The 72089-nt window shown below is 44.8% G+C and overlaps 1 pseudogene; it reads right to left on the bottom strand.

Moving 5' to 3' along the window:
- Positions 1-40434: 40434 nt before the first annotated feature.
- On the bottom strand, positions 40435-52425 carry LOC123409021 (annotated as a pseudogene).
- Between the last annotated feature and the right edge of the window lie 19664 nt (positions 52426-72089).

Genomic DNA, 72089 nt, shown 5'->3' with positions numbered 1-72089 from the left:
TTCTCTGAGTGTGCACTAAACGTCGCACTCGGGGACTTAGTTGCGATCAAGAATCGCCTAAGTACAAACTTTCTCCGAGTGTGCACTAAACGTCGCACTCGGGGACTTAGACGCGATCCAGAATCGCCTAAGTACTAACTTTCTCCGAATGTGCACTAAATGTCGCACTCGGGGACTTGTGTGCGATCAAGCATCGCCTAAATAGAAAGCTTCCTTCGAGTGTATCTTACAGATCCACTCGGAGGCTTAGCAGACCCTCATTGAAGCTCATGTAGATGTCAAGACAACTGACAATTACATGAGTAGCAGAACCTCATTAAGCCTCATGTAGATGTCAAGAAAACTGACAATTACATGAGTAACAACTCGCTCCGAGTACGACCTTACAGTCGCACTCGAAGACTTAGCCGCGATCACGAATCGCCTAAGTACACAATTGCCTTCGAGTGTATCCTACAGATCCACTCGGAGACTCAGCAGACCCTCGGTGAGGCTCATGCAGATGTCAAGACAACTGACAATTACATGCTCCGCATGTTTGCCATTGGCTTCACCAAGAAACGCCAAACAAAAACCACGAGCCAAAAAATCGTGTCAACAACTCTTTGGCAAGGGAAGAGCAAAAGATTCGATTCAAATTCAAAGTTCGTCTAAAGATAGTAGGTTCGGTGTAGATCAAGCTTATCCACACCGAACCACGAATGTGACGGCAACAGCAGTGGCCAAAGTTTCATACAACTAACACTCGGCATACCGAGGTAAAAGTTTTCTCAAGAGTCGTCAGGACTGGCACTGGGACTGTCAGGCTCCACGAAAGTGTCGAGGTCGATCCCGTCTGCGATGCGAGTGGCACTCTCAAGGAAGGTCTCCATGAAATCTTTGAATCGAAGCTTCTTGGTGTTTGCAACCAGCAGCGCCTTCAGCTTCTCTTCGCGAGCCTCCTTGCAGTGCACTCGGACCAGCGACAGCGCCACGTCCGCACCACAGCAAGCCGCAGACTTCTTCCACGCCTGCACTCGGTTCGGGACCTCCTCCAGCCGAGTCATCAACCCTTCCATCTCTTGCCGAGACTCGTCTTCGGGCCACAGCTCCTTGTCGATTCGGCCGACGACCTCTCTAAGTCGACCGATGAAGGGTCCCACTTTGCCCAGGCGAATGTGCGCTCGGAGCATGTCTCGATTGCGTCCTCGCCGAGTGGAATGTTCGGAAGAACCGACCGCTCAACGTCAGCTGCTTCAGCCCCAGCGTCCATGCAAAAATCTGCAAAGACAAGACGAGCAAACAGTAAGCGCAGAATGAAATACACAGTCAAGAAGCACTCGGAAAAATAGAACTTACCACCGAGGAGCGCAATCATCTTCCTTGCCCAGTCACTGACGTACTTCCCCTGTGCTATGCACCGCCTATTCATCACCTGCATCTGTCCCATCAGCTCGGTTCTTTGTTTCCCCATTTTCTCCATTTCGGCCACCAATGCCTTGTTTGCCTCACGGGACTCCTCCAAGGACTTCTCTCGTTCAGTCAGAACACCCTTCAGACCAGCCAAGGCAAGCATTGTTGCATCTAGTTCCGCAGCAAACTGGATCTTTTCAGCTTTCAGAGTGTCGTACGCTGATCCCATCTCGCAAGTCTTCTGCAAGTCAGCGCGAAGAGCCGATCAGACAAATTCAACAAGGACAACAATACAAACTCGAAGTTCTTCAGACCCCTGCCGACGCAAGCAGTCGACAGCGGTCTCGGGGACTACACCTAGTGGATTCACTAAGATTGACCCCACTGTCATGAAGCTCAAACAGGTCCGCCCTATTGAGATATATAACAAAAAACAAGCCTATGAGGCTACTACTACCCGACCTGAGTAAAATTACTCTCGGGGACTAATCCAGTAGGTGCACTCGGAATGCCCCCACCGGTAACATTCGAACAGATTAGTTTTGATCTGATCAAGTTAAAAGAAAATTTATATAAAGACAACTGCCGGTGCAAGCACTCGACAGAAGTCTCGGGGACTACACCCACTGGATTCACTAAGAGTGAACCCACCGCAAACTAATCATTTTGTATCCGACTATCTGGCTTAAACACCCAGTGGGTTACAAGGGGAAAGCAAATACTTAATAGCCCACTTACTCGGGTATCGTCCCGGAGTTCCAAGCTTCGCTTGTACACAGACGCGATGGAGTCATACGCTCTCTTGGCATCACCCGCCATCAACTCCGCCTGCACCATGGCCCCCTTGGCAGCTCCCACCTGATCTTCCGGGAGGCGTTGGGCGTCGTACTGGACAGTCGCCGGACCTGGCACCACAAGAGACTCCTTGGACATCCCAAGTCCTGCTCCAGTCGGTTCAGCAGCGATAAGCGTCGTTTCAGTCGACGGCATCGTCTCGGTTGGCGGCGCGTCCATGGCGGGAGTAGTAACAAACGGAACAGCCTCAAGGACAGGCGCCGCAGCTTGCTCGGACCTCTTCTGGTCATCATCCTCCACATGAATCACCTCTGAAGCAAGCCCGACCAAACGACGTGAGACCACAGAAAAAAGGGCAAGACCAAAGACAGAATTCGTGAAACAATAATGTAAGCTCTCGGAGTCGCCACGACGTACCTTGCTGGGACGTGACAACATTGTCCGTATCCATGGGATCGTCTTCCTGGGGCGGCAGAGAAGTGGCGGAGGTGGCAGCTCTGCCGAGTAAAATTCACTCGACCAATAAGCATGAGTTCAATCAAATACTGGAAGAAGATAGAAGAACAATGCACTTACGCTGAGGTGACGGGAACGGTGACCCTCATCCGCGGCAAAGCCTTCCGAGGCTTAGATCCACTCGGTTTGGCCACCTTAGAGGGCTGGCCCGCGGGCTCAGCAGCAGAGTCCCTGGTCCTCTTTGTGCTCCGAGCACTCGGAACCACAGGAGCAGCTGGCGGAGCACTCGAGGCCGCTGGAGGAGCCGACGGAGCCACGGGTTCGTGACGGCGTTTAGTTCGAGGCTCTGGTGGTGGGGGTGGCGAGTTCTGTTCCTCATCTTCCTCCTCTTCTTCTTCAGACTCCTCCTCCGTCTCCCCATTGTCGGAGACGTACTCGACGCTCTCCACGCTGCCCTCCTGGCTACCTTCCTCTTCCCTGGCCGAATTCCCGTTCGAGACAGGAGAAAACCAGTTGGTCCACGCCTGCACGAGATACAGTCGACAACATCAGACGTCAGACATTGATACAAGAAAAAGCAATAAATCTAAGACAATTGTGTGCACTCGACAAGTTATACTCACCTCATTTGGAGGAGGGTTGTCCGCATGGAAGGGCTTCACTCTCCGGGCTCCTCTGGGGTTATCGCAGGCGCCTGTGATGTTGAGGATCCACGACGTCACTAGCAGGTGGCCCCGAAATCTTATCCCCCGACCGGTTGCTGCGACATTAGTGGAGGAGATGAAGGCGTGGAAATCGAGGCGGCAGATACTACTCGATTACGATGTCGTCATCCCCGCTGAGTGCGCGGCAACCGAAATTTGAGGATGCCAGAAAATCCGTCGCTGTCAGTTGACTGGTCACGTCAAAAGATTCCGCAGAAGCACTCGGTCCCTGACGGTTCGTTTCACAAATACATCCACTCGGATCTCTCGTCAAGAGGATAAAATGGATCGAGGCAAACAACGCCAAAGTCGCATCCATACCAGTCGGATCCGTACTCCAAGCATTGCTTCGTCATTCCAACCCCAATCCATTCGGGGACTAATGATGGGGTTATAGTCCTAGGGTAGGGTCATAGGCCTGCCCTATGGGTCCTACCCAAAGACTACCCTTCTTAAGGGATAAGGCCCTTAGTCAGTTCCGACTGAATTAAGGACTTCCCATCATCCAGTCGGTGATGATTCCTCCATCATCCAGTCGGAGATGAGCATTCGGAGCGTATCAAACTTACCGACTGGATTCCACTCTGTACATCGTAACCCCCCTGGAGGGCAACGGTCATACGTTTCCATGTACCTTTATTAGAATTTAAGACATACGTTACCTATAACGTATGCAGTTATTCACCACTACTCCACCCTTGTGCACCGAACCGTTGTGAAGGGTAGCACACTTTATATAAGCCGCCCTTCCCCACTGGTGCAGGGGTTAGCAATTCACTGTAATCCACATTCCACTCGACAACAAGCTCCCAAGAGCACTGAGACGTAGGGCTTTTACCTCCACTGTAGAGGGGCCTGAACTCATACAACCTCGCCGTAGCTAAGGCTCTGCCCATCCTTTCGTACCCTACACATCTACTCTCACACTTATACCCACGACAAAAGCAAAATGCATATAAATCCAAGATATTTAGCACGAACAAAAGTTGCTCGCGCGCGCGGAAGTACTCAGGCTTAAGGCTTGAACGAAGTTTTAAACGTTTAGACCATCACTCGGCATACCGAGACAAATAATGGTTCAACTGCAAGTAAAGTTTTTCTCAAGCACCGCTGGGGCTCGTAGGCTCGACGAAGGTGTCCAGATCAATCCCGTTGGCGATTCGAGTGGTTGCTTCGGTGAAGGTCTCCATGAAATTTTCAAATTAAAGTTTCTTCGTGTTGGCCACCTGGAGAACCTTCAGCTTGTCCTCCTTGGACTCCTTGCAATGGACCCGGACGAGCGAAAGTGCCACGTCAGCTCCGCAGCGAGTAGCATATTTCTTCCATGCTTGTAATCGATTGGGAATCTTGTTCAGGTCGACCATCATCGACTCGAGGTCGGTCTCGTGGGTTTCTTCTGGCCACAGTTCTTTGTCGATCTTCACCAGCGCAGCTTTCAGTCGGGTGACATACCCTTAAACACTTTTGTGACGAGCATCAAGGCAGAACATGTTCATGGCCACAACGTCTCCGACATATGACTTGGTAGGATCCTGATTTGGCTTGATCTCCTCTGTTTATTTACCAAAGTCCTCGCCGAATTCTACACGAATGGGAAATGAATGGTTGGTAATGCCACTGTTCGGAGGAAATTAAGGCAATTCACTCGAGGGAAGAAGAGTTACCTTCAAGCATGCTGAACATCTTCTTCGCAAAGTACCCCAAGTAGTTCTCCACATTGATCTTTCTATTGGTGAGCTATTCAGCCCTTTTCATCCACTTGGCTCGTTCTTGCTTGAGTTTGGTGTTTTCTTCTTCCAACTTATTGGCTGTAGCAAGCTTCTTCTCAGCAACCTCGGTTTTCTCCCTCGCTTCCTTCTATGCTCCATCAAGTTCCTCGTCTTTATCTTCAAGCGTTTTCTTCACAGTATATAAAGAAATAACATTGTTGAGTCGCTCTTGGAGTCTCATTATGCACACTTGTTCGAGTGTGGACACTCGTTTCAAAGGATGGAAGATGAAAACGAAAGTGTGATTGGTCGATGGGGATTACCTTGCAGGGTCTTCAGCTCGCTCTGTGCGCATTTCAAATCGTTCTTGGCCACCTCCAGATCCAGCCGAAGCTGGTTTTTCTCCTTCTCCAGGTCGACAAACTTAGTGCCAAGCATACAAGCTTTCTGAAATCAACAAACAATTAGTTCAGTGGATAAGTTCAATCGACTAGATGGCGGCATGCCGTCCTGCCCAACACCCGTGCACAGCGTCACATCATGGTTGATGGAAATGATGTCCAAGAAACCTACAAGATAAATCTTGCTAGTTCGGACTTTTCCATCCCTAAGATAAGCTTCCATGGGTGGAGACACTAAGAAAAAGAATCCGCTCGACAGACAGAGTGACAAGGTGCTTCAAGTACGAAAAAGGACCCTGAATCCAAGTTCTTAAGACCACTGCCAATTGTAAACAATCGACAATAGTCTCGGGGACTACACCCAACGGGTTCACTCAGAGTGCCACCACTGGATACAACACCACTTGACTAGGTCTGACCTGTCCGAGTAAAAAAAGAGAGAGAAAACATGCAAAATTTCTTCTATCAGACCCCCGCCGATGCAAGCACTCGATGGCAGTCTCGGGGACTACACCCAGTGGGTGCACTCAGCATGCCACCACTGGATCTACTATCACTCGACCAGGTCCGACCGTCGAGTGCCAAGTGATTATCAAAAACAAATCTAAGACCCCTGTCGACGTCTTTGCCATTCGACAACGATCTCGGGCACTACACCTAGTGGGTGCACTCAGCGTGCCCCCACCAGACCAAGATATGATTTTACTCGACAAGAAAACAAGCAAGTATACACCAAAATAAAACACACCTAGTTGGTGTAGAGTCACGTTGGATAGGAATTCAATCCAAAATGAACTTACAATCGCACTTACTCGGATATTCGCACGAAGCGCTGAGCTGGCATCATAAGCCAACTTGATGGCCTCGTAGGCCTCCTTCACTCGCAACATCATTTGCTCAGCCTGGATCATGGGTTCTTTACCAGCTCCAGTCTGGTCCTCTAGGGCGCGGTGTAGAGAGAACGCGAACGTCAGGTGAGTTGGTGCTGCAGCCGAGGTCACAAGAGTGGCCTGAAGTTGTCCAATCGGTGCCGAAACCACGAGAGTTGAAGGTGCCGGCGGGGCACTCGATAGAGGAACCTCAAGTCCAGCTTTAGCTCGGGAAGTCATCAAGCTCTTGAGACAATGCAGCAATCGACGTGTGAGGTTCCTCGTCGTCGTCCACGTGGATGAAGTCTGCAGCTGCCAATCACAATGTTAACTTATTCAATCGACGAATCATTTCCAAAAAATAGAGCAGGATGAAGATTTGGTATACCTCATTGAGAAGTGGCCATGTCAGCAGTTTCCATTTCCATGTGCTCATCTTCGTCTCTCGGAGGCGATGTCATCGAGGTAGCAGCTCTGGCAAGAAAATTTCACTCGTTCAGACTTCAGAAAAAACATGAAGTTCCACAACAAGCAGAAGAAGGAAAATAAACAATCATGTTGAGGCGACGGGCACGACGATCTTCATAAGGGGTAGAGCCTTCCGAGGTTTTGGCGGAGCAGATTTAAGCTGCTTCACGGCCTTTTCAGTCGACTCACAGGTAGCAGCCCGGTCACGCTTCGGAATCATGGTGCGTAATTCTCGGGTTCTACTTGGGACAGTCGCTGGGTCTTGACGCTGCTTGGATCGTTGTTCCATGCATGGAGGGGACGGAACGTTCTCCTCGCTCTCCTCAGAGTCGTCATCACCACCTTCACTATCATCAGCATAATCAGTGTCTACACTGACGCCTGCGCTCTCTCTCCGTCATCGAGCTATCCTCCGTTCGGTACGGGCGAGTACATGTTTGTTAACTCCTGCAAGATACAAACAATAAAGTCAGTTAGCTGAAGATCCGATCACTCGACGAAATATGAAAGCACTCGACAAAGATATGACTCACCAGGTTCGGCGGTGGGTTCTGGGCAGAGAAGGGTAGGATTCGCTTGGCTCCGAGAGGATTGTCACACGCTCTAGTGATGCTTCTGAGCCACTGCGCAACAATCTCCTCAGAGACTTCCTCCGGATGGGTCCGAGTGGTTTCTTCAACACCTGAATAATGCCACATAGTGTGATACTTCGCTTGAAGGGGTTGGATCCGCCGACTGAGAAATGCCTCTAAAAGGTCCATACCAGTCACTCCGCCATGGACCAGGTTCACTATTGCATTCACTAAAATCCCTACGTGGACTTTCTCTTCGTCCGTCACGTTCAACATTCTGGGAGTAGTGGGATGCTCTAATGTGAAGGGAGGAAGGCCAGTCGACATATTGGAAGATGCAACATCCTTAAAATAAAACCAAGTCGACTGCCAACCCCTAACAGATTCAGGAAGGGTCATTGCCGGGAACGCGCTCTTCCTCCTCTTCTGGAGTCCCATGCCACACATAGCTGGGTGACATGGGTCTTAGTATCGCTAGATTTGGCCTTTTTGACCGATTGAGACCGAATGGTGAAGATATGTTTGAATAGACCCCCGTGAGGTGAACAACCCAAGAAGCATTCGCACAATGTTACGAACATAGAGAGCTATGCAATCGTATTCGAAGGAAAATGATGAAGTTATGCACTGAAGAAATTCGACAACCCACGGAAGAACGGATGGGGAGGCAAAGAAAAACCTCGTTCGACGTGGGAGAGGAGGAGAACCCGCTCACCTTACCGCAGTTCCGGCTCGGTCTCCCCCTGTGGAAATCTCCATGATCCGTCACCTATCAGCCCATCGACGACGAGATTCTTGGCGTCCTCCGCAATGACGGTCGACCGGAGGAAATCTCCTTGAATCCACCCCGGCAGAGCCAAAGACCGGACGCTCGATGGCCTCTTCTCTTTGCCTCCCTTCTTCGTGCGCTTGAGATTATCCGTCTTCCCCTTCGTCATCACGGTGGCGGTCGTCGGAGCGGAGCTGAGCGGCATGCGTGGAGCAGAGAGAGGCAGAGGAAAAGAGGGGAATTGCGGAGGAGTACTGTTCCAACCCTAGCACCGTCCAGTTTTATAACCGCCCGAGTGAGTTGCTGGCCTGTGGGGCCGCCAAATCCTTGTGTATCCCAATTTTAGAGGAAGCATGATACGTGGCACTAAAGACGGAATGAAGATCGAGGTGCCGTGCCCCTACTTGTCACAATTGTTGCGTCATCACCGCGCGACGCGCGCTTACCAAATTTTTGAGTCCCATGAAGTCTAGGCCTGACAAGGCGACCTGTTGCATCAAGGGACCCTGCTAACCACTCGAACCAGATTTCGTACCCAAGTTCACTCGGATGTATTTCAACACACAATCGATAAGGGTGAATGACAAAGATTCCAATAGACACATATTCCTGTGAAGCCCTAAAATGCATTTGGGATCTATATGTCCTATCAGAATCTGCATCGGCCCTTTTTCATTGGAACCCCGATCCAATCGGGGGCTAATGATGGGGATATGTACCTAGGGTAGGGTCTTAGGACTGCCCTGCATGCCCTACCCAAGGACACCACATTGGAAGACTTAAAGTCTACAAAGAAGACTCCGACTGAAACCACCAAGGTGCATGAGTCACTCGACAAATCATCAACTCGGAGGTTTCTCCCTACATTCGACAATTATCTTTCACTCGGAAGAACAGGAAGCCAGTCGACCACAGAAGATCAGAAGCCACTCTAGGGAGGCCAATGGGCACGCATTCGACTGCTCGCCCTAAGTACCATTTATTACATACGTTATCAGTAATGTTCACCTTTATTACCATGATCGAACCCTTGGTTGTCGGGGATTGATGAGGGGCAGCGCACTCTATATAAGCAACCCCTCCCCTCCGGCACAATGGTTCACACGCCATGTAACTCACACTTTCCACACAATAGAAGCTCATGAGCACTAAGACGTACGGTTGTTATCTCCACGCGAAGGGCCCGAACTCATACATTTGTGTGTACAAACTCGTCGTAGCTAGGACTCTACCCTCTCCCTATGTACCCCTAACCTCTACTGTCACGCTTGTTCCCACGACACGGGCAGGTGGTGGAGCTGAGCCCCGAAGAAAGCAAGAACACTCGAAAAAGGGGTGCGGAGGCAGAGAAAAACTTCTCTCGATGCGGGGGGGCCAAGAGCACTCGCTCGTCGTTCTGGGGTGCTCGCTCTATCTCGCCATCCCCGGGCAATCGCTAGCTCCCCAGGGCGACCAGGCCTTCGCCCTCCAGCTCCAACAGCCGCCCCTCCGAGACACGGGACAACATCCAGTCGCCCTGGATCCATCCTCGCGGGAGCACTCCGACGCTCGAGGAGAATCCACGCGGCCATTTCTTAGCCCGCTCGGCCTTCGACGTCGTTCCCTTCACCATGTCGGGCGGCAGAGAGATCGAGTCCGAGAATCGATGGAGGCAGCCGGCAGTTCTTCTTTTTCGTGCGAAGAGGAGGAAGCGGAGATGGAAAGAACTCGATTCTAGGTCACGATATCCTCTCTCTACCGCCTCACGCCTTAAATACCCAATGGCAAGATTCCTCATCGAGTACATCGTTGGCCTGAGGAAGATCTGCAGTATCCCGAGGATGGCACGCACTGTAGCATTACAGCGACATCACAGGCATGGGAATCAGTCCGTCACCCCACTACTTCCACTACATGCGTCTTCGCCGAAACCGCCTCCCGCGTGCGCACTCCCTCAATTCAAAAGTTGCGGAAGAAACCATCCTGCCTCATATCCCGAATGGATTCCGTATCCACGGTGTGGAGAGCCAAAATGTTCTCTTCGCTTGTCCCCCCCCCCCCCCCGTTGGGCCCTGATCATTCAGGGAATCAGTGAGGATGACCTGGTCGTCCTTGACTCAATACAAGTAGGGGATCCGTCCCAACTCGCCGATTGGGCACGCAGAGTTCACAACTCTTAATTACCCAACTCATGGAATCTATCTTCCCGAAGGATAGTCGATCACTACCGATTGCAGGCATGCATGTATGACCAAGAAGTCATAATTCGTCACTCTTGAATCTGTGGAGGTATGCCGAGAGTCCAAATGAGGCAGCCCTGAGCTGCATCCCAAGAATCTCCAAAGCGTTGGACACATTGAAGGAAGGCATTCACTCAGTGTGGAAATCCTCAATCGATTCAGGGGCTACTGATGGTTTTGTACATTAGGGGTAGGCCTCCGGACCTGCTTCCCTAGGCCCACCTAGGACTCCTTAAGGACATCAGTGTCCTTAAAGTCATCGATGTAGCCTCGGCCTCACTCGGTACTGCATACCGTCACCTGGCCTGCTTGAAGTCACTCGGATCACCTTGTATCAGTTGGATGCTTCCTCGCACTCGGACCACAGCAAGGCAAAGGCCCGAAGAGGCTGAAACGGCTAAGGAATTAATCCATCACATGAAGTGCAGTGAAGGACCATGTTACCAGTAACGCCCAGAGTTATAGTTGTCGTTTCTAGTAACTTCCCTATTCACTAGCATTAACTCACCTTGTAATGAAGCTCGGTCGGTCGTGGCCGCAACTATATAAGCCACTCCCAGGCTCTAGCTCAAGGGTTCAACACCTTGTAATCTTTCATACCCCATAATAAAACACCAGCCTCAGGGCTCAAGACGTAGGGATGTTACCACTTCCGAGTGGGGCCTATACTCGTACATCCCAGTGTATCCGCTGCACGTAGTTAGACTTCCCCCCTCTGTTCGTACCCCTAGGTACTATTGTCAGGGTCATTCCCACGACAAAGGGCATGTACATCAACCTTGTTACTCGTATGGTGATGTGTGAGTAGTTTACCACAGATCTACGGGTGCTTAGTTAGTACCTAGATGGCTATCTCTCTCTATGTTCTTCGTTGAAATGGTCATCGCGAGTCCTGCGGTGATCTATCTTATGTAACCACTCTTGGGCGATGCATTTGTTGGGATCTGATCAACTTTGGGTTTATGTTCAGATTATTCATGAATAATATTTGTGTCTTATCTGAATCCTTAATGCATGATTGTGATAGCTTCGTGATTCTCTCTAATCTATTGATTTGGTTTGACCAATTAGATATACTAGTTAAACGCTTGTGTGTTGCCACGGGACAACATAACAATGTTCCATTGGTTGTATTTTACCCGACAACTCCACTTCTTCTTCCGTTGGTTCAAAATTTTATCTCAGTATACTTCTTGTTTTAGCTTCGGTGTCATCACACAAATTTATTCCATATAGTTCCACTATGACATGACAAGCTAGCTCTTATTTGATAGTATTTATTATTTTTATGGATTGGTAAGGTTCATATGTAGATGCATGTTTTTCAAGTTTTGGACTTTTGGACTACCATGCCATTCAAATAAATGCTTCCTGTGATTTTCTTGAGCTGGATACATTGTCATTGTCTGGTTAAAAATAGCGTTGCATAAATCCATAAACATACTGGTTGGGGAAGATGAAAACAAAAGATGCACGAATTCATACCGAAATCCGATAATGATATATAGAAACTCAAGAGAGTTCCATTAGTACATGCTTGCCCTCTAAATGGAATTTTAAACAGACACATGTGAAAAATAATCTAAGTGCATTTTTAATGCCATATCATTTATTTACAAAGTCATACAGTGAAGTTTTCAGACCAAGTATTGAACCAATTGGTCGTTCTTTCAAAATTCGTTCACAAACTCTGATATTTTTCTCCCACTTCCCTCCATTCTTGACGATCATCATGTCTGTTTCTCCACATGTAAGTCCCATCCAAAACACAAAGAGGTAAAGTTTGATGATGGTATTTATCTTCCTTCAGGGCTTCTCTGTCTGGTCTTCATATGTGACGCCGGATTGCAGTACCTTCTTTCATATGCATGAACTTCCTCGCTCAATGGTGTATTTCCTCGAGCAGCCTGCACGAGTGCCTCCTCCCTTTTTCTTGGGCTACTTGAACGCGCCAATAGGTTCTCCCCAGGAGAACAAGAGCTCTCACCCACAACCTCCTTGACATTGTTGGAATCACTTGGTCGCCTGTGTCAATGACCTCGGGGCGTAGCTGGTGGGAGGTCAAGGACAAGTGTGTGATGTTGGTGGAGGCGGATGTAGAAGATAAGAATTCAACATACAATAAAAAATTGAACATACAAACTATCATGCCCTCCATATGTCTAAATTCATATTAGGCATGTCTTACTACATCTCAGTACTTAACAAATAGTCCTCCTCAGCTTCTACCAATTTATTTGCTTGTGTTCGCTGCACTGTCCCTGCTCAAACAAAAATTAAAGATCGGTGCAAATAGGGGTGCCATAGAAAGTTCAGAAAAATATCTAATAGATAACTCAAGCAAAAGCTTCAAGCTCTATATTAAACCTCGCGTTACAGAAGAGTGGCAAATAGGACTTTGATTTCATCAGACATGGGCTGAGTTGAATCAACAAGCGAACCATCTACAAGCAGCAGTAGAAGTGAAACCAATTTGTGCCATCCTTGCACATAAAAAAGAATGGAATTTGATCAAGAAATACCAGCAGTCTGCTGCATGTTGCGTAAGTACCAAATCTCTCTAGCCGATCTTGAGCATTGTTGTTTAGGACTTCGTCGCCGTCGTGTCCATGGAGCGGCGCCCCGTCTCAATGTCATGGTGATCCTTCAACCCACATGGCCTTCTCCTCGTATCCTCCTCTGTTGTCAAATGTGAGCTTCGGGTCATCACAGATGTAGAACGGGTCTTTCTTCTTCTTCTCCTTCTCATCGGTTTTCAAACTTGATCAGCAACCAAGCTAGGGGCATGAGTTCTCGTTGATTAGCAGAATATTTATATTGCAAAAACAACTAAGTTTTTACCGCACATTGATTCAGATAACACTTTTTGTGAGGGATTTAGAAGATTCTTAGTATCAGAAGTCAAACAAAAAATCAATTCAGTTGCTTTTACATTAAAATGGACTAATTCATTAAGAATAATCACCAATCAAGTTTATTAGCAGTTTGTTCAGAAAGTTGGGACTATGATTTAGAACCCAAAAAATCCATATATTGCCTAACAGAAACATCATAGAAAATTTGGATCTACGCCAGCAACACGATATGAGACCTATTCGTTCCCCACGAAGAAGGAGATTACACGCAAACAAAAGGAAAATCAGGTCTGCATTAAAAAGTTCAAAAGAAAATCCTGTACGAGAAAATGGGTAAAGGGAAATATTGTTGCGTAGTGTGTACCTGAAGGCCTAGTTCTATATGAACTCGTAGTCAATCTCCACGCTCCAAAGCTTCATGATTAGAATATATTTTCAGCACATATGATTATAATGGTCTCCAAAACTTCGTTGGACACATGCATGAAACTTGTTGATTGTACAAAGTTGTATGGGCCAGAAATCTGAAACTGTATTTTTGTGAAATTTTTCAGTTCCTAGATGATTTTGGTTCAACTTTAAAAGAGACAAACTTTCTATTTTGTGAACTTCTCTAGGTCTGGAAGATAACAGATGAATGTGAAACAATCAAACCTGCTATTTTGAGAACAGAGTAAACTATTTTCTTTCTTCTTTTATGCAAAATATAGCAGTAGTGGAAGTAGTACACTCCTTAGTAGCAGCAAGTAGTTATATAGGGTATATATGTCTCCCTCGACCGTCACAATTACATATAGGATCAAATCAGCACCAACTAACGATGTAGCAGCAGTAGTAAATACACAAAGAATGGAAATCCCGATCATAGCCAAAAATAATAGAAGTGAAACCAATTTGTCTCATCCTTGTTTCATCTTGAGTAAGCTCCCTATCTCTCTAGCACATAAAAAAGAATGGAATTTGATCAAGAAATACCAGCAGCCTGCTGCATGTTGCGTAAGTCCCAAATCTCTCTAGCCGATCTTGAGCAGTGTTGTTTAGGACTTCGTCGCCGCCGTGTCCATGGAGCGGCGCCCCGTCTCAATGTCATGGTGATCCTTCAACCCGCATGGCCTTCTCCTCGTATCCTCCTCTGCTATCAAATGTGAGCTTCAGGTCATCACGGATGCAGAACGGGTCTTTCTTCTTCTTCTCCTTCTCATCGGTTTTCAAACTTGATCACCAACCAAGCTAGGGGCATGAGTTCGTTGATTAGCAGCATATTTCTATTGCAAAAACAACTCAGTTTTTACCGCACATTGATTCAGATAACACTTTTTGTGAGGGATTTAGAAGATACTTAGTATCATTAGTCAAACAAAAAAATCAATTCAGTTGCTTTTACATTAAAATGGACTAATTCATTAAGAATAATCACCAATCAAGTTTATTAGCAGTTTGTTCAGAAAGTTGGGACTATGATTTAGAACCCAAAAAAATCCATATATTGCCTAACAGAAACATCATAGAAAATTTGGATCTACGCCAGCAACATGATATGAGACCTATCTGTTTCCCACGAGGAAGGGGATTACAAGCAAACAAAAGGAAAATCAGGTCTGCATTGAAAAGTTTAAAAGAAAATCATGTACAATCATAACTATATGTCATGAACTCATGATTCCACGATCATAGAAAAAGGAAATAAATTCATTCTTTGTCACCATTGTGAAACTATTCCGAGCCAGGAACCTAGTATCTAGGTGCAAAAAAAGTACAGTGTTGGGAATGGTAGAAATAAAACCAGCAGCCAAAGCAACTGTTGGACTTCATAACACTTTCTCTTCTTACTATACCAAATAATTCAACACAATGCAATCATTGCAGGCAAGGCCTATTCTGAGAACTGCAAATAATTTGTGCTGATACAAAGAAAATAATTCCTAATAGTTCACATGCATTTATATTTATAGTAAGCAGGGAAGTGAGGAACATTTTCTTCAAAAGAGAAGACAAAATCAAAACAAAGAAGTACATTGTGACGTATACAATATACATGAAAAATAGATCATGTGCAATATTTCAAATAGAACCAGGAAACGGACCCCATGTGTGTACTTCTTGAGAGCAATCATGAAGGCACGGCTGAGCCAGTGATGAGCGACCTTGAGATCCATGGTCTTGTGGACTAAGATCTAAGTAAAGAGAAGAAAATTAAATCACCATTAGCTGCATGCCTTCGATAGTTCAAGACCGTCTTCATTTTCTCGCATGAGTAAATGGGTATACATTAAAAAAATCATGTATTAACATTTGGAGTCACATATTCAACGTAGGATAACACAAAACATCCTATGCTAATTGTTACAGGTTGTGAAAACTGAAAACTAAAATGTACTCAGAAAATTGTACTCATAAAGGGCTCCATGTTGTGATCTATAACAGATTCTACTATATTTCATGAAAAAATAGATTCTTATTTTGCACCCATCCTCCCACTAGGGTTCACTATAGCATATAGTATCAGAGAAACATGTGGGTCTTACCTAAATGTTAGGTGAGAAGCCACCTTCATCCACAACATTTGTGTCATCTTGAACATACTCTTGTTTATGCTCTGCATATAAAATATATCAGCATTCCATCTTCCATTTTCTGAAGTACAAATGCATTATCAAATGGTTAGCTTAGCTATTCACCTTGAGGTGATGGTACACCTCGACTTTATCTTCATGGCCTCCCTGCACAACGCGGCGTCGGTTGGGAGCATCACGAACTCCTGTACGGAAATTATTTGAGAGTCATCACATATTATGTATAACATGTTGTGAGAAATTTCATTCATGTTCTGCAAACAATATTACTTGCATGGCTATCTTGTTTCTACGTGAAAGCCTCCATTGACCACATCGAAAGGAGGCACAAGTCACACGATTGTCTTGTTTCCACGAAGATTTGCAATGTGTTGCAAAGAGATGGCATACCTGAAATCCTGAATACGTCCTCTAATAATTCAACTGAACAAGGGTCCAGGGCTAGGTCCTTGCCATCCACAATACTGAAAAGAGACCCCCAAAGTCAGGAAAAACAAGAGAGGAGAAACATCAAAGTCAGGAAAAACAAGAGAGGAGAAACATCAAAATCAGCCCCACAAAAAAAGACTATCCTATGACACAGCCAGAGTTAATCCATTTATAGTCATATATTCAAACAGAAGGGTACATATACATTTTGTCCCTTGTATGATTTTTAACCGATGTCTATGTTGAACAGTAGCTTTGAATACATAATTCAATTCCAAAAAATATGGTCAGCATACAGATGTTAAGGTAGAAATAATACTGCCATTAAGAAACATTCATGGTGCCAAGATAGAAATATTATTATAAAGTACGCTAATTCAATGATCATCGATGGCAAGGGGAAGAGTGTGTTGTATCACTGTTGTTATATATTTGAAATCTCAGTGCACATCACAGATATATTTTCTATCAATACCAAGCTTTGATCTCAAACAAAACATATCCATGTTACCCTCAGGATAACTGAACAACAATACCTGACAGTGGGTCACCCAATTGAATCCATCCATCTTGGCACCAAAATCGGAAGTTCTGGGTAGCTCCATCACAGATTTTAACACCTAAAGGGTTGAAGGAAAAAACATTCAGTGCTTGCTATAAGTAAAGGAAAACCATAAAATTTATATCTATGGACTTGCAAAGACAATCAAGAGCAACGGCTGATGTGAAAGCTTACATTGGACGTATATATGACTCATCTTTTTCCACAGAATTGTCACTGATAGCACAAACATTTGTAATTTGGAACTAACTGGACCAAAAAATAGGATGCAAGTTTATGTCCTCTCGCATGAAACATATCATTACAGCCAAAGTTGTCAGAATCGCGATTCTGAATCGGATCAGAGCTTCGTTGCTAGGGTCATGAATCATAGAATCTTAACTATCAGGATCGTAGAAACTTAGATTCTATGAGCAAAATCGTAGAATCGGAGGGCTAGTTTGAATCGTAAGATCGTAAGATTCTAAGACTTGAGTCACGGTTCTGACAACTTTGATTACAGCTGAAAATCATGTCTTGGAATATAAGCTACCATTAATCAAGTTAGTTCAAGAGGCTGCAAACACGCTACCTAGATACTCCATTTGGATCACCCTGGTAGCAGCCAAGCCCTTTGCCGCTTCGCCAGGTGTGCAGCCCCCGTGGTCCACCCTGAGTTTTTGCATGGTTCATCTTATCTGCACTGAAGACTTTGGAGATGAGATTCATCTGCCTTCTCAGCTCTAGGAAAAATATGCACCCATTGTGAACTTCTGCAATTTTGTTTTAAGGAGAACACACCACTCTTCTTACATGTCATTGTTTTTTATAAGATGTAAGCAAATGTATTATACTTTTCTATTTAAAATATGAAAAGAATCATCTCTTATAGGCATAACAACAAACAAGTGGAGGGCACTGTAAAAATTTGTATATTAGCACATCTTACGGGAAATAATTTGCTAATTCATGAATCAATCCACATGCATTAGCCATCACATTAGCAAGTAGCATAGATTAGTGAGGTATCATAGAAATATTGTCTTGTATGAGCATAAATTCCATTGCACGGTGATTAAGTGATGTAGGCTATGTTCTTGTATTTCATCTTAGAAAAGACTAAAAGTACAGTTGTGTGTAACTTCAACAGACATGTTGAAGAGGAAGATTGTAGTTACCAGTGCTGCCTTGTAGTACTTATAGATGTCCTCCATATAGTCGACAACAGCGGGTTTATTGTGGTCATCGAGGTTGTCGATATAATCCATGTAGGTGTCCTACCATTAACACGCAGTTAGACTTCAAATTTTTAATAATGGTGTCCTCCCATATCGCTGGTTTACAAGGGCAAATTACAACAGTCTCTCTTCCATTTTCTAACAAAAAGAGGTGGCCAGAGAAAATTTCACAAAGACTATCCTTCAAAAATATATAACTAATTTGCAATTCCACGGGAAATGATCCTTGTAGAATGCATATAAACCATAATCCAACCTATCATTTGTTAATAATGTGTTCAGCAACTTTAGTTATGCTACTGACACATCTTTCAATTGGTGAATAAGAAACGTAAAGACGACACATGTTGTACAATTGCTTCAGTTCTTTCAAAATAGAACCATATAGCAAAAGGCTTCAGAACACGATGGTCAACATACTCTAAATCAGTCCGTACAATTTAAAATCTAAATTCAGGCCATATACATTCAGTGTCTACCACCATGAAATTGCAGCTAGAAGCCAGGAAGTACGCTTCAATAGTTGAGAACTTGAATGATCGAGGGATAATGGAGAAAGAACTAAAGAATTAACCTCCAGCAGGAAGGGCTCAAGGGCATGAAGATGCCAGCTTTTTGTGTGATATGTCTTGCTTAATATCTTTTCGTCTGACCATGTATGTTCCAAAGCTGAAAATAAAAGAAATTTAAAAATATGCAAATTGGCACACATATCCATTCGACTCAACATAAGCAACCCATGTCTTTAAAAAATAGAAATTTAGTACATGTCCACAAAGAATAAGTAACAACAGATGGTGGTCTAGAGTCTCATGTTGGATAAATTTTTAAATATGTTCAGTTTCACATATGGTCAGAACAAAATTAATTCACAGAAATGTGATGGCTCTAAATAGCTAAATTGGCCCACAAAATCTTACAAAACAAAAACCATGAGATTGTCTTGACGACCACTATGTATAGTTCTCCTGTGATACAATCCTGGACCAACAAATGCCTTGTATTAAAACTAAAAAAAGGTGAATGCTCTAAATAGCATCCTAGGAGAAAGGAAGAATAAGTAGATACAGGATGCAGTGGTGTGAATGCACAATGTATGTGGGACACAGAGCTCTTTGCTTTACAGATAAAAACTCTAGATCCAATAGATTGTTGGCATCCGGCCTGGCGTTCGGATGACATTAGATTGCTGGCACCAGCTGGAGTTAATCACCGATTTTACAGTAAATATTTGGCCAAAAGTATTGTCTCCAATAGATTGAAGATGATACACATCAGAATCCTTACTGGACCGCGCTTTGCAATTGGGGACGAATAGACCGACCTCGGGGATCTTGCAGTCCCTTATTCAAGCCTGTCACAACGCATATGCTAACCTGACTAACCTGAGATCCTAAGCCGATGCGCCCGTGCAACAAGTGGAGCAGTGGAAGAAGGAGTGTCCCTGACGGACGAAGACCCATAGGTGGTGATGAGTGGGGGATGTGGCGGCGTGTCATTCGCTGCCCGGAGCCGAGCGCCGCTCTCCCCTGATGCGGCGGCATGGCGGTGGGATGTTGTCGCTCTCCCCTGAGCTGAGTGCCGCAGCTTTCATTGGAGGCGTTGAAGGCCGCAGATCCCCGAGGAGCAGCTCCAGTAGCATGCACAACTCCTCCTCAAATCCCACCACCCGACGGATTTTCATTGCATGGCACACACAGATTGCAGCCTGGTGAGGTTCCCGATGTCGGGCGACAATTTACCGGAGAGGCGTTGGATGGGCAGACCGCTGCGACCACAGACCATCACACGAGAAGATTAGTCCGGAAATAAGACGCGGCCACTAACGACGGACGCTCCTCGACGGAGAGATGGACCGGCATGAGCAAAGGAGGGGCGGGGAGAAGGACGTATAGCGCGGAGACGTAGTCGTCGGAGGAGCAGGTGACCATCCTCCAGCTGCAAGGGAGAAGGTACTTGCCGAAGCGCTCCACCACGAACGCCTTCTTCTCCGGGACGATGCTCAGGCCTAGGTTCGTCGGGGTCGGCGGCGGGTCGTAGAAGGACGGCGCAGGGTGCACTCCCCCGTGGTACCACCGCCGTTGCAGCAGCGCCGCCGTCACGACTGCGGGGTTGGCGGTGGCGGCAGCGGAGCGGAGGAGGTGGCCGGGGACGGCGCTGCGCGCAAGCATCCGGGTCGGCGGCGATGTTGCAATAGCGCCGCCGTCGCGACTGCGGGGTTGGCGGTGGCGGCGGCGGAGCGGAGGAGGTGGCAGGGCATGGCACTGCGCGCAAGCATCTCGGTCGGCGGCGATGTTGCAGCAGCGCCGCCATCGCGACTGCGGGGTTGGCGGTGGCGGCGGCGGAGCGGAGGAGGTGGCCGGGAACGGCTGTGCGCGCAAGCATCCGGGTCACCGTCGACTGTGGGGTTAGGGGAGACCACGGAGGCCGGCGACGGTGATATGACGCCGCGGTCAACACGCGAGAGAGGAGGGGATCGTGAGAGCGTGGGGGAGGTAGGTGGGTTTGTGGGTCGCGTTTTTTTTGCCTTTTGACGGGTTGGGTGGACGTGGGTAGGTCTGAGCGACGGGGGATGGATCGCCAGGTGGTGCGTGCGTAGGTTTTAGTGGTATTTTTTTGAACCGTTATATTTGGCTCTGGTAGCGACGGTTTTTTGACTGGTTTATGAAGGAATTGAAAAAAATCGATGGAAGGATGAAAAGGGGGGACAAGCGAACGGGAGGTCGAACCATCACGATGGCAGATCCCCCTTTAATAGTAGAAATTAGTGGGTTTTTGAACCGTTATATTTGTTTGTGCTAGCAACGGTTTTTTGACTGGTTTATGAAGGGATTGAAAAAAAATTGGTGGAAGGATGAAAAGGGGGGACGAGCGAACGAGAGGTCGAACCATCGATTTGGTCGAACCATCACGACGACAGATCCCCCTTTAATAGTAGAGATTTGTCTTCAATGGGAGAGGTGCGTTGTAGTGGGTTCAATCTTGTGATGCTTAATCCCAATGACAGACAGGGACATGAAACGAATTGGATTGCTGTCACTAAGGGTAAGACAATGGGGTTCATTCATATTAATTGGATTTACTCTGTCTACATCATGTCATTATCCTATAAGCATTACTCTATTTTTAGCTAATACTCTGGATGCATGATGGACAGCCGGCGATGCGTGGAGTAATATTAGTAGATGCAGGCAGAAGTCAGTCGGTTTTCTTATGGATATGATGCCTATATGTAATGATCATTTCCATGAATACATATTGCATAACTATGCTCTTTTATATCAATTACCCCACAGTAATTTGTTTACCCACTCTATGCTTTCTACGAGAGAGAAGCCTCTCATGAAAACTATGTCCCCCGAGTCTATTCACAAGTATATTTACAAAAACTCAAAATACCTCGCTGCCTTTTATTATTTCTATTTAATTTTTTTATTTAATATATTTAAGTTATCTATCTATCACTACTTATTGCTTGCAAGTAAGGAGTTCAAGGGTATTGAGAACCCTTTTGCCTGCGTTGGGTGCAAGTGTGTGTTCTTTTGTTTGTAGCCACTAAAGATGAGAAACTGCATGGTTCTCCTATTGGTTTGAGGACATTGATTCTCATTGAGGAAAATACTTACCTATAATATGCTTCATCTTTCCCTCTTCGTCGGGGAAAAATCCAACACAGATCAAAGTATCAGTTTGCACTCTCATATAATGGCGCCCTTCCACTCCAATCCATCTACTAGACGAAGCACAACATTGCTCACTCCAATTCCAATAGCAGGTGACCAGAAATCATACCCATGGAGGCGCTCCTCGCGAGAAGTAGGCGGTTGTGCCAGTTGGTCCACGAAGTCGATTTGCGGCCCAACACCGAGCATAGTCTCCGGATAGTGTTTCATATGCCTAGACCATAGCTCATACCGACGCCTCCTTCGCCACTACGTTGCACAATATGATCGTCAACACCATCGACCGTTTGAACGCCGTCAAGAAGCTTGAAGAAGACTTTGCCGTATTCCTCCAGCTCGTGCGCCCAGGCTCCTCGTGGCCTGCTACCCTAATCGCCCTCCATGGTGAGAACCTCTTTCACGCACTGGTGGCCCTACGCCTGCATGCCGACGCGAGAAAGAATGTCCACCTAGAGGTCGCGCTCGCCTAGCAAGAATTAATCGACCTACACATCCACATCTACCAGGTAGTTGTCTACATAGGCCTCTACAAAGCCACTGAGGATGCTATGATGTTGGCCATCTTAGACCAGATGGAAGTCATGGACGTGTGTAATGAGAAGCACGTTGACCTCTCCACAAAAGCCATTTTTCGTCAGCCGAGGGGTAGTGGCCCGATGCATTGAGCCAAGGAGGAGGTCGTTGATGGATATTTCTTCTTGCCTCATGTAACCACTACTGCATCGTGTCGTGGTGACCTTAATTCTTATTGTATCGCATTCTCATTCCAGTCGATAAAGACATGTGTGATCCCTTGCGCAGATTTAGCGTCAATTATATGTATTATTGTTACTTACTAGTACCTTCATGTTGAAATTATGTGTCCTGCAACTATATTCAAACATAGATATCGAAATTACTAATATTAGGAATACCTTATTATGAAATTACACATGTATTTATGCATGGAATTGCTTTACATGATTGTCAAGGAATTATCATTTGTTGGAACGTACTTAAGTTATATACTTAAGGAAGCTGATCGGTCATCAGTGGAATACAATATACTATTTATATTGAAAAGACTACCCGGGTACACTGATGAATGGAAGGAGCTAGATCGTATAGTTAGATTACAGCCCTAATGTTGATCTACGTAATTAGAGGAATTTACACTCTATTACGACGCGTTGCTCACAAGCGTGTGCTCCACGGACATAACGGGGAGAATCCGTTAACAGACAAATATGATCGTGGTTGGTAATTTGATCTGGACTCTATCCCGAAAACTAGTGGAAAATACTAGGAATCTTATATCTCTTTGAAAAGATAGTATAAGAAGGTTCCTACCTCCTAGCCTCAGATATGCGATTGTGAGCGACACCACGGATAAGCGCAGAGGAATAAGGGTAGACCATAAAGCCTAAATTTCTAACATTGGCATCAGAGCCGATTAGAGTTAACAACGTCGTCGTCGTCGTCGTCGACTCGATTCGATCTGTATTACAATTCCGCTGCGTACTCTGCTCGTTGTCAAATTGTACAGCGAGACCACGCCATTGGGACTGAGATTGATCTGGTGTGCGCTTCATGTACACACAGGCTGGCTCGGCCGCTCAAGTCGCTCCAGATCGATTTGCTCCTCTGGTGCCGTCGCGCCACACTCCCACCTCGCCGTGCCGCCCGCCGTCTCAGGCCGCTGCACTGCCGCCTGGAATCCGTCATCAGCCACCGCCCCAAGTCGCCGAATCCGCGGAGGACCGATCTCCAGCCCATCACCTGAAGCTCGTCTCAAATCCCAGGTCCTGCAACAGTCCCCACTGCTGTCGGCCGTCGTCGTTGACCGCTGCAGCACCAGGTTCCTTCTAGGTGCCAGTCGTCAATTCACGGATCTGTCTCCGGTTGTTTTGATGCTGCTTCAATTGGTCGTCCGCCGGACCATCCACGCGGCCACGCTTGCGCCTGGTACTCCTCTTTCGGTTAGTTGATACACTAATCTATCAAAATTGAATGAAGCAAAGCAGGATCAGATCGTTTGCAGAGTCAAGTTAGTACTAGTCTAAACTCTACACGGGAAGCCAACAAAACAAGAACCCGGTGGAATCATACGATCCGGAACAACCAAGCATTATCCAATGTTTACTTTAATGCGCACGGATCCATAGTACTAGTACTGTTTGCTACTACTATTTGTATCGATTGCAAATAGGTGCACAAGTGATCAGGCAAGCATAAACTCTTCTCTGGATTTATTTGTTCTACAACTGGCGGAAGTGCTACGTCATCCTGACAAGAGAAGCTTCGGTTTCGATCCAAGCTGGGGATTATGTTTTTCACATGACCGCTGGACGCTCGCCACATGCTTTGCGCTCAGGAACCAAGGAGTTGCGAATAATTATACGAAGATTGGATCAAAACAACTTCCGCAATACTAATTTTCTGCAACGGAACTCGACGACCTATGCCGGAAATCAATGGAATACAGAGAAACCAGGTCTATGCTTTTGGCTCGTCGGAGGAATTCTACATGGATGCTGCGGAACTGTGCACGCATGCTATCAGGGAAGTAATACCAAATTCATATGATGCCTGGAAAGGACATATACTCCTTGGAAGAATTCAGCAGCTCAAAAATGCGTGGATGGACTACACAAGGCAAATACTTACATACTGAAAATAATTGTCGGTGGAAATATTGTCCGGAAAATTACATGTAACCTGAAAAGGGGTTTCAAAGAAGCATAATTATTAAGCATCACTTGTTTGTGGAGGAAGATGAGAGTCACTCCGAGGACAAGGAAATTTGCTCTTCATTTGTTGGTATGTCCAATGATAACATTTGCATTATATATATTATTTATGGATACTTTTTCAAATAGTTGGATTATGGTGTTGATTTATATACATCATTTATTTATTGCTGGAATAGTATAGCAACTTTATTGGCATGCAACAATTACAAAGGAAAATTGATGTACTTTGGATTGGAAATTATGCAATGAAACTTCCTTGTGAAGGAAAACTATTATTATTATACAACACTCTGTGCAACTACCGTAAGAAGGGGTTTGATTTACTTTCATCTTGGAATCTATTGCTTATGACATACTATTTGAAAAAGGAAGAGCGGAAATATTGCTCAATGGTTAAATTAGTGCATTATGGATTTTCACACAATGGTCTATCTTTCTTGATGTCCATTGGAAGTTGGCAAACAAATTTGTTTATTTGGAAAGATAACTCTATATAGAGGAATACCGACAATGGGAACACATGCTTGGAATTTTATTATCTACATCATCAACGACTTGGACACATATCTTGGAACTAGATGAATTGGCTTATTGATTCTGGAATTCTAAACTTTAGTGGGAGGACTTTGGTATTTTGTGAAGCATATATACTGGACATTTTTACTGGTACACCTTTTATTAAGGTGGAAGGAGCTTACAAAAGGAAATTTCACATCATTTCTTTATACAGTTATGGTATTTTTTTCCACTCCCACTAGAGGCTAGATTACTTATTTTATCACATTCATTGATAGTTGCACTTGATATGGTTATATTTATACTATTTGAAGTACAAGTTGGAATGTTTTATTGTGCTTGCCACATTACGTATTGAAGTGGAAAATCAGTTGATTAAAAGATATCAAAGTTCTAACAACTGATTGGTGGAGGAAAGTACACTTTAGGAATATGTCAATTGAACATGAAAAGAGCATGGAACTATCCACCATTGTAATAGATCGTACACTCCGCAATTAAATGGAGGAATTGAATACTTTTACTACCATTTGTTTTTTTGGAAGAAGCATTGCATATATACTATTGGTTGTCAATATTGCATAGTCACTTGACAGGGAATTCTTAATTACTACAAAGCATACACCAGGATTTTTTCATGGTTATACTAGTGGATCAAAGGGTGTTTTATTTTTATCTGGAAAAGGAAAACCGGTGGAAAGTAGGAACAAAATTATTTTTGTGATCAAGGGTGGAATTTTTGACAATCATACTGGGACTTAATCTTGACCCCAAAGGAAATTACAAGTGTAACTCCTGACACTAACATGCTTAGGATAAGTGGGAGGAATTAACTTGGAATTTCATCTCTGGATAATTGTTATGTGTTCTATTTTTGGTGGAAGTCACTCTAAATTTTTAAAGGAATGATCAAATTCTCTTAAGAAGGTTTTCTCATCAATGACAACTATGGGCGGAAGAATTGCGGGAAGGAACAAACTCAAATTAGGAAGAACATAGTTTGGGAAATTAACATCACACCAAACAACCGCAAGCCTATTGTCTGAAAGTGATTTCTTTTTGTAAGGAAATTTTGGCTCGTTGGAATATTATAATGTCACTATTTTTATTCAGTTCTTCACACAAAGGAAAATATACTTTGTGGAAACTCTCTCTCCTGGAATTTTGAGAAAGAGGAACTAAAACATAGTTTGCTAATTGAATACATTATTGTATGGTCTTATAACAAGCTTCACATCAATGGAATAACAGGTCATATGGTTTTCTAAATGAAGCAAGGAAGTCATCTAAATATGTAAGTATAAAATATTTTTCATTATTATTGTATATGTTAACATCGTTTTGTTGTTTGCAATGATAAAACCACATTGATGGAAGTGAAAGCTTGGTCATGTTTTTTAACTTTCATATGAAAGGAATGTTTGAAGCTTCCTATGTTTTGGGAGTGAAACTACATAGGGCATGTTTATTGAAATGTTTTCTATGGAAAATTGCAAACTTGTTAAAGTACCTGGAACCAAACTCAGTGAGGAATTATGTTTGAACTCGTGAGGAAAAAGGGATAATACATGGTGTTGAAATTTACTGTACCTTCGTTATACAATCGTACCTTAGCTTCCGGAATTTGTGTTGCATTCAAGTAGTGGAAGGAAAGACAAGAAGGTAAGGGAATGTCACACATCATACTGGATTATGGAAAGTGCATCACAACATGTCACTTGTTAAACACATTGAGGAAGCTATTATTGTATCTACCAGATGAGGAATAAGTCCAGGTACGCATATTCAATTATTATTTTTAGTACTGATATGGTGCAGGTTCACTGACCAAAGTCAGGAATTTCTTTCAAAACATGGATACCGATGGAACTTTATTTACTGATTGGATTTGATATTTATGTGGTTCTGAAAATTTATTGAACATGGTTATCATATATTTTGACTCAATGTGGAATTATACATATTATTAACGATGTGACGGAAAATAAATGATGCCGAATTTTCACTTAAGGAAGTAATACTGAAGGTGCCTATAAAGGTGGAATTGCACTCAGGAAATAATACTCGAGACGCCGAGGTCAGTTATGCTGGAATAATTAGGCGGAAACTAAGGTCTCTAGTGACCTTAGTGGTCACAACAAGGAAATATATTGATGGAATATATCACAATATATATTTATGAAGTTTTCAGTATAGTGTTAATATGATTGTTGGTCCTTTGTCTAAGCATTTTAGTCAGGAGGTATTTGGCAAGCATGTTTTTAGGCTATGGATTTACGAATATTTGAATGATCGTTTTCGACAAGTGGGAGATGTTGGAATTATGTGTCCTGCAACTATATTCAAACATAGATATCGGAATTACTAATATTAGGAATACCTTATTATGGAATTACACATGTATTTATGCATGGAATTGCTTTACATGATTGTCATGGAATTATCATTTGTTGGAACGTACTTAAGTTATATGCTGAAGGAAGCTGGTCGGTCATCGGTGGAATACAATATACTATTTATATTGGAAAGACTACCCGGGTACACTGATGAACGGAAGAAGCTAGATCGTATAGTTAGATTACAGCCCTAATGTTGATCTACGTAATTAGAGGAATTTACACTCTATTACGACGCGTTGCTCACAAGCGTGTGCTCCAGGGACCTAACGAGTAGAATCCGTTAACAGACAAATATGATCGTGGTTGGTAATTTGATCTGGACTCTATCCCGGAAACTAGTGGAAAATACTAGGAATCTTATATCTGTATAAGAGGTGGACTCTTTGAAAAGACAGTATAAGAAGGTCCCTACCTCCTAGCCTCAGATATGCGATTGTGAGCGGCACCACGGATAAGCGGAGAGGAATAGGGGGTAGACCATAAACCCTAAATTTCTAACACTCCATACTGGTTTATTGCCCCCTTCGTTTTCTGGACCAAATTTCCACTTTAGATTTAGCTAACGAAATGTTAATGCATATCACAAAAAATAATATCATTGAGAACCATGTTGAAATGGAATCCAATGATATAATTTTTGGTGACCTGCATTAATACTGTATTAGTTAAATGTATAGTTAAAATTTGGTATAAAGGGGACACACAAACAAGGACGGAGGTGGTTCTTACCTTTTTTAGTGGAAGGTATAGGTCTTACCTATATGCACCAACTTTCTAATATATGTACGATGCAAGACCCAACGTACCAAACTATATATATGGGTAGCACGATACAACTTATAAATTCAAAACTAAGTGTTATACTTCACAAGTTTGGAACGAGAAACTAGACCATGTACATCACGCCTATGTCGTTTGCGTCGCATCCCACATGGTCGTCCCAGCCCGCTGCTCAACGTGCATTGGCTAGGCCTATCACTAACTGGGACTGTATGTGCATGAACTGACGATGCGTCAAACTGGCAAACTCCCCCGCTTACTCCACGAGGGAACTCTATTATAGTACTAAAGTCATAGAGTACAAGTACTCCGGTACGTGCTAAGCATGTTAGTTGGTAGTATTACAATTACAAGCCACAACTAAATAGAAACAAAATACAAGCAATATCTTGTTTGGGGTGATTTATTTCTTTATTTAGTCAATGTATTATGAATAATATCATGTGGGGGGCACCCAGGAAGCAACGTGGCACATTTGGAAGTCTTGTTGCGAGTTTCTTGTGTGGATCGAACAGTGTCATGATGCTGGTTTCGGTTTCGGAATATCTAGATGATACCTTGCGTGTTATCATAGGAACTCTTAGTCATATGCACATGATAATACAAAAATTGAATAACTTTAATCACTTTGAACTCATATGTGTACACGATACTTGGAGTATAATTGTAAAGATAACTATGTGTCAAGTATCCTATCAAGTTTTTCACTAAATACAATTATATGGCATAAGTAATATCATAGGTTTACATAAGTCTAATGTATATAAACACATTTAAACATGGATTTGAAATGGAGACGCTATAAAAACTATGTACACATTGCCATTTTGAGATACTTCTTGTGTATTATGCGTGACTCTTGTTATAAATCAGATCCATCAGTATACAAGTTCTAAAAATTATGACCAAATCATTCATATTTGCAAGTGTGAAAACGTGTGTTAGATTAGATCATTGTATCCGCTCATACTGCTCGAGTAACAAATAATATTTTATCTATAGAATTTTTTATCTATAAAGACTATAAACGTTCTAGGACTAAAGATGATAATGGCCATGGATATGAATCTACTATAACTAAATAGGAGACACCCATTAGCTAATTTCTCTTAACATGCAAGATACCCACATCAGCAAACAACATACAGCCAATCAACTCAATAAATCTACCACCTCAGGAAAACAAAATCACGAAAGAAATCAACTATACACGCTGTGTATTTGCATGCTCACTTTGTTTCCCATCCCAATAACGTACGTCAAATGAACTCGGTCTATTGTGCTAGCCCATGTAAACCACAAGCCTCATCTCAGCTTCAATTCCCATCGCCACCGCTACGGGAGCTTTTATGCAGCGCCGCAGACGTCCGTTAACGATCCAGCGCCTGCAATATTGCTAGCATGAGCCGGCCCATTAGAGTGATGTCCAGTTTTTTTTTTCATTTTTTGTTATGAAAATAAAATTATAGAATCAGAAAAAGGTTACAGATTTAAAGAAATAAACGTTCACCCATTCGAAAAAAAAATATCTTATCTTTTAAAAAAGCTAATCAATTTTGAAAAAAAAGTTCATCAATTTTAAAACATTGGAATTAAAAAAGAAGTTCACCCAATTTAGCAAAAGTGCATTAAATTTTTAAAAAGTTCAATAAATTTGTAAAAATTCATAAACAATCTAAAAAAGTTCATTGAATTAAAAAAAATCATAAATCTTTAAAAATTTCATCCATTTTCAAAAAGATGTTCATCAAAATTCAAAAACATTCATCAATATGCAAAAACCTTCATCAATCTTAAAAAATATTTGCGGAAATTTAAGAAAATGTTCTTCAATATTAAAATGAGTTTGTATAATTTAAAAAAAAATATCAAACGGCGCCTACATGGTCCGACCCATTTATGAACGCCACCGTTGCCAGTTAACTGACGCGTGTGGCGCGAAATAGGAAATGCCCACCGCAACCTCTTCCAGTTCTGGGGTCGAACATCGCCCGACCACAAATGCACATGGAAGTAAACTGCAACATTCATCTCTTCTCATTAACACACCCTCTATTATTCAAAGAGAGTGCTAGATGAAACTGAGCGTCAAAGCTTTTGCATCTAAAAACATGTCTGTGCTGCCATCCTCCGTCATGAATACTGCATTGCCTCTCATCCGACGCCACTCTCCACACTGGGACTACGACCAGGGTGCGATTTCGTTACCGGCTACCTGAAATTCCATAACGTCGAGGAAGGCATAGTTTACCGATGTCTCCGTGCGTCATTTCTCGGCCGGCGGCAGCGCCGCGGATTCTGGCCCAATCAGCAAAGATGTATTCCAATGGGACTTCATCATGAGATCTAGCACATCATCTTACCAGGTGAGCACTACCGCGCTTACCTTAAAATTACATCTTTGACATGCCTGTGTGTGGTTGGTCGTTCCAATTCTGCCTTTGTGTTCACCTTTCAGTCCCTACTTCACGGTCTGCAACTTCTTTTAATCCATGCTGCACTCCATGTCCCTCTACAATCCAGCCTATCAATTCCATGTATTTTTTTGAAACGAAGGCAAAACATCATACTAATTAAGAAGAAAAGAATTGTCCGATTAATTAACAAAAAACCGTACAAATACTGTTACAACACGTTCATACGGGACACACACGACGACGTGGCAACCCACAGAGGAACACACACGTCGTCGAGGAGAGAACACCGTCGAGGCTGCGACCTGGTGTCATCACACCTACATAAGGGCGACTCCGACTCCACCATCAACGACCATCAATATAGTCTTCACCGCAAGCAAACGCCGAGGCCCACGCGGCCACTACCAAACAGTCAACCGCACACGCCAACTACCTGGCAGTTCCGACTCTGTCGACGAACATTGTAGGAGAAAAGCACTAAGCCTGCGCCGAGCCAGCACCACAACCGACCACCCGCCTCGCATCATCTTCGCTGCAAGGCCCCGCTTCGGCAGCTCCGACTCCACGAAGACAAAGTGAGGAGTGGCAATCCCTCGAGCACGCCGGATGAGACCGACTACCAAAACTCAACAGCAGACCAAAGGATAGGTGGCTAGTCATCGTCCTATACTTCCGTCGCTGGTTGGGGCGCATTGGGCGCTTTGTATCTCTTTATTTTTGTTGTTCGCGGATAGCTGTACTCTTGGTGGACTAGTTTACTTTGTATAAATAAAAGGCTGCATGCATCGCTCGATGCAGAGGCCGGGACGATGCCTCCCTTTAAAAAAAAGGACCAACTCCGCCCGAAGCCGTTATCGTAACCACACAAGAAGTCGCGCCAACCACTTCGCCAGTCGGGCACCTACTAACCCGGAACCCCCCCAAGGAGTAGCGACGTGGGAGAACGACGTTGTCACCCAACTCACTTTGGAGTCTTGGGCTTTCGCCCGATGGCCATGGTCCGAAGGTGCTGGACGAGGAGAGATTCTACAATGACCCCCCAAGGAGGAAAACGACGTCCACAAACGTCGTGTCGTCTAGGCTTTCGCCCGAAGCCACCTCACCGAGCACCCCCACGCAACCGACGATGCAGCACCACCGGTTCGCAAACCCGTTGTCCCACACACCTCCTACGAGACGACAACGCCACCGGCCAAGCAGGAGCCGCCAACCTCCCGTCGCCAAGTCCCGCGGAATCCAGCCAACCCAGATCTGACGGAGCCCAGCCCAATTCCATGTATCGCTTGGATTTCATGGGGCCGCTCTTTCACTTGGACATAAGGTAGCAGATATCCTTTTTGATTATACCGAATTTGATCGTTCTTTCCTTTTCATTTGTCTTACACAGGTGTTTTGCTAATATGTCTTTAAATTTCTCATGACTTTGCAGAAATAGTATTGATGTGTAACGGCGTGATTCCTACCAAGAAGTTCCGAAATTGTCAAGCATCCTATGCTGCGTTATATATGTAGACCTTTTTCTACTGATTTTTTGAAGATGCTTTGTGTGCAATTACCACTTCGTTTATTTTGATGCTTAGTGTTCCTTAGTACTTTAGACTTCTTATGCATGGGATTTATTTTGCACCTACAACAATATTTCTAGCCCTCAAGTGGAACTAATCTCTACCTAATAATAAAGCAAATAGTGTTTTTGGTCGTCCGTCATATGTTTACCCTCGAAGTTGTTTACCCTCGAAGTTGTGAATAATTACCCACCATGTCACCGCTAAGTGAGGAAAAACGATTCGTTTTCTTCACACAAGTCGCGACAATGGCCTTTAGTTTATTTAGTGGCGATCTCCAAATGTAACACTCGCACAATGGTTGCCGTAGTGGCTACGGACTGAACCTTCTATTGGGAAGACCAGCGTTCCAGCCTAGCTTCTCGCTTTTTTTGCTTTTCCCTTTTTTCATCCTTTTTCTTTCCTATCTGTGATCTTTGGTTTATTTACAAGCGATCACCAAATGTCACGCACGCATTAAGGTGCCGCACTGGCTAGAGACTGAACATTCTGACCCAAACACATTGGTCCGCGCCCAGGATCTTGCTTTTTTTTTCCTTTTTTTAATCTTTTTTCTATCCTATCTATGCCTACTTTTTCTTTAGTCTTTAATTAATAATAAAAGAGGGATTGATCCTTTCTTCCGATTTTACGTACGTAAATTTTTGTCCGTCCCGTACGCACGGTTAAATTTGTACCCTAGCCTAGCCTTCGTATGTCTGCTCTTCATCAAATTAATTAGACTCTGCACTATGGACCTTCTCTTATGGACCGTGAGACATCCATTGAAATTTCTTGGCAAGCAAATCTTAATTTGTGTTGAATGGTGCCACCTTGCTCTCTTATATAGATATCCATCAATTTTTATATGTTGACAAGTTACATGAAATATCAACATGTGGCTTCAGAAATAAACAAATATACATAATGCAAACACAAGAGAGGCCTTCCAGTGAATGAGCAAGCACCGAAGAAACATAATGAGGATATTTCACATCCATGGTTAGAATAGAGAGAGAGAGAGGTGGGGGGGGAGGGAGGGAGCCCTTCATAAGGTTCAAATGGATAGTCGGACAACTACGCTGCAATAATACCAAAGAGATGCATGTGTCACATGCATAGAGGACTGGCACGCTGGCTTGCCCTTGCATGGATAACATCATATACTAGAGAGAGAATGAAAGCTTGACAGGATTCAAATGAATGATCGGAGAGCCATGCCTCTCTATAATACCAATGAGATAGAAGATGAATCAAGCACGCATCATAATTGCATAATTATGGCTTGCCCTTTCATGGATAGCACGTAATATAGCAAGGAGAGAGAGAGCTTCGCCTTCCAACTTGTTTTAAAAAAATCATAATTTACAAATAAAACATACTATAATATTCTTACTGTGTTTACAAAAAACATCTAAAAGGTGATTTTACATTTTTCTATTGTTATATTTTTCATGTTCTTCAAATTGCACAATTATGCTTTGTTATTAATGTCCACTGATAGTTTCATAAAACAAAAGCACTTATCGTATTTTTACTGTATTTCTATATGAGGTGTATTCCATATGTCTCAAACAATGTTACATTTTTGGGATACTAAATTTATTCAAGAGCATTCTATACCTACTAATAAAGCAAGGTGCGTTTTTTTGAAAAATATCCATTCATCCATGTTATTGTTTTTAATATATTACTATTCAAAGTGGTACTAATTGTTTGTGTACGCCCGTTCAAAATAATTATGAGATCACTTGGGAGCGCATGGCAGATGACGTTTTCAACATAGCGAAGCACATGTGTTATAATCAAAACAGAGTGCATGCGCCTCAAAAGTCAAAACATGGTAGCCTTACCAGTGATGAGTCATTGATCACTAAGAAAGAAGAGCTTCAGTCTTGTGGACACTTCTACTGCCGTTGCAACGCACAGGCATTGCGCTATACCTATTAATAAAGGAAATAGATATTCTTAGTCCTTCATGCTATCTCCCCTAATAATAAAGAGCGGAGCGGTTCTTCGTCCGTCATGGCCATTTTGCAAAAAAGTCCCCCTCTTTTATCAAAATCAACCCTTAGTCCTTCATTGAGTGGAAAAAAACATTTCAGTTTTTCAAAAAAGCCCCTGTCCTCCACTGGTAGCTTATCCGTTCGCGTTCTCCACCACTGGGTGTACGCACCGCCGGTGGACGAGCCAAGGCGTCGCGGGCGTAGGCTGCGACGGGCGTGAGCAAGGCGAAGGACGGAGGCGCCAGTACCAGGGGAGGACGGGGGCGAAGGAGCGTCGCGGAAGGATGGCGGCACTGGTACCAGGGGAGGACGGGGCGCCAGCACATCGCGGCGGCCGTTCGTTGCGGCCCACATGGGCGAGGCGAGGGACGGCGATGCCGGTAGTAGGGGAGGACCGGGGCGCCAGCAGCTGGCGAACTCGGAACCAGGCGTTCCCTCGCCGGCTTCTTCTACGGCAGCAGCGCCAGCACCACGGGCCAGCTGTGTCTGGAGCCGCCCTTCTGCTACACCAGCCTCTCGAGGGACCGCCGCCGCGCTCCGTTCGGCGCCTCTTTCACCTTCCTGCCCAACCACCACCTGCCCGTCGATCTGCTCGACTCCTGCAACGGCCTCCTCTTCTTCCGCTGCTACCACGTCTCCCACGCAGTCACCACAGCTCTGCCACCGAGGAAGGCCGAGCTTCCACGGGTTGCCGGCAATGGCAAAGCAACCGGATAACGTGACGGCTGTTATGACTCTGTCTCGCTGTTCTTGGACTGCTGAGGTGAAGTGGTGGCCACTTCAGGTTCAGTTCCCTCTTTCGACGTAGACTCGGACGGCTCTGTCGGGGTTTTCAGTGAGAGTGAGCTGCCACTGCTGGTGATGGTCTTCTGCTGCTCCTCCAGTATCCTGTGCAAGTATTTCGCATGTTCTTCTATGCGTAGCTGCAATTGCCTTTGGACCTAGCCAAGATTAAGCACAAAGACTGTCAGAAAATTGATAATCTCCAGACAATTTTCCAAGATGAACTTCAGACATGTTGTATATCTGAATTCTGACACGCATTTTTTTGGAAAAGGAGGTTACACCCCCGACCTCTGCAAAATTCTGACACGCATGACAGTAGTGAAATGCATTTTAGAGTTTCTGGCATGCACCTCTAGCTGTTCATGGAGCTGTTTCTGAACCTCCAATTGCATCTGTAGAGCTTCTGCCAAGTTCCTAAGAAAGGAGAAGGGAAGATGTGTAAATTTCTAAGGTCACGGTGTTTGCTACGCATGTACTTCGGTGTAATAATTCAGAGAGCTCACTTGTTTTTGAACGGATAACTTCCACTGCTACCCGGTTGTACCTTCTTAACGTCCAAGGAAGCCTTCTTTTCTGCAAACAACAACATCCATCAAAATTCAGAACCGCAGAAGAGGCTGATTCCGGTTACTTGTGAACAATATTCATCTTTTGTAGTTTGTTTACCTTCTTTGATCTCTGGAATAAACTTTGCATGTTGGTACTTATGTTCAACAAAGACAGGTGCAAACTATGAGTCACAGTGTAGAGAAGAAGAGATGTTTGATTTCATTTTCAGTGAAGTGGGGAGATAACCATGGAGTGGTACCCGCAAATGACTCTTTACATGATAGATGGTCACGCCTTCCACTTTCATAAGCTTCCTTGCTGATATCTGTTAGTATAACACTTGGATGAATACATGTCACTTCTTTTCATTACTTTGTTAGAGGTTTTCTTTTTAGAACACAAAAGTCGTCTGTGTTTGTCGGTATTGTTCTGTTAGGGCTACCTAAAAGAGTTTGAAATAAGTGTAAAGTGAAAGTTGATACTAAAGCAAATTGATCTTTTTGATCTGCAAACAAATTTCAGTCATAATATATGCCACTCATGTGAAAACTTAAGTGTTAAGAATATTACAGTCGTTCACTATTTGATTGTTTTTTGAGTGATAAACTCCATGCCAATTGCCCCTTTGCACAATCGGAATATGAGAGCATCACTTTATTTATTGTTCAATCACAGAAAAATGGATCACGACTTTGAATCAATCATTGTTGCTTGTAATATTAGTTGGAAACTAGATATATGGATTAGAGAAATCCAAGTTAAGCATTGATCTAGAGATTGGATGTCCGATCCACTAACTTAACTGTAAAACTGTGATATTTTTGTCCCGTTACAACGCACGGGCACTTGTCTTAGTTTTATAAAAAAACTCATGTTGTTGACATTAAACCCGCAATACATATCAAATGTTTTTTAAAATACTCATATCTTCTAAACTGTAACTTCAAATTTAACATTTTATATACGGAACTTAATTAAAAAACTATGTAGAATATAAATATGATGTTATTTTATCCGTTAACCATTAAAAAAAATTACTATCTTGGATGCAATCCTAATCAATAATGTATTATCTCTCTTTCTTTCATACTGGTACTGATCCGGATTATGCATATGTTATTATTGTATGATACTACCTTCATAGTGCATTATATGATAAACTAATATCGTAGGTGATCTCATTTATTGACATGTAGCATAACATTTAACATGATACGGTATCTATCTATGTTAATCTAATCCTCTTTCTCTTCTTTAATTACTTGCCACATCAGCATTTTTGCTAGTCTCAATACTATGATAGTAGCTATGATACCTCATTATGAACAGCCTTATATCTACAGTCCCAAGGTCGAGTTATCCATGTAGGTGAAATTACTCTACTTACCTCAGGCTAGCAGAGCGCAAGAACGAAAAGAGCAGAGCACCTATTCTTCCTCTTCGACTGCAAGCCACACCGGTTGGCTTGTCGGGCACCACGCCAGAGCAAGGGAAGGAGGGGCTCTCCTCGGTGGAGCTGCGATGATGGCGCGGGGTGGGTATGGAGGGCAGTCGCGGTCGGGAGAATGCGATGCGGAAGGTCCGGCAAAGGCGTTGTAGCAGCTGATGACGCTTGCGACGCTGAGAGCGGCGCTTCACCTGGGTACACTTGGAATGCGCACGAGCCACAGTGCCTCTACACGGCTCCGGCGCATCGCCGAGAGGGAGGCGGGCGCAGACCAGATGCAGCAGCTCCGGCAGGAAGCCCAGGCAATCGCTCGTGCTCTTCCTCGTTGTACGTCGTCTCACAGCAGAGCGATGGGCTGGTGATGAAAAGCAGAATGCAGCAATTGATCAGATCGGGATTTCGTCATGGGTACCGCGCATCCGGGCATGGAGGGTGTCGTCGTGCTCGTAAAAGGGCGCTTGAGGAGAGCGGCCGGTGGTGGAGAAGAGAAGGCGATGCGAGGCAGCAGGAAGGCGTTGTTGTTGCCGGCGGTCTGCTGCGGATGCATGGTATCACAGTCCAGGCGAAACCGACGCGGGGCAACGAAGAAGCGCTGCAGGTGCCGCCGACGTGCTGAATGCGTGCAGCAGCGTCGGGCAGGCGTGGCGTGGCATGATGGTGAGATATCGCGTGATGAGGTAGTGCGCACGGGAGATCGATTCCAGTGTCGACGGGTCGATTAAGAACGAGGGTAAGACGACGTCTCTATGCTTTTCGACTGCCTAGTCAGTTACAGAAGGGATCTCCCTCCTTTGTCATGAATTTGTTCATGACTAGTTAAAGTCCGTGCGTTGCCACGTAATACAAAAAATAATGACTCTACTCATTTATCACGATACCCTTTAATATTTGATGTGCTTATTTTGGACGTGGGGATGATCTGCATCGTTGGATTGAAAAAAATGTACCAGTTGCATTTATTTGAGGATGCCATTTGTGCTTCGAGTATTTACAAATAAAATTCTTAAATGAGGTTATGGTACATGGGCTGATGGACAAATCATTGAAACGGTATAATTCAAAAATGAAAACTTACAAATATAAAATGAACACCTTTCGATAATTTGGTCTCTTGAATTTAACTCGGTGTGAAGAACAATCCAAACCTTCATGAATGGTTCTGAACCTACATAGAAAGTGCTGATGACGGTACTACCCCCCTCATGATTTTGATGACAGTTTCTCAATGAATCAAAAATTCCCACAAAAAGAAAATTCAGTTTTTCATGAAACCATAATCCAGTAGTAATACAAAAGTAGCAGCTAAAAAGATGTCAAATTAAATATCATATGGATACAAAAAAAATCTTGTCTCCATCAGTTTACACAAACATCAATAATGACTTAGGTTATTAATATTGTATCATCTACAGCATAACAAGAACAAAGACAAGTGATGTATATGAAAAATTCAGCGAGAAGATATAATCATTAAAGCAACATGAGTTCTTACTGGTACCACAACAGTCACTCTCTTCACGTCCCACATCTTGCATAGTAAATAAACAATGTGGGAAGCTAGCTTGTATACAACAAGTATAGTATGATTAATCTTCTTTATTCTTCATAACCCAGATCGATTAAACCCCAAGCATATGACATGCAATTAGCACAAAGGTGATAGATTGCCGGAGGAGACATGATGCAACTGAGGACATCCGCTCCATGGAGAATGATGATGTCCGAGTTGTGCCTATGGGCCAACCTTCTGTTCCCGATGATCCCCTTCTTCACCATCACTACGAACTCCCCGTCATCGATTCAATCAGCCTAATCAAATGTATTATATATCCAGGACAAATGGTCAATTTGGATTTCATATTTGTAATCATTAACGAAATAGTACAGACTAATGAATGGAATTAACTGAAACCAATTAATTATTTTGAGGCAGAGACTGCAGTGAATAGACATACGCATGTTGTTATTGTTGACCTCCCTGATGATGTGTTGATACCGATGACAACTTGTATGGTGTTCTTTCGAGAGGTATGTTCACCCCCTCAATGGTTGTGTATCCGTTGTTGTCTTTGTGGAAGTAGGCTAAGGCAGCAAACATGCGCTCATCTGATAATAAGCCCCGCTTGATCTGAAAATTAAAGTAGACCATGTAGCACATAAATGAGTCATAAATAGCAGCCAATATATGTCCTTTCTCTGTGCGATGGAATCTGGAAGTGTCAGCAAGGACAATGACACCCCATTTATCTCCATCGACAGGTCCTCCGAGAGCATGACAACCATTAGTAAAATGGGAAAAGAAAACTGAAACTTCTTACCCACCAATATTGGTCTGATTTCTCATAATATGAGTCCACAGAAGCTGGAAACAATTCTAGACATCCCTACCTAAATATATTGATCAAATAAGGGTATGCCCAAGATGTTTACAGTATGGAGGAGTTGAGAGAGAGAAGAAAGTGAGTGGGACAATCTGAATCAATCACAAATTCTCGACAAGCAATCATCAACTTCCTCACCCATGCTATGATTCAACGTCCAAAATATATAAACAAATAACTCATGTCTGGATCGAGATTCAGTAAAATGTTTAAGTAGACATAAATAGTCAGTCTAACTGAATGTAGAAGTTTATCTAATGGGGTAGTGTTAATCCTCATGAATTATTACCATCCAAGCATATTTCAATGATAACAAGTAAAACAATTCTGAAGCTGCAATGTAAAACAATTCTGGGGCCTCGCACGCTCTTCGACGTGGTCACCCAGCGGTGGCTGGACGCTGACCGGGTCGGCTCTGCACTATGCAGGAGGAATGGTGGATCGTAGGTGGCCACACGATCTTTGTTCGATTCCCCTCGGACATATAGAGTTTATTTTCTTTTATCCACTAACAGGTGGGACCGTCATAAGGTAGAGAGAGGGTGCTATGATTTCTGACCAGTCAACCGAGCAAAATATGAAGTTGTACGATAAGGCAATGACCGTTTAATCACCTTAAGTCGTATATAGTGACCGTATTGGTCGTATTCTTAAATACAATGACCAAAGTGAGCTTTCGACATGACCATGGATGCATTTTACTCTAAAGGAAAACTGGTGAATTGTATAATGGACAGAGTGACAACATAAAATTTATAATTTCCATTTGGCAACATACCACTGGACTTCTCATCCAACTGTTTCTTTCATGACAAAAGGGCAAGCACAATCAACTTCAAAGCAATGTAACGATGAAAAATTGATCTATTTAAGTAAGCTATTCACAAGTAAAGCCTACTCAGGTTTTCATACAAATATTCAAGCCCAAAGTTTCAGAGAGATTGTTTGTTCATAAAACATTTGACGCAATACATGATGCAGAGAAAATGGTAAGCAGCCGAGCAAATTATGGACAATTTTGAAAATACATAATTCTCGCGAGCAATCAGTACGAAATAAGTTTATGCCACTAAGATGGGCCATTAACTTAATATCTACACAACTAGCTTCAGTAAGCCCAAAGTAATGGTTCTTGAAGCAAGAAACGAGACGATGATCTTTACAGGATCTACAACTTCAGACCTTCGATGTAGATTTCTGAGCCTCATGGAACAGTGAACTTCGAAAATGCATCCAAGCTGTTTGGTAGCAAGCCGCTGAGACCTAAACTGTAAGTTCCACTCAAAAGCCTGGAGTCAAATGCCCCAAGCTCTGGCTCGCGCGGTGGATTCAGGCTGAAAGCGAGCAGGTAACCATATATAAGAATCCAATCAGCAATTGGAAGAGAAAGCAAAACAAAGCATAACAAAGATATCAATGTTTGTTAAGAGTCCCTAAATGATACCATTGACACATCTAGATTTGCATTATCAGTATTGCCCAAGCCTGGTATCTAAGGGCTTGACTCCTCTTTGCTGCCTTAAGTAGAGCATCACTGCAACAAAAAAGGCTGATAAGAAGCACATACTGTGTTCGCTAGACAGAACATTACAAGAAAAATGGCAGTTACTTGGTTGCCATCTGTATCAGACTCAGGAATTGCACCCAGGATAAACGAGGTAATAGCACTACTGTTGCCATGAGGTGAAGAGAACATCCTAGCTGAAGTTTGTTTCCGGGGAAATGCATGACAAGTTTCTTCTGCATCCCAAACTGATGGATTTCAGACCTTCGGTTGGTTACTTGTTTGCTGGTGAGCAATCAAGGAGGCAATAGCAGCATCAAATGAATCACACGTAGCAGGAATCCGTCGGAGAATCGAGCTATTTTGCAAAGGTGGTTGTTTACTGTCTTGTGAGGGTACAACTTGCGATAAGAGTGCTCCGAAACTGATATTGGATATGCAGTCAATCCATGAGAGCGGTGTCAGTTTCTTTGGCTATCCTAATTTTGGAAACATAAAAGAGGATTAAGTGTCAAGTATAAATGACATCATCATTGGAAGAATCAAATGAAATTGCATACTCACCACCACAGTTTGTTCTATGTTACACACAACAGATGGACTCGCAAATTTACTTGGAAACTCAAAAGGATGTGAAGGTTTGTTTGGAAACTCAAAAGGATCTGAAGGTTTGTTTGGAAAATCAAAAGTGTCTAAAGTTTCGTTTGGAAACTCAAAATGGTCTGAAGGTTTGTCACCAATAGTCTTTTCTGTAGAGTGCAGTGGTGCCAAAGATTCTTCGCTGCTTTGTTGCTTCAAATTATGATCAAACCATCCATACCTACAATAACAAAATGATAATTAGTTGAAATTTTTTGTACTCGCTTGATTTTCATATCATGCTGTTCGACAAGAGTCTCCAAATCTGAACCATCATTGCTAATTTCTTTTATGACAAGCTAATAGATACAAAATCATGATCATCGGAATTAATGTAGAGAGAATTAAACAGAGACACACACACATGCATGCGTCCTTCATAGATATTATTACAATGAAGGTAACCATTTCTCGGTAAGAAACCAAACCTTAAGCAAAATGTTGAAGGGCTGCCAACAGCAACATAAACATCAACAGCAGTGCAAGAATCATTAATACTCCATTTTTCACTGCCAACTATGCTATCCGATCTAGCACCATAACGGAAGAGCATGAGGTCGCCTTTTGTACAGCTTGAACGACCCTATTTTGTGTTCAGATGTTGCACAATTGAGGACATCTTTCAAGGAGCCAAGGTCAACTCCAGGTAAGGATTGTGTTTCTCCTGTTAATTAAGTGGTGAAAAAAGCCATAAGCTAAGCAGTACTTATACAAGTCTCTTGCAAAAACAGAGATAATCACCTGTTGTAGAACCTTCTGAATCGCCTCATCTACTGGAAAAAACTAAAGCTTCATCTTTTTAGAATAATTTGGTGGTTGAGCAGATAAGTTTGTCAAATTATTAAATGGTACTTCAATAAAGCTACCACTCTTCAATGCAATCTTACTGACGGTAAACGATTGACCATCTTCTCTTCTGCATCCATGGAAAACTTTTCTCAACAACCAAAGAACGAACGAATTGGTAGAGTGGGGTAATGATGACTGCTCACATGTATCATACATATAACAAGTAGGCAGGCCGATGTGGATGTAACAGGGCGGCCGCCCCCCTCCACCTCTCCCCGTGGCCAGGTATTGGGTGTTGACCTCGAGTGCGATTTCCGTCCACCGAACGAGCTATTAGAACCCTTCCTTGGACAGGACCAAACACCTCCGTCCATGAGGACGGGGGAGGGAGCCCCAAAACTTGGGCGAAAATAAGCGCATTGGCGAGGGGAGCGTAAGTGCAAGGGCGCGGGGAGGCGCTGTTGGGGATATTACCCACAGTGTAACCCGCCCTAGCTGGGCCGGGTCACTAAAGGGGCGACTCATCTATTGATAATACAAGCCTTGGCCCAAGACACCCAGGAGCGAGATGGCGGTTCAGGAGTATACAGAGGATAGACCGCCAAGGAGGTTTCCGATCTTGGAAAGCACGACGACTTAGAGATAAAGGAAACCACGATTTGTAGCGTGGCTAGGACTCTTGTAAATTCTAGGGCCTCGAACTGTATATAAAGGTGAGTCCCATGGGGAGGATAGGGCAAGTTAGAAATCATCGAGAGCTAGGTCAGGCGAGTTACGCCCTCCTTGTAATCGAACCCATCATCAATCTACACAAAGAAGGACGTAGGCTTTTACCTCCACACGAGGGGCCGAACCTGGGTAAACCTGAGTCTCGCTTTCGCTCACCCCCTTTGAGTCGCCACCAAGGTGCGATGGCTCCTTCATTAAGTCCTTTCACGAGGACATCTGCCGTGACAAAACAACAATAGTTGGCGCACACCGTGGGGCAAGCGCAAGGTGGAGTTGAGTTCTCAAAGGGAGCCCTACCAGGGTCACAAAGCTATGCGGTCGGCATCATGACGAAGAGACGCCGCAGAAGGTCCTACATCGATAACTCGTTGTGGGGGCCTGAAGCCGATTCAGTCGAATCTGGTTACAGAGTCCCCTTCGGCAAAATCAATGATACGCCTCCGTCGTATCTACTTTTCCGAACTCTTTTGCCCTTGTTTTGTACTCTAATTTGCATGATTTGAATGGAACTAACCCGGACTAACGTTGTTTTCAGCAGAATTGCCATGGTGTTGTTTTTGCGCAAAAATAAAAGTTCTCGGAATGACCTGAAAATTTACGAAGAATTTTTGTGGAATATATAAAAAATACTGGCGAAAGAATCAACCGGAGGGGTGGAGCTGTGAGCCCACAAGCGCACCAGGCGCGCCCCCCCGGGCCACGCGTGGCAGGCTTGTGGGGCCCAGAACGCTCCACCGCCTCCAATCTCAGCTCTATTTAGTCCGTCTCGGTCGGAAAAAAATCAAGGAGAAGAGTTCATCGTGTTTTACGATACGGAGGCGCCGCCACCTCCTGTTCTTCATCTGGAGGGCAGATCTGGAGTCCGTTTTGGGCTTCGAAGAGGGGAGATCGTCGCCATCGTCATCATCAACATTCCTTCATCGCCAGTTCCATGATGCTCTTCACCGTTCGTGAGTAATCTCATCGTAGGCTTGCTGGACGGTGATGGGTTGGATGAGATCTATCGTGTAATCGAGTTAGTTTTGACGGGGATTGATCCCTAGTATGCACTATGTTCTGAGATTGATGTTGCTATTACTTTGCCATGTTTAATGCTTGTCACTAGGGCCCGAGTGCCATGATTTCAGATCTGAACCTATTGTGTTGTCGCCAATATATGTGTGTTCTTGATCCTATCATGCAAGTTGTAGTCACCTACTATGTGTTATGACCCGGCAACCCCGGAGTGACAATAGCCAGAACCACTCCCGGAGATGACCATAGTATGAGGAGTTCATGTATTCACCAAGTGTTAATGTGTTGGTCCGGTTCTTTCAGGTGTGGTTGAATTGACAACTCAACTGCAAATACTTGAGAATATTCTTTGGCTTCCCCTTGAGTCGAACCAATAAATTTGGGTTGAATACTCTACCCTCGAAAACTGTTGCGATCCCCTGTACTTGTGGGTTATCAAGACTATTTTCTGGCGCCGTTGCCGGGGAAGCACAACTATATTCTCTGAGTCACTTGGGATTTATGTCTGCTGGTCACTATGAAGAATTTGAGAGATCCGAGAACTAAAGTCTTGCCCTCAACTACGAGGACAGGTAAGGAACTGCCATCTAGCTCTGCAGTTGATTCACCTTCAGTTATGAGTAAGTTTGCGACACCACCTCCTGCTAGAAATCTTGATATGTCGCATGTGCTTGATGATGCTACTTCTGCTGCCCATGATGCTTATGATGATGCTATGCTTGACACTGCTTTGCCTGATGATGCTATGCTTGATACTGCTTTGCCACTTGGTGCATTCCTTGATGCACAAATTGCTAGAGTTGCTGCTAGATGTGATAATACTTCTGAAACTGTTGATACTATTGAAGTAGAACCTGCTATTTTGCCTGCTAGAGCTACCTCTCCTAGATATGAATTGCCTGATATGCCTGAGCGTTATCTTATGGAGGGAGAGATAGCTGAGGATTTTCTTGCGTGTAAGGATAGCTATGATGTTGAGAATTTACTGCGCAAGTGGAAAGAAAAACCTCTCAATGCTAGGATGAAATACGACCCGAAGTTTGCTACTTCGCCTATCTTTGTGACCGATAAGGACTATGAATTCTCTGTCGACCGTGAGTTAATCACTCTGGTCGAATCTGATCCTTTTCACGGTTATGAGTCTGTAACGGTTGTAGCCCATCTTACCAAACTGCACGATATAGCCACCCTATTCACGAGTGAGGAAAAGATCCGCCACTACTATATCCTCAAGCTATTTCCTTTCTCGCTAAAGGATGATGCTAAGACTTGGCTCACTTCTCTTGCTCCTGGTTGTGTGCATAGCCCCCAGGATATGCTCTACTACTTCTCTGAGAAATATTTCCCTGCCCATAAGAAGCAAGCTGCCTTGCAGGAAATATACAAATTTGCGCAAGTTGAACAAGAGAGTCTCCCACAAGCTTGGGGGAGGCTCGTCCAGCTCCTGAATGCTTTGCCTGATCACCCTCTTGAGAAGAATGAAATACTTGATATCTTCTATAATGGACTTGCTGATGCTTCTAGAGACCACCTAGATAGTTGTGCTGGTTGTGTTTTTAGGCATCGAACCATAGAACAAGCTGAGATCCTATTGAATAATATCTTGTGCAATGAGAATGCTTGGACTATTCCCGAACCACCTCCTAAGCCAAATCCGAAGAAAAGAGGTATTCTATTCCTCAGTCCTGAAGATATGCAAGAAGCTAAGAAATCTATGAAAGAGAAAGGCATTAAATCTGAAGATGTAAAAAATCTACCAACTATCGAAGAGATCCATGGTCTTGATAACCCGATACACGTAGTAGAAGTAAATTCTCTGCGTAGATTCAATGAGAGTGATATTCCTTTTGATTAACCTGCCACCTTATGTTTGGATGAATTTGATAACTTTGTTGCCAAACAACAAAGTTTCAATGATTATGTTAGCAGACAATTGGAACAGAATGCTCGTATGCTTAGTCATTGAAGTGCTTGTGTGGACAGAAACGTCAATGATCTTAAGCTCTTGAGTAAACATGCCTCTATGGTTACTACTCAGGTAGAACAAGTACTTAAAGCTCAGAATGACTTGCTTAACGAGTTGAATGACAATTCTGTCAGAGTCATCACTAGAGGCGGTAGAATGACCCAGGAACCTTTGTATCCTGAGGGTCATCCTAAGAGAATTGAACAAGATTCTCAAGGAGTTAGCACTGATGCACTTAGTCATCCTAGAAAGAAGAATAAAGATGATAGGAACCTGCACGCTAGCAACCCTGTTGCTGCTACGCCTGAGAGTCCAAACGATGTCTCTGTCTCTGATGCTGAAACACAATCTGGTGATGAACATGAGCCTAATGATAATATCAATAGTGATGTTCATGATGATGCTCAACCTAGCAATGATAAGGATGTTGAGATTGAACCTGCTGATCTTGATAACCCACAGCCTAAGAATAAGAGATACGATAAGAATGACTTCGCTGCTAAGAAGCATGGTAAAGAAAGGGAACCATGGGTTCAGAAACCCATGCCCTTTCCTCCCAAACCATCCAAGAAAAAGGATGATGAGGATTTTGAGCGATTTGTTGAAATGATTAGACCTGTCTTTCTGCAAATGTGTTTGACAGACATGCTCAAAATGTCTTCGTATGCTAAGTACATGAAATATATTGTGACTAATAAGAGGAGGATACCTGAGGTTGAGATTTCCACCATGCTTGCTAATTATACCTTCAAGGGTGGAACTCCTAAGAAACTAGGTGATCCCGGTGTGCCCACTATACCTTGCTCCATTAAAGGAAACTATGTTAGAACTGCTTTATGTGACCTTGGAGCTGGTGTTAGTGTTATGCCTCTCTCTTTTTATCGTAGGCTTGAACTGGATTAGTTGACACCCACTGAAATCTCTCTGCAAATAACCGACAAATCAACTGCTTTCCCTATAGGCATTTGCGAGGATGTGCCTGTTGTGGTTGCTAACGTCACTATCTTAACAGACTTTGTTATTCTGGATATTCCCGAGGATGATGCCATGGCGATCATCCTTGGAAGACCATTTTTAAACACTGCAGGGGCTGTTATAGATTGCAACAAAGGCAATGTCACTTTCCATGTCAACGATAATGAGCATATGGTGCACTTTCCAAAGAAACAATATCGAGTACATTGCATCAATGCTATCGAAAAAACTTCATCGATTCTTATTGGGAGCTTTGAATGTTGTATTCCTCCTGTTAAGATGAAGTATGATTTGCTTGTTGGGGAGATTCACATCCCCATTGAGGTGACCTAGTGACTATTCAAAAATTCTTCGTCTTCTTTTGCGATTCAAAAAAGTTTGTCAAGAAGACTTGATCAACCTCATTGACGGATTTCTTTCGATGACCATGAGATGGATGAATCGAGGAGTCACAAACCTGTGTTCCAAGCTTTCACCTTCGGTTGCTTAGAAGAAAAATGATAGATTTAGTTTAGTTTTCCTTGTTTTCTGTCTTAGCGTCCCGTAGAAAAGTACACCGAAAATAAAAGTTCTCCGAATGCCGTGAAAATCAAGTTTGATTTTTTCTGGAATTTTTGAAAAATACTGAGATGAAGAGCTAGTCTGGGGGCTGCACCAGTGGGCCACAAGCCCTGGAGGCACGGGCACCCCCTGGCCGCGCCTACCTGTCTTGTGGGGCCCACATGCGCCCCCTCCACTCATTCTAGCTCCCATCTGCTTCTCCTACCACCAAAAAAATCGTTTCGCAGCTCAAACCCGTGTTCTTGCTCTTCTTGTTGGGATTTTCGATTTCCTTGCTCAAAGCACCATTCTCCGAACTGTTTTGGGGAATTACTCCATGGTAAGTGACTCCACCATTGGTCCAATTAGTTTTTGCTCTAGTGCCTTATACTTCGCGTATTTTTGCTGCCTTGGTGACCCTGTTCTTCAGCTTTGCATGCTAATTTTAACCGGTCCCAAGTAGTTTTGATGCGTAATATGGCCTCTAGGCACTTGTGGGAGTAGTTGCTACGAGTTTGGTTGAGCCTTGTTCACTGTTCCTTTGGGTCACTGAAAATTTTAGAAAAGGAAGATGTTCAGGAGAAACTATCATGGTGGTTCCTCAAGCAAGAGAGGTCCCCGTCTTGCAATTCGGGAACCCGATCCTTACCAACCGAGGAACACACATGTACAACCATGTGAATGGCCTTTTGATGAATTCATGATTGAGGCAGGTTTCAAAGATGAGTTTGATACACTTGTTCACAATGTCGGACTCGAAGAATTCATCTTCGATAAATGTGAACAATATGTTGCTCTCACTGCCTCGTTTGTTCGTAGATTCAAATTTTTAGTTGGCCGTGATACATCTGTACTATTTGATCTCTATGACAAATCGTATACCATGGATTTAGAGAATTTCAATAGAATTTGCAAGATACCTATTTGGGGTAGTCTCAATGATCCTCCTAAATCTTCGGTTAGAGATTTTTTCTCTGGTATAACTGTTGGAGAAACTAGAGATATTACACAGGCTACCATGGGGAGCATTCATTTTCCTGCCTTGCATTATTTTGCCCTCTTCATAGGCAGATGCATTAATGGCAAGATTGAGCATTGTCACCTCTGCGCACCCAACCTTAATATTCTTAAGAGCGCAGTAATGGGTGATAGAAATTTCAACATGGGAGCTATCTGAATAATAATACTAATGAAGGGAATTTCTTTGGTGGGATATATGCTACTCGCATAACAAATTTTCTTGGAGTACCCATCCGCGAAGGAGATCCCCCGCTCCATACTGCTTTCCTTGATCGCACCGCTTTGACACGCTATCAGTTACTTGAGTGGGATGATGAATCCCTCATATACCGTTTAATATTTAACCAGCAGCGTGTTTTCCATATTACCCTTCTTGCTCCTGCCTTCTTTGACTTTCAGGTAAAACGGAGATATTACATAACGATAGGAGAGGCAGAAGAGTATGAGAGGGAGGCAAAGGCTGCTCGTCTCTGTGAGGCAGGTATTCAGGCAGTGGCTGCAGCGCGCCCGTACAACCCCCATTATGATTTTGGGTATCGCCCGGACCATCCTTGGGAGTAGACCAACTTAGGCCAAAAGCCTAAGCTTGGGGGAGTACGTGTTTCTCACAGACTTTACATTCTTGCTTATGCTTTCACTTTGTTCGTCGGTGTTCACACTTTGCCACTGTATCATCCATGCTAGTTTATTTTCTTGTTCTCGTTTTCTTTTCGTGTGTCTGTCTAGTTTGAGAAAACCCAAAAAGATTTTCTTTTTCTTATTTTGCTTGTTGGGAGCTTTCCCGTGAAAATAGTTTTATTTTTCTTTGGGTCAAGGTAGAAGACCATGGTTACAATGTTTAGTGGCTCTCGCATGCATATCTGTTTATTTGTTAAAGAGCCATATTACTTTGTCTTCTCCTTTGTGTTTGCCTGCAGATTCCAGCTTAGTCCAATGCACGAGCACTCATATTATTGTTCACATCGTTCGGTCGTGCATGTGAAAGGCAATAATGACGATATATGATGAAGTGACTGACCTTGGAAAAGCTGGTATGAACTCGATCTATTTTGTTTTTGTAAATATGACTAGCTCATCGTTCCTGATTCAGCTTTGTTGTGAGAGAAACATGTTTGCAATGACAACTTAGAGATCATAGTTTCTGATGCTATTCTTAATTAGCTAGGAGCTTATAATGGTTTGCCTTGGATGCCAACATGAATTTTGAGATGACTATGATGTAGTATGATAGGATGGTATCCCCTTTGAATGATTCAAGTGGCTTGACTTGGCGCATGTTCACGCATGTAGTTGAAACAAAATCAACATAGCCTCTATGATATTCATGTTCATGGTGATTTATGTCCTACTCATGCTTGCACTCAATGTTAGTTAATCTCAATGCATTTTGATGACTGTTGTCGCTCTCTAGTTGGTCGCTTCCTAGTCTTTTGCTAGCCTTCACTTGTACTAAGCAGGAATACTGCTTGTGCATACACTTCCATAAACCCAAAGTTGTTCCATATGAGTCCACCATACCTACCTATATGCGGTATCTACCTGCCGTTCCAAGTAAATTTGCATGTGCCACTCTCTAAATCTTCAAGAAATAATCTGTTTTGTATGCCCGAACCTCTCATGTGGTGACAGGGGGCTATCAATATCTTTCATGCTAGGCGTGTTATCCTCGATATGTGTTTATTCACTATCATTCACGAGAAAGGGGGCGGTAATTGGAATTCCCAGTTCCATGCTCAAATCGAAAATATAACTGCAAACGAAACTCCCCCTGGATTGATGTTGGTATGGACGGCACCCGAGGATTCGGCTAGTCGTGGAGTGTGATTGATCGGTGGTGGGGGAGTCAAAACTTTACTTTTCTGTTTGGGAACCGCCTATAGCATGTGTAGCATGGAAGATGGTGAAAACTCTTAGAAATTGTGTTGACAATGAAAGCATGCCACCCAAAATTATTTGTCTCTATTTTAAAAGCTTGAGCTCTGGTACCTCTGCAAATCGTTTCTTCCCTCTGCAAAGGGCCTGTCTATTTATGTTCCTGTTGAGTCATCCTCTTCTTATAAAAGCACCAATTAGAGAGCACCTCTGTCATTTTTATGCTTTGCTTCTAACTGTATTGAGTATGACTGTGACTGGATCTTCTTTGCCATGAATTACAATGTTTAGTCAGCCCTTGGTCTTTGAAGGTGCTCTGCATTTATGTTTTGCGGTCTCAGAAAGAGCTAGCGAGATACCATCTTTTCGTACTGCTTCATGATTGTTTTGATTGAAGTGTTGACGTTTGGGACTTATTATTATTTGCTCGCTAGTTGATTATGCCATTGATATGAGTTTACCGTGAGACCTAGATGTCATTTGCTTATGTGGTTAGCTTGTGCTCTTGCTGAAATTCTCGTTATGAGTTAGACATAGTTGCAACAACAAGATCAAACAGAGTTCATAAAAGTTTTACTTCTGCCTCTTTCAGTTTGTCAACTGAATTGCTTGAGGACAAGAAAGGCCTTAAGCTTGGGGGAGTTGATATGCCTCCGTCGTATCTACTTTTCCGAACTCTTTTGCCCTTGTTTTGGACTCTAATTTGCATGATTTGTATGGAACTAACCCGGACTAACGTTGTTTTCAGCAGAATTGCCATGGTGTTGTTTTTGCGCAGAAATAAAAGTTTTCGGAATGACTTGAAAATTTACGAAGAATTTTTGTGGAATATATAAAAAATACTGGTGCAAGAATCAACCGGAGGGGTGGAGCTGTGAGCCCACAAGCCCACCAGGCACGGCCCCCCCTGGCCGCGCCTGGCAGGCTTGTGGGGCCCACAACGCACCACAGCCTCCAATCTCAGCTCTATTTACTCTGTCTCGCCCGGAAAAAAATCAAGGAGAAGAGTTCATCGCGTTTTACGATATAGAGGGCAGATCTGGAGTCCGTTTTGGCCTCCGGGGAGGGGAGATCGTCGCCATCGTCATCATCAAACTTCCTTCATCGCCAATTCCATGATGCTATTCACTGTTCGTGAGTAATCTCATCGTAGGCTTGCTGGAAGGTGATGGGTTGGATGAGATCTATCATGTAATCGAGTTAGTTTTGACGGGGATTGATCCCTAGTATCCACTATGTTCTGAGATTGATGTTGCTACTACTTTGCCATGCTTAATGCTTATCACTAGGGCCCGAGTGCCATGATTTCATATCTGAACCTATTATGTTGTCGCCAATATATGTGTGTTCTTGATCCTATCTTGCAAGTTGTAGTCACCTACTATGTGTTATGACCCGGCAACCCCGGAGTGACAATAGCCGGAACCACTCCCGGAGATGACCATAGTATGAGGAGTTCATGTATTCACCAAGTGTTAATGCGTTGGTCCAGTTCTTTATTAAAAGGAGAACCTTAATATCTCGTAGTTTCCATTAGGACCCCGCTGCCACGGGAGGGATGGACAATAGATGTCATGCAAGTTCTTTTCCCTAAGCGCGTATGACTACATATGGAATACATGCCTACATTAGATTGACGAACTAGACCTAGTTACTTATCTCTCCGTGTTATAACTGTTGCATGATGAATAGCATCCGGCAAAATCATCCATCACTGATCCAATACCTACGAGTCTTTTCCTACTGGTCCTTGCTACGTTACTTTGCCACTACTACTGTCATTGCTGCTACTGTTACTCTGTTGCTACTGCTGTTACTTTGTTGCTACTGCTGTCACTTTGCTGCTACTGGTTACTGTTGCTACTACTGCTATCACCCTACTTTGCTACTGATACCTTGCTGCAGATACTAAATCTTTCAGGTGTAGTTGAATTGATAACTCAACTGCTAATACTTGAGAATATTCTGTGGCTTCCCCTTGAGTCGAATCAATAAATTTGGGTTGAATACTCTACCCTCGAAAACTGTTGCGATCCCCTATACTTGTGGATTATCAATCAACATCTTCATCGGTACGATTGGAACACCCGTGCCTGAGTCGGACAGCTCCACCGCATCGTCGAGCCGGCCAGGTATGTCCTCCCCATCGCACGACAGGACAGGAGACACCATGTTTTTGTCGGTTTTACGCAGGGAGCCAGCTTACAAGACGAACCGGCAGTCCAGGAGGTCACCCCCGTCAATTCTGATGGCGAGTCGTCTATGGGCGAGACAGATTCAATTCATCCCCTTCACGAAGGACAACTCAGAGGGTTGTCACTGGTGATGGACCCCGAGATCCTTGAAAGATCCCGTCGACAAATCGCCATCTATATGGCAGGAGCGGCACAACCTCAGCAAAACCCGACTGGCAACAATGAGACTAGCGAGACGTCGAAAACCCCGACTCAAGCCATGGCGGACTTAACAGCGGAAGTCACCAGGCTCATGACAACCGCTATGACGGCAGAGAACCAGGAAGCGATCAACGCCGAGCTGGTGAAGCTGCGGGAGGCGATGGCCAAAGCTCAGCATGATGTGGAAGCGGAAGCCGCCAGGATGGCGACACAGCAGGCCAGGATCACTGCAGAGAGGGAACGACTGAACACCGAAGGCTGGCGGCTCGAGAGACAACAACGTGCGTCCGATGCTATTCACCAGAGTAGGCATCACGGGCGCCTCCCGGCGGACTTACATCCAACTCGCCTCTTTGACGCCCCCACACACTCCTTGGGCGGGACCTGATCGACCTTTGCAAGCCACTCCAGGGGGAGGTCTGGTTAAACCACCTAACCAGCCACCGCCTCAACCAACGGATGCCCACGCAACTCGCTTCCAGAGACCACGAGGTCACTTCTCAAATCCCGTGGATAATGTGCTGGCGGCAGCCCGCCACTTGGAGTCCCTCCCGATCTACAGAAACTCCCCGGCCGAGGTGGAGGCAAGAAACGCCATCGAGATGCTGAAGACAGCAGCGGTCCAACATGCGCAATACTCACACAACCTTGACCGGCTACACTCCACGCCCTAGGCAAGACACACCAGGAGTCGCCACGAGGACCAACCCACGGTGACTAGTGGGCAACGGCGTTTTCTTCAGACCAACCCGCTCGGGTTGCCTGATACACGAGCCCAAGACATTGTGGATGCAACGCAAGCCGCGCGTCAGATGGAGACTACAGCCGCGGCGGGTCAGGGCTATCCGGCTTATACCCAGACACCTCCCGCACCGCTCGATGCTGGAGGCAGGCACATTAGGGTGTTGTGTCTCATGCCCGCTCTACGCAATGAGCAGATGCCGAAGGATTTCAAAGGACGAAGGAAGGTACCCAATTACACACCAGATCTCGAACCAGGGTCATGGATTGAGAGTTACGAACTTCCGATGGACATGCTCGACGTGAACGAGGCGGTTTGCGCCAAGTATTTCACTATGATGCTCGAAGGAACGACGCGTGCGTGGTTGAAAAACCTGCCGGCTAAGTCCATCAACACTTGGGCAGAGTTAAAGGAGCGTTTCATCAAAAATTTCCGAGGGACTTGCAAACGACCGATGACCATCGTCAACTTACAACACTTCGTTCAGCGACCGGACGAGTCGGCCCATCATTGGACACGGAGAGTTGCGGAGGTCATTCATTCATCGAACGACATCTCGGCGGCTCAGGCAGTGTTGATTCTAGAGAAAAATTTCCATTACGAGCCTTTGGTGCTGAAGCTGCGGCGACTTAAGCGTAAAGTGCTGTACATGGGCGAGTTGATGGACACCCTCACCAGATACGCCGAGTCAAATGACAGCAAGGATCCTGGAGAGGACGATAACAAGGTTAGCACCGCCAGGAAGGGTGAGTCATCAAAGGGGCACTCACAGTTTCAAGGACGGGGTAACCACAACCATGGCGGGCAAGGTAAAAGAAGACAACAGGAAGGTCCCACAGATTTCGTTGCTAATACCAATACCGGCAACAGAAACCAGCGCCAGAAGAAGCGGGGTTTCAGTGGGAAGAAGTCACGCAACTATCATGAAATGCTCAAGGGCCCCTGCCCACAGCATGCTACGGCTGAGGGGCCAGCGACCCACTCTTGGGAGGATTGCTATGTGATGCAGGAGTTCTGAGCTGACGCACTCAAGAAAGGCCAAGGAGGTGATTACGGACAGTGACAGGAATAGTTCAGCATGCCCGGGTCACGCCAAAGCCCGTTCGGCGGTTTCCCTAACCCGGGTCCACATGGCGGGTCACAGCCTAATAGTGGACAGTACCAAGTTCACAACCAACAACGGTATAACCCGCCGGGAGTGTTTCAGCAACCACCCCCGCAAGGAGATCTCCAGCGACAGGATGATCGTAGCAGTTTCCAGAATAACCCTAAGCAGCTGAACAACAGGCAGTATCATGTGTTCACCACCAGCACCTGCAAACAGGACCAGAAAGTGAAACATAGAATTTCAGCGTGGCTGAACCGGCGCTCCCCAGGTACTTTCATTGGTCTGAACAACTCACAACCTGGAGTAGGGAGGATCACCCGTCCCGAGTTGATAACCCTGGCAACTTGGCTTTGGTCGTGGCTCCCCAAGTCAGAAGATACACCGTTTCCAAAGTCCTTATGCATGGAGGCAGCAGCATTAAGATCCTATACTTCGATACCTTTCGAAGGATGAATCTCTTGGAGAAATATTTGATGCCGTCGTCCACAGTTTTCCATGACATTACTCCGGGTAAGTCGGTGTATCCAATTGGGCGGATTAAACTTAACATGGCTTTTGGCACAATGTCCAGTTACAGGAGCGAGTCACTCATGTTCGAGGCGGTCAAAATCAAGAGCCCTTACCACACATTGTTTGGAAGGCTGGCGTACGCTTGTTTCATGGCTCGCCCATGTTATGTTTATCTCAAGCTCAAGATGCCTGGTCCTAAGGGGCCTATTACGATCAGCGGAGACAGGAAGATAGTCCAAAAGTGCGAAGAAGGAGACACAGCTTATGCCGAGACGGCTTGCGCAGCCAAGGAGCTCAAGTTTCACCAAGCCAATGTTGACCCGGCAGACATGACGCCGCTCAAGAGGCCAACAATTGACTTTGAGCCGCCCCTCAAGTTTAAGCCAACGGATGATACCAAGGTTATAGACTTCACACTTGGCGACTCAACCAAGCAGTTCACTATTGGGACGGGTCTGGATCCCAAATAGGAAAGCATGCTCATCGAATTCATCCGTGAGAATTGGGACATCTTCGCGTGGAAACCTTCTGACATGCCAGGTGGACCGAGAGAATTCGCTGAGCACCATCTTAATACTGACCCCAAAGTAAACCCAGTTCGGCAGTACCTTCGCAGGTTTAATGAGGAACGACGTAAGGCGATTGGAGAGGAAGTCGCGCGGCTTTTGGACGACGGTTTCATCATCGAGGTTTTCCATCCCTAATGGTTGGCTAACCCGGTCCTGGTGCTAAAAGAGAACGACACTTTCTGCATGTGCATCGACTACACCGACCTCAACAGAGCCTGTCCGAAGGATCCCTTCGCCCTTCCCCGCATTGATCAAATCATTGACTCAACGGCGGGTTGCAAGCGTTTGTGTTTCTTGGATGCTTATTCAGGATACCACCAGATCAAGATGGCGGTGGTAGACCAGGACAAAACATCCTTCATAACCCCCTCCGGAGCCTTCTGTTACGTGTCTATGCCGTTCGGGCTCAAGAGTGCAGGGGCGACTTATCAGCGTTGCATCCAAAATTGTTTGCATAACCAGATCGGACGTAATGTCCACGCTTATGTTGACGACATCATAGTCAGATCTCAGAAGAAAGAGTCGCTCTTGGAGGATCTCAAGGAGACTTTTGACAATTTGCGCGTGTACCAGATGAGGCTTAACCCCACCAAGTGCCTATTTGGTGTTCCTGCAGGAAAGTTATTGGGTTTTCTGGTGTAAGAACGCGACATTGAAGCTAACCCGGACAAAATTGAAGCGATCACTTCGCTAGGAAAGCCGGCCAATATTAACCAAGTGTAGCGCATGGCGGGTCGTATCGCGGCTCTAAGTCGTTTTATAAGTCTCCTTGGGGAGAAATCCATTCCTATTTATCAGTTACTCAAGAAAACTGATCGTTTCGTATGGACGGACGAAGCCAACGAAGCCTTTGAAGCCTTGAAGCGACAATTGGCTAAGCCGCCAGTGCTGGCAACTTCGACGGACAAGGACCCTATGCTCTTGTACATTGCCGCCAATTCTAAAGCAGTGAGTGTGGCAGTGGTTGTCGAGCGGAAGGAAGAAGGGAAGGAATACTCGGTTCAGCGACCAATATATTTTATCAGCGAAGTCCTTACCCTCTCCAAACAACGCTACCCGCATTGGCTGAAGCTGGTCTTTGGGTTGTTTATGGCAAGTCGGAAGCTGAAGCACTACTTCCAAGAGCATCCCATCATGGTAGTCAGTTGTGCCCCCCTTGGTGACATTATACAAAATCGAGAAGCAACTGGACGGATTGCTAAGTGGGCCATCGAGTTGGGGCCTCATCACATGCGATATACTCCCCGTACGACCATTAAGTCTCAAGCACTAGTGGATTTCATCAACGACTGGACCGAGTTGCAGATTCCAGAGGATAGGCCCGATCACACATATTGGACCATCTATTTCGACAGATCCAGGCAGTTGGAAGGCTCGGGGGCTGGTGTGGTGTTAACCTCACCTCAGGTGACAAATTCTGCTATGTCCTCCGGCTCATGTTTCCATGTACCAACAACACAACTGAGTATGAACCCCTGCTCCATGGATGGAGACTTGCCAAAGAGATGAACCTCACGCGAGTCAGATGTTTGGTCGACTCAGATCTGGTGGCACAACAAGTTTCTGGCACCTGGGATTCTAGAGATCCCTTGATGGCAGCTTACAGGCAAGCTGTGTCGGACGTGGCGGGTCATTTTCATGGTTATCAAGTGGATCACATCGACCGGCGACTCAATGAAGCAGCAGATGCTCTTTCCCGTCTCGGTTCACAGCGTAAGCCGGTTCCTCCCAATGTCTTTTTGGATATATTACATAACCCTTCGGTGAGGCTACCTTCAGAGAAAGATTTGGCGGTACCAGACCCTGAGTCTCAACTTGTGGCGGCTCTCCGTGCCACCCCAGATTAGGCGATTCCCTACATGGCATACCTCACACGAGGCGAGTTACCCGTGGATGAGTTATTGGCTCGCCAAATCGTCCGTCGGTGCAAATCCATGGTAATACACAACGGCGAGATGCATAAACGAAGCACTTCAGGGTGTTTCAAAGGTGTGTTTCTTCCGAGGAAGGATGTATGATCCTCAATGAAATTCATGCGGGCGACTGTGGCCATCATGCCGGGTCACACTCCTTGGTTTCCAAATCCTTTAGGCATGGGTTTTATTGGTTGACGGCTCATGCAGATGCGGAAGAGATAGTTCGCCGATGTGATGGTTGCCAGAAATTTGGACGCGAGATGCATGTGCCGGCTCAGGAGTTATGGATGATTCCCATCACTTGGCCGTTTGCAGTCTGGGGGCTAGACATGGTTGGTCCTTTCAAGATGCCGTCCAATAAAAAGACTCACCTATTGGTGGCAGTTGACAAGTTCACTAAGTGGGTTGAAGCAGAACCTGTTAGTAGCTGTGATGCAGATACGACTGTCAAATTCTTGAAAAAGTTGATCTTCCGATTTGGATACCCTCATAGTATCATTACTGATAATGGTACTAATCTATCAAAGGGCGCAATGCAAGCATTTTGCGGTCGAGAGCATATCCGGCTTGACGTTTCTGCAGTCGCACATCCCCAATCTAATGGGCAGGCAGAAAGGGCGAATCAGGAAATACTGCGAGGAATCAAGCCCCGGCTTACGGTACCTTTGGAGCGTACTCCAGGATGTTGGCTGGAGGAGTTGCCCTCGGTATTATGGAGCATCAGGACCACCCCAAACCGGTCCATGGGTTTTACTCCTTTCTTTCTGGTCTACGGAGCAGAGGCGGTCTTGCCAAGTGACATCAGACACGATTCACCGCGAGTCGCCGCCTATGTGGAACAGGACAACGAGTTGGCACGACAAGATTCATTGGATGCTTTGGAGGAAGAGCGAGACTTGGCTGCATCACGCCCAGCGATCTATCAACAGGGCTTGCGACGCTACCACAACCACCGTGTCAAAAGCCAGACTTTTCAAGAGGGCGACTTAGTGCTCTGGTTGATTCAAGATCACACTGGTATGCATAAGTTATCACCTCCATGGGAAGGACCGTTTGTGATCAGCAAGAATCTTCAAAACGGCTCATACTACTTGGTGGATCTTCGCCTTGATTGGCCAACTACACAGGTTGAGACAACTCGCCCCTGGAATATAACCCACCTGCAGCCTTACTACACCTAGAGCCATGGGCTCCTTTCTTTTCTGCAAATCTCAGAACTTGTAATCTTTTATTTATAAAGCAATAAAGCCGGCACCCACGAATTTTGGGGTCCTTTGCCGTTTCAGCTTCTGGAAAGCATGAGTCTTTATTGTTCTATGAGTCATCCAAGCATGGACGCTATCAGTACCAGAGAGCATAAGTCGCCACGCTTCACTTGTTTCAAAACTGGGCACTGATAAGCCAAAGAGGACCAAAGTTGCCACGTTGTACGGTTCAAACATGGACGCCTTATATGGTTTTGAGAATAAAGTCGGCTTACTTGGGGGCTACTAGTTCCCAAGTCGTTTTGTAGTAAGAGCTAAAATGCTTCTGCAATCCTATGTTCGACTTTTCCCTAATCATAGGTCACTTGGGGGCTTCCACTCACTGAGTTCAGCCTGAATACCCTCTTGGCTACTGAAAAATTACCGCATTACAAATGGTTATACTGGACTATGTGTTGGACGAGTCGCCATATGGACCCATGTACTCTTGGCGAGTAAATCTGCTTGTTGCACCCTGAACTCGCCTTGGTTAAAACATGGAAGGTACCAGCCAGAGCCATACATGGAAAATAGAGAAACCATTGGTTCACTGAAATTGCTTCACTGAAGCCTAACTCGCGCCTGATCAGCCGGTCTAAAAACTTGGGCTATTGCAAAAGCCTTCTTCGGGTAGCACTAGAGTTATGTAGACTCGTCCTATCCTGTCGTAGCTCATCGATCCAACAAATTTTTACGACTATCTTCGTGGCACTGCTGCAAGGTTTCGTAAAACTTTATATGACTCGCCGCGACTCATTGAGCCGGCTCCTTATTTATAACTCCCCATGACTTATTAAGTCGGCCTATGGTGTTTTCTCCCCGATAAACAGGTTGAAGAAGAATTCTCTTGTCGACATATGACGCTTCCTAAACCATCAAGCGTTAAGATGGGTGCTACTGCTACAAAAGACCTTCCAATGGCGCCAGAAATAGGCATGTTGACGGCACGAGGAATCCTTCTGCTACTGCTACGCCTTAAGGGATTTCCTAGGCAAATATGCAAAGGATTTCCCCGTGGCCTTGGAGCCTTGCGTTGGTGTTCCCTCGAAGAGGAAAGGGTGATGTAGCGCAGCGGTGGTAAGTATTTCCCTCAGTTTGAGAACCAAGGTATTGATCCAGTGAAGGAGTATTACAAGTGCCTGCACAAACACAAAAACTTGCTCCCAACGCTATGAAGGGGTTGTCAATCCCTTATAGATTGTTCGCCAAGTGAGAACTGAAAGCAACAAAGTAACAAAGCAACGTAAAAGCGAAAGTGGAAACGATAGGTGTGAATAGACCCCGGGGCCGTAGTGTTTACTAGTGACTTCTCTCATGAAAGCAAGTAGACGGTGGGTGCACAAATTACTATCGAGCAATTGATAGAACCGCGCAAAGTCGTGACGTCATCTATGGCAATGATTATATCTATAGGCATCACGTCCAAAACAAGTAGACCGATACTTTCTGCATCTACTACTATTACTCCACACGTCGACCGCTATCCTGCATGCATCTAGTGTATTAAGTCCGAAAGAACAGAGTAACGCCTTAAGCAAGATGACATGATGTAGATAGACAATCTCATATCTACGACAGAGCCCACCTTGTTACCCTTGATGGCAACTACACGATGTGTGCCTTGCTGCCCCTACTGTCACTGGGAAAGGTCACCACATGGTAAGAACCCAAAACCAAGCACTTCTCCCATTGCAAGAATCATAGATCTAGTTGGCCAAAAAAAACCCAAGACTCGGAGAGACTTACAAGGATATCAAATCATGCATATAAGAAATCAGCAAAGACTCAAATATATATCATAGATAATCTGATCACAAATCCACAATTCATCGGATCTCCACAAACACACCGTCAAAGAGGATTACATCGGATAGATCTCCATGAAGATCATGGAGAACCTTGTATTGAAGATCCAAGAGAGAGAAGAAGCCATCTAGCTACTAACTACGGACCCATAGGTTTGAAGTGAACTACTCACGAGTCATTGGAGGGGCGATGATGTTGATGTAGAAGCCCTCCAACTCCAAAGTCCCCTCCGACAGGGCACCAGGAAGGATCTCCAGATGAGAACTCGCGGAAACGGAAGCTTGCAGCGGCAGAAAAGTATTTTCGTGGATCCCTTGATTTTTTGGTGTATTTTAGGGAATATATAGGCGAAGGAGTTAGGTCAGGGGGGCGCCAGGGAGGCCACAAGCCTGCTGGCCGCCGCCCCCTGGTGGCGGATGGGGGGCTTGTGGGCTCCCTGTAGCCCTCCTGGCTTGGTCCACAAGCCCCCTGATCTTCTTCCGTTCGGGAAAAATTTATTTTGGGGATTTTATTCTGTTTGGACTCCGTTCCAAAATCAGATCTGAAAAGAGCCAAAAACAGAGAAAAAACAGGAACTGGCACTTGGCACTGAATTAATAAGTTAGTCCCAAAAAAGATATAAAAGTTACATAAAACATCCAAAAATGACAAGATAACATCATGAAACCATCAAAAACTATAGATACGTTTGAGACGTATCAAGCATCCCCAAGCTTAACTCCTACTCATCCTCGAGTAGGGAAGTGATAAAGAATTAATTTTTGATGCTTTCATGCTACCTAGCATAGATGTCCTTTGTAACTCCTCTTATGTTACGTGAATGTTCAGATCCATTAGATTCAAAACAATAGTTTCCTATTGACGTGGAAACAATAATAATTCAAGCAAACTAGCAAGGTAATCATTGCACAAAGAATTTAAATCATGCACAACCCCGATATTGGCCAAGTAATTTTTTCACACCTTTACTTTCTCAAACCTTTTCAACTCTCACGCAATACATGAGCGTGAGCCATGGTTTTAGCACTATAAGTGGTGTGGAGTGTGGTGGAGGTTGCAAGATAAAATAAGGAGAAGATGATCACATTAACTAGGCATATCAATGAGCTGTGGAGATGCTCATCAATAGATATCAATGTGAATGAGTAGGGATTCCCATACAAATGATGCACTAGAGCAAAGAGTATGTGAAAGCTCTTAAAGAAAACTAGTGGGTGTGCATCCAACTTGCTTGCTCACGAAGACCTAAGGCAATTTTGAGGAAGCCTATCATTGGAATATACAAGCCAAGTTATATAATGAAAATTTCCCACTAGCTATATGGTGGTGACAAAATGAGAGACTCTCAATCATGAAGATTATGGTGCTTAATATGCACAAGTGTGGAAAGGTGGTAGCATTGTGCCTTCTCTCTTTTTCTCTCATATTTTTTTAATATTTTTTTGGTGGGCACTTTGGCCTCTTTTATTTATTTATTTATTTATTTTGGTGGGCATCTTTGGCCTCTTTTATTTCCTCACATGGGACAATGCTCCATCAATGATGATCATCACACTTTCAACTCATAACTTAGAGCAACTATGACTCTATATGGAATGCCTTCGGTAGTGTACCGTGACAATGATCTAGCATGGCATAGACATTAAAGGAAACATCATGCTAGCTATCTTACGATCATGCAATGGCAATGTAGACATGGTGGCACATGTCATGGTGGTAGTTGCATGGCAATATATCTTGGAATGACTTTGAAAAAGCCATACTAGGTAGGTATGGTGGCTGTTTTGAGGGAGGCTAATGGTGGGTTTTGTGCACCGGCGAAAGTTGCACGGCACTAAGAAGATAGTGATGGTGGAAGGTGAAAGTGCATCTAAACCATGGACTCAACATTAGTCATGAAGAACTCATATACTTGTTGAAAAAGTTTTATTAGTAATTGAAACAAAGCATTCAACGCATACTCCTAGGGGAAGGGTTGGTAGGTATAAACCATCGCGCGATCCCGACCGCCACGCAAAGGATGACAATCAATAGACTAATCAAGCTCAGATTTCATCACATAGCGGTTCACCATACGTGCATGCTACGGGAATCACTAGCTTCAACACAAGTATTTCTAGATCCACAACCCCTTACTAGCATGGCTTCAATATTACCAAGACCACAACTCAAAACTAATTGAGATGAATCAAACTTCTCTAACTATTCAATGCACATGAAGGTGGAAGTTTTCGTATCCCTTTGGATAATACCCCTTTTGAGACTACTTTCAAAGCATAGATCAACTACCAAGCCACGCACCGTTGTGCTCTAAAAGATATAAGTGAAGCACATAGAGCAAAAGTATCTAGCTCAAAAAGATATAACTGAAGTACATGTGAGCTGAATTGTCTACCAAAAGATATAAGTGAAGCTCGACAAAATCACGGTGAGTGCATGTCTCTCTCTAGGTGTGCAGAAAGGATGATTGTGACACAACAAAAATAAAAGACTCCTACGATACAAGATGCTCCAAGCAAAAACACATAACATGTGGTGAATGAAAATATAGCCCCAAGTAACGTTACCGATGGATTGAAGACGAGAGAGGGGATGCCTTCCCGGGGCATCCCCAAGCTTAGGCTTTTACGACATCCTTGAATCTCCTGGGGTGCCTTGGGCATCCCCAAGCTTGAGCTCTTGCCACTCTTTATCTCTTTGTCCATAAAAACTTCACCCAAAACTTGAAAACTTCACAACACGAAACTTAAACAGAAACTCGTGATAACATTAGTATGAGAAAGCAAACCACCACTTCCTTAGGTACTGTAGCAAACTTAAATTCTACTTATGCTGATGTTGGGTTACTGTATTTTCAATCTTCCATGGCTAATACCCCCTGATACTATCCATAGTTTCATCAAAATAAGGAACCAACACAACAAAAACAGAATCTGTTAACAACAGACCTGTCTGTAGCAATCTGTATATTTCGTATACTTCTGCTACTTCAAAAATTATGAAAATTTACGACAGTCTGAATAATTTGCGTAGCAATCAGGAGCGAAAAGAATGAACTCAAAATCTCTTACAGAAAAACAATGAAAATTCTTTTCGTGAGCAGAAAGTTTCTGTCTTTTCCAGCATGACCAAACGATCATCCCCAAGACTAATCATAACGGTTTTGCTTGGCAAAAACGCAAAAAGAAACACAAAAAACACAATCATAATAGAATTATGAAAGTGTGGAAAACAAAAAACAGAAAGAAAAAGGATAGATTCGTTGGGTTGCCTCCCAACAAGCGCTATTGTTTAACGCCCTTAGCTAGGCATTGATAAATCAATGATGCTCACACAAAAGACAAGAATTCAAGCACAACGAGAGCATCATAGGGCATGTAAAAATCACATCTAAGTCTAACATACTTCCGATGCATAGGCATTTTATAGGAAAACATATTGTCAAGACAACCAATAGTTACCATATGCACGGAAGAAGAAAGAGACAATAGCAATCTCAACCTAACGAGAGGTAATTTCGTAACATGAGAGTTTCTACCACAATATTTTCCTCTCTCATAGCTATTACATGTGGGATCATATTCAAATTCAAGAATATAGCTATCCCATAGAATATTCTTTTCATGATCCACATGCATGCAAAGTTGACGCTCTTCAAAAATAGTGGGAGTATCATCTAAAGTCATGACTTCTCCAAACCCACTTTCAATATTATTGCAAATATCATATTCATCATGAGGTTTGAACAAATTTTCAATATCATAAGAAAGATCATCACCCCAATCATGATTATTGCAACAAGTAGGGGACATAGCAAAACTAGCATCCCCAAGCTTAGGGTTTTGCATATTTTTAGCATGATAGTCACTAATAGAATTTATAGTGAAACCATTGCAATCGTGCTTTTCATCCAAGGAGCCCTCGTGAATCACTTCATAAATTTCTTCCTCACATTTTTCAGATTCACGCATCTCAAGCAAAACTCCATAAAAATAGTCAAGTGCCCTCAACTTACTAGCAATTGGATCTCTTAAAGAGATTAGCAAGTGGGTGAGGATCCATATCACTAGATTTTCAGCAAGCGAAGATGCAAGCATAATGAAGGCACATGGCACACAAGCAAACAGAAAGCAAGCGAACGAAAAGGGCAAACGAAAAAGGTAAAGGAGAAACACAAATGAAAACGGCAAATGTGAAGTGGGGGAGAGGAAAACGAGAGCCAACTGGCAAAAAAGTAAATGCAAGAGATGAGTTTGTGAGACCTACTTGGATAGATCTCTCTTTCCCCGGCAACGGCGCCAGAAATACTTCTGCTACTGCAACAAAAGACCTTCCAATGGCGCCAGAAATAGGCGTGTTGACGGCACCAGGAATCCTTCTGCTACGGCTATGCCTTAAGGGACTTCCTAGGCAAATATGCAAAGGATTTCCCCGTGGCCTTGGAGCCTTGCGTTGGTGTTCCCTCGAAGCTGAAAGGGTGATGTAGCTCAGCGGTGGTAACTATTTCCCTCAGTTTGAGAACCAAGGTATCAATCCAGTGAAGGAGTATCACAAGTGCCTGCACAAACACAAAAAGCTTGCTCCCAACGCTATGAAGGGGTTGTCAATCCCTTATAGATTGTTTGCCAAGTGAGAACTGATAGCAACAAAGTAACAAAGCAACGTAAAAGCGAAAGTGGAAACGATAGGTGTGAATAGACCCGGGGGGCGTAGTGTTTACTAGTGGCTTAGCTCATGAAATCAAGTAGACGGTGGGTGAACAAATTACTGTCGAGCAATTGATAGAACCGCGCAAAGTCGTGACGTCATCTATGGCAATGATTATATCTATAGGCATCACGTCCAAAACAAGTAGACCGATACTTTCTGCATCTACTACTATTACTCCACACATCGACCGCTATCCAGCATGCATCTAGTGTATTAAGTTCGAAAGAACAAAGTAACGCCTTAAGCAAGATGACATGATGTAGATGGACAATCTCATATCTACGACAGAGCCCACCTTGTTACCCTTGATGGAAACTACATGATGTGTGCCTTGCTTCCCCTACTGTCACTGGGAAAGGTCACCACACGATAAGAACCCAAAACCAGGCACTTCTCCCATTGCAAGAATCATAGATCTAGTTGGCCAAACAAAACCCAAGACTCGGAGAGACTTACAAGGATATCAAATCATGCATATAAGAAATCAGCAAAGACTCAAATATATATCATAGATAATCTGATCACAAATCCACAATTCATCGGATCTCGACAAACTCACCGCCAAAGAGGATTACATCGGATAGATCTCCATGAAGATCATGGAGAACCTTGTATTGAAGATCCAAGAGAGAGAAGAAGCCATCTAGCTACTAAGTACGGACCCGTAGGTCTGAAGTGAACTACTCACGAGTCATTGGAGGGGCGATGATGTTGATGTAGAAGCCCTCCAACTCCAAAGTCCCCTCTGGCAGGGCACCGGGAAGGGTCTCGAGATGAGATCTCGCGGAAACGGAAGCTTGCGGCGGCGGAAAAGTATTTTCGTGGATCCCTTGATTTTTTGGTGTATTTTAGGGAATATATAGGCGAAGGAGTTAGGTTAGGGGGGAGCTAGGGAGGCCACAAGCCTGCTGGCCGCCGCCCCTGGTGGCGGATGGGGGCTTGTGGGCTCCCTGTAGCCCTCCTGGCTTGGCCCACAAGCCCCCTGATCTTCTTCCGTTCGGGAAAAAATTATTTCGGGGATTTTATTCCGTTTGGACCCCGTTCCAAAATCAGATCTAAAAAGAGCCAAAAACACAGAAAAAACAGGAACTCGCACTTGACACTGAATTAATAAGTTAGTCCCAAAAAAGATATAAAAGGTACATAAAACATCCAAAGATGACAAGATAACAACATGAAACCATCAAAAATTATAGATACGTTTGAGACGTATCAATGGGTAAAGGCGATTCATGATTCGCCTAAAGGATGAACTATTCGGCAATGTCAAGCAAAAGGCATGGATGGAAGATTGTTTCCCTAACAACTATTACATCGCTCACAGGGCCTACCAGGTATCATCTCCCGGTCAAGGAAAGATCAAATTGTTTTTCCAAGCAACGGCTACACCCTGGTTAGACTAAGCCGCCTCCAGGTCGCCTTGCCATGAGCTCTCTCCATCTTCAATTTGTAAGTCACCGAGTTTCGAGTTGCACTTGGACAAGGCGGCGAATTCATCTTCGTCGTTCAGAAAGACAGATAAGTCTGCTTCAAAGTCGAAGGGATTCTTGGGTCGGCGAGGAGTGAGGCTGGTAATTCCAAATGAAGGAGGAGTCACCTTTTTGTTGTTGTCGTCGTACGCAACCTGGTATTTGTTCAAATCCAAAATAGCCGCCAGCTGAGTCGCTACGGCACGAGACTCTTTCACAACCCGGTGGTAATCATCTTTAGTAAACTCCGACTCATCGTCCTTCAGCTCAGGGTAACCAGCTGCTACTTCCTCTGGCTTGAGTTCAGGGGCATACGCCAGGCACCGGCTTAGGGTGGCCAGGACTCCCTTGCGGGCAGCTGACCTCTTTAGCTCCTCTACTTGTGGTGGCAACATTGACAAGCAGCCCATCATACTCTTGATGGACTTGATCGGTTCCTTGTTTCCCATTACTGCCTTCATCGTCAGCATGCTCCATGTATACAGCTGCTCCGTAAAGGTGTAAATCGCCTTAAGCTTTAGGATGCAGTCGTCTTGGAGATTGGCGGCTCGTGGACCTACAAAGGATAAAACAATGACAATCAGGATTTGAAAACTAACACTATGACTTCTCTTTTTACACGAGGGAATTGCTTCTTACCAAAGATGGCATGAGTCATGTTGGAGACATGCTTTTTTAACCTGGAAAGCTCCTGCAGGGCGGCTTCTAACTTTGCCTCCGCCTTTTGTGCCCGCTTGAGGAGGGCGGCTTGATCAGCCTTGGCTTTCTTCTCAAATTTGTTATGGTCGACCTTCATCTTCTCAATGTCAGCCAGAGCCAACTGATATTTTTCGTCAGACGCGGTTCGAGCATCCTGCTGTTCAGCTAAGCTTTTCTTCAAGTCAGCAAGAGATGACTCGGCCCGGGTCACAAATTCCTGCAAACAAATTCTGGGGAGACAAGTTTCAGAACTGTTGCAAGCAACATCCCCGACACTTGGGGGCTAATGTATGATTCTATTCGAAGTCATACAAAATACAAGACCCGGCTCATCTTTCAAAAGATGACCCGGGCCTTGGGGGCTTCAGGTTGAAGTTTTTGTCTAAATACAAGACCTGGATCATCTTTCAAAAGATGACCCGGCCCTTGGGGGCTATAGGTTGAAGTTTTTATCAAATACAAGACCCGACTCATCTTTCAAAAGATGACCCGGCCCTTGGGGGCTACAGGTTGAAGTTTTTCTCTAATTACAAGACCCGGCTCATCTTTCAAAAGATGACCCGGCCCTTGGGGGCTACAGGTTGAAGTTTTTAAATACAAGACCCGGCTCATCTTTCAAAAGATGACCCGGCCCTTGGGGGCTCCAGGTTGAAGTTTTTATCAAATACAAGACCCGCTCATCTTTCAAAAGATGACCGACCCTTGGGGGCTGCAGGTTGAAGTTTTTATCAAATACAAGAGCCGGCTCATCTTTCAAAAGATGACCCGGCCCTTGGGGGCTACACGTTGAAGTTTATCTATCTAAAGCAAGATCCGGCTCATCTTTCAAAACATGAGCTGGCCCTTGGGGGCTATGGACAGATATGAGTCTATCAGCGATTGCAACAAATATTATTTCATCAAGCAACACTAGTTTCCTGGAAGGCTAATGGGTGGAAGAACACATAATAAAGGGCGTACCTCATGCTTGGCTTTCATCATGTGGATCAAGCTCTTATCCATTTCATAACTCGTTTCCAGGCGACTTACGAAGCCAGAGTAGAGTTAGTCAAATTCGAGTTTCTCATAATGGGGAAGTTTCAACTTATTGACATCTTGTTCGGCGGAAGGATGGGATTATTTTGATGTGTGTTTGGATAACACCGCTGCTGCAGATTTGGAGTAACCAGTACCAGTGATAATTATGGTATCTGGATCTTCAGTCGCCTTAGAAGAGCTCGGCGGGTTAACATTGTCAGTGGTCTCCTTTAAAGGGCTTGGAGAGTCGTGTCGAACGTCAGGAATGTCATCCGCAGGATCATCATGAGCCGCCGCTAGCTCCTCATCAAGCTCTGGGGCATAGGTGCTCACGCCTAACACATCAGTCGTTTTAGGAGCAGACGACAAGTCGCCAGTTTTACTCTTCTTCGCTTGTGCTCTGAGGAGAAGACATCAAAGTTAGAACAAATATCATTATTAGGAAGGGAGAAGGTTAATAAAAGAACTTACCCCTGTACACGAATCATGGGCGGAAGAGCTGACATCACTGAGTCACCAGATGAAGGAGGAGAAACCTGAAAGAATAAAAGCTCAAAGAGTGAATGAGTTGTGAATCACATTTTTACATAAAGGAAAGTGTGTTTAACAGGAGTATACCTCGCTTGTGCGCTTCCGACCGGTTGTCTTTTCAGGTAACCTGGAAACTAAGTCGCCAGAGCAGCTCGGGGTTTTACGTTTGGGAGTGTATTTCGCCTTCTTCAAAAGGAAATCAGGGTCCATATAATTATTTGGGTGAGACATGGGAACTTTTCCACAAATCCGCGTGGCCGGCCTAGGTGAAGAGGAAGTTGAGTTGGAAGAAATAGAAATTACCTCGACCACGTCATCTTGGCTCTCATAGCCACCGTCATACGTACAAAGGTTACCGGACATAAGCATAAGTCGGAACATAATGATGACAAACAGAAGGGTAATTTTTTACCTCTGACTGTTCTTCGCCGGCTTGGGACTCGCCGACGATGGATGAATCCTTGACGGCGGCTTTGCCCTTGCTCGTCTTTTTATTCTTCTTCGGCGGCGGCTTGGTTGTTTTCTGGGCAGTCACCTTTGGCCTTCGAGACCAAAATGGATCACCTTTATGGTGGATATAATCAAAGTTCAAACCTGGAACGCTGGCACGTATGTTGAAAAAGGTAGAAGGAGGCGACTTAGAATGTTACCGGTGGAGCCGGGTTGGTGAGGCAGAAAGGCTTGAGTCCGACCATGGCACAATTTTCCAAGGACTCGCCGGTTAGCTTCTTGATTATGTCAACAATATCTCTTTTGGGGAGTCTTTTATGATGAAAACATTGAGGGTGCTTCACGTTACCATCGTATTCACACATCAGACCATTCCGGCGACTCAGAGGGAGAATATTCCACTCCACCCAGCAACAGAACATGTCAACCCCGGTGAGCCCATTATTGGTCAAAGACCGCAACTCGAAGAAGATGGGGATGAATTCCGACTCTTCTTCTTCGTAAGCTTGTCTGGCAGTTTGAAGTCCATGGGTAGGCGATCTTCTCTATGACCCGTAAGTGGGTTCTCACCGGGAGGAGAAGTGTCACGAGAATAAAACCAAGACTCGGCCCATCCTTTGGGATGGCTGGGCAGGAGTATAGACGGAAACCCGCGCTCACGGCGCAGCTGGATATTGACCCCCCCGAGTTCCAAGTTGGTCCCATTGGAAAATTCGGTCTGGCGGTTCACATGAAAGAAGTTCCAAAATAATGGAACTGTGGGATCTATCTTCAGGTATGCCTCATAGAAAACTTGGAACTGACAAAGATTGCTGATGGAATTGGGTGCCAGATCTTGAGGGTGAACGTTGAGGAAATGTAGAGCGTCTCTAAAGAACTTTGATCCGGGCGGTTTGAAGCCTCGCTCAAGATGATCAATGAAAATAACTACTGATGGGGTTATAGTCCTAGGGTAGGGTCATAGGCCTGCCCTGTAGGTCCTACCCAAGGACTACCCCTCATAAGGAACAAGGCCCATAGTCAGTTCCGACTGAACTAAGGAGTTCCCGTCATCCAGTCGGTAATAGATCCTCAACCATCCAGTCGGAGATGAGCATTCGGAGTATATCAAACTAACCGACTGGATTCCACTATGTACATCGTAACCCCCCTGGAGGGAAACGGTCATACGTTTCCATGTGCCTTTATTAGCATTTAAGACATACGTTACCTGTAACATAGGCATTTATTCTCCACTACTCCACGCCTGTGCACCGAACCATTGTGGAGGGTAGCGCACTCTATATAAGCCACCCTCCCCCACTGGTGCAGGGGTTAGCAATTCATTGTATTCCATATTCCACTCGACAACAAGCTCCCAGAGCACTGAGACGTAGGGCTATTACCTCCACCGCAGAGGGGCCTGAACTCATACAACCTCGCCGTAGCTAAGGCTCTGCCCATCCTTTCGTACCCTACACATCTACTGTCAGACTTATACCCATGACAGTTGGCGCCCACCGTGGGGCAGACGTCTAAGCGACTTCCGGCGAGTTTGCGACTACATCGTTTTGTCATGTCGTCCGGTGGAGATTCGAGCATGGGTCACGAGATCCTCTTCGGCGCTCTCTCCTTCATCGTCGACAATTCGGCATGGCTTCGGGACGCCCCTCTCGACGTCGAGGCGCTTCCCCGCCGCGGGGCTACGCACTTCCGTGCCAGCGCCCGCGGCATTCTTCTTCTCCAGCAGTCGGCTCCGGTGTCGACCTACACTGCCGTCACGTGCCGCAACAAGCGGTCCCGCCGTCCGCAGCTCCAGCGTTGGGTGCAACACGCCCAGGCGCGCCAGAACGCGTCTTCACAAGTGGCGGTCCTAGAGTCGGTTGTGGTTGCCCCGCCGTCCCAGCGCTCGGACTCGGTTCCGACTGAGTTTCCTTCTGAGTACGTGGGTCGCGGGCCTGCAGCAGAAGTACACATGGCCAACTCCCATGAAGGTCCCCGTCAAGCTGGCCGGAACGAGCACGAGATCGGCGAAACATCCGGCGCTCGCCGTCCACCTCGCCGTTCTGCCAGCCGGCACACTCGGTGGAGCAACGTGGAGTTGTTCCGCACACCCATCCTCAACTTGGTTGCGGCTGCCAAGATAGTCGATTCCCTTCAGCCGACTGATTCAGAGGCTGGCAGGGGGATCGAGCAAATCCGCGCCCTGCTGCACACAGCGCAGCAGCAAAACTCGGCGGTCTCCCAGTCGCACAACAGGATCCACAATAGTTCTGTTCATGCGAATACGCATCGGTCAGTTCACAACCCTGGTTCTCATCAGCGACACAGGGGAGGCAGCCGTTCCATAAATCCCGAAGATCATCGCCGTTCACGCACCCCTCGTAGGGTGGGCCCTATGGGCCCCGACATCATGATGATCGGCGTTCAGTCGGTGACACATACGACCCAAGGCCCGACGCGAGAGGGCATATCGCCCAGCGGAGGGTCGACAGGGGCCGAGCCCACCGTGATGGTTACGATATTGACCGTCCGAGTGGAAGCAGGACCATCGTTTCTAGTCCCGAGTGTTTCAGTCGAGCAATCCGTTCGGCTGACATCCCTCCCAACTTCCGATTGGCGACGGGGATCAGCAAGTTTACAGGAGAGTCCAAGCCAGAAACGT

Source organism: Hordeum vulgare, chromosome 7H (genome assembly GCF_904849725.1).
Source record: "Hordeum vulgare subsp. vulgare chromosome 7H, MorexV3_pseudomolecules_assembly, whole genome shotgun sequence".
Classification (NCBI taxonomy): Eukaryota; Viridiplantae; Streptophyta; class Magnoliopsida; order Poales; family Poaceae; genus Hordeum; species Hordeum vulgare.
The sequence above is the reverse complement of the archived record's forward strand: the minus strand, read 5'-3'. Positions and strand labels throughout refer to the sequence as shown.